This window comes from Oryza glaberrima, chromosome 6, assembly GCF_000147395.1.
Source record: "Oryza glaberrima chromosome 6, OglaRS2, whole genome shotgun sequence".
In the NCBI taxonomy this organism is placed as follows: Eukaryota; Viridiplantae; Streptophyta; class Magnoliopsida; order Poales; family Poaceae; genus Oryza; species Oryza glaberrima.
Window position 1 is genome coordinate 21,560,527 of NC_068331.1, and position 72,089 is coordinate 21,632,615.

General features: G+C 41.6%; 2 protein-coding genes, 2 long non-coding RNA genes and 2 pseudogenes across 5 annotated transcripts; 5 read left to right on the forward strand and 1 right to left on the reverse strand.

Moving 5' to 3' along the window:
- Positions 1–1,773: 1,773 nt before the first annotated feature.
- LOC127776996 (putative receptor protein kinase ZmPK1) lies at positions 1,774–4,710 on the forward strand (annotated as a pseudogene).
- A 3,949-nt stretch (positions 4,711–8,659) lies between these two features.
- Positions 8,660–13,080, forward strand: LOC127778013 (uncharacterized). Its single transcript, XR_008018398.1, has 3 exons — positions 8,660–8,804; positions 8,882–8,929; positions 12,838–13,080. It is a non-coding gene; the product is annotated as an uncharacterized LOC127778013 (long non-coding RNA).
- A 2,338-nt stretch (positions 13,081–15,418) lies between these two features.
- Positions 15,419–18,734, forward strand: LOC127777732 (uncharacterized). The gene is made up of 3 exons (XM_052304352.1): positions 15,419–15,517; positions 17,338–17,414; positions 17,873–18,734. Exons 2-3 carry the CDS (start codon positions 17,358–17,360, stop codon positions 18,242–18,244), a joined length of 429 nt encoding a protein of 142 aa, XP_052160312.1. The 5' UTR covers positions 15,419–15,517; positions 17,338–17,357; the 3' UTR covers positions 18,245–18,734.
- Positions 18,735–21,966: 3,232 nt separating this feature from the next.
- On the forward strand, positions 21,967–26,239 carry LOC127775785 (uncharacterized). The gene is made up of 3 exons (XR_008018036.1): positions 21,967–23,525; positions 23,820–25,653; positions 25,755–26,239. It is a non-coding gene; the product is annotated as an uncharacterized LOC127775785 (long non-coding RNA).
- Positions 26,240–32,173: 5,934 nt separating this feature from the next.
- On the forward strand, positions 32,174–37,543 carry LOC127777689 (uncharacterized). Of its 2 annotated transcripts, XM_052304301.1 has the most exons (4): positions 32,174–32,229; positions 32,496–32,955; positions 33,079–33,188; positions 36,224–37,543. In XM_052304301.1, exons 2-4 carry the CDS (start codon positions 32,766–32,768, stop codon positions 37,541–37,543), a joined length of 1,620 nt encoding a protein of 539 aa, XP_052160261.1. In that variant the 5' UTR covers positions 32,174–32,229; positions 32,496–32,765. The 2 variants fall into 2 exon arrangements, with proteins under 2 accessions (XP_052160261.1, XP_052160260.1); XM_052304300.1 differs by lacking the exon at positions 32,174–32,229 and having other exon boundaries at positions 32,392–32,955.
- A 20,832-nt stretch (positions 37,544–58,375) lies between these two features.
- Positions 58,376–59,696, reverse strand: LOC127776997 (uncharacterized; annotated as a pseudogene).
- Between the last annotated feature and the right edge of the window lie 12,393 nt (positions 59,697–72,089).

The following is a 72,089-nucleotide window of genomic DNA, read 5'->3' on the forward strand; positions in this document are numbered from 1 at the left end:
AATTGAGATGTTCTCAACCGGGAATTCTTGTCTCTTCCTGAACTGTCGCATGACACGGTGCGGGAGGTGGTACTCAACTGCCTAGAAACAAATCAACAGACATTAGTACTAACGGACCCACATGGTTTTGAGCTTCAACATATAAAATGTGCAATCATTTTGAGCCAAAACATAGTGTACCATAAAGTGGGGCCCACATGTCAGCATCTTGAAGAAGGATGTGGGCCAGGAGAGCCACTCACGGTTCGGCCGAACCCCCAGCTAGCCCAATCTAGCCCAACTTCGGCATGACATTTGTAATCCTAATCCTATGTTATGAGTGTTTCTATCGGTAGAAACCCTCATAGAGAGGACACTTGGCAAGAGAAGGATGAAGATGCTCTTTGGATTATATGAAGAATATTCCTTAACATCTCCACTCTCTTAAGTCACCTTCACACTATAAATACCCCTCTCCTCCATCATTCACACACACACCAAAGCATCATTATTGTATACTATATTAGGGAAAGAGTAGAGTTGAGGAAGTCAGAGGAATTCCGGAGTTGTCGACAATCCTCTTCTTATTTCTTTTACTATATTAATTACTTTGTTTTAATCGAATATCATTCTGAGTAATTAAGATTTATTCTGTGAGAGTTATCTCTTAGTTAGTTCCTAATCAACGTACGGGATCATTGTTCACTATAGTCCATTAAAATACACTAAAATAGTTATTAACTGCGTAGACATGGTGTCTGGGTAGTTAATTTCCGGTGTTTGCTTCGTATCCATCCTAGGTTTGAGGTGGGTGTAAAGGTGGTGACAGCCCTCAAAATACCCTAAAGTCCTCCATGTCCAGATACGTTGTAGAGCCATATCTGGGAGCAGCGGATTGGCCATTGCCCGAAGTACCGCATTAGGACTAAATAGAGCTTTATGTAGACACTGTCTCTCACTAGTAAATCTTCTCTACCCTTAGCCTATCTTAGCTTCGTGTCCATGGATGAACGTGGAAAAGAGTTTGACACACAAGTTCCCTGTGGAAATCGATACCTTGGAATACTTCCTGCTACATCGATATCTTCCGTGCGCTTGCGGATTCTATCTATGATGTTAAGAAATACCAACAGACTTCTTCTTTTTAGGATGGTTAGGGCACTTAGGTTTATTGTAATCCTCATGTTCCTGTTGATATAATGAACACCTATTTTGCATCGGTGTGGCATCAAGTTGAACACCTGAAGGTGATTTCCTTCTAGAACCACCAAGGCCAGAGTCCATTTCATTCTTGAAGCGCTTCGATATCCTCTTCCCCTTGTTTTAATCTTCAAATCCGAGTCAGCAATAAATTCTTCACCATCGTACGGTGGCCACTGTGTGGGTTCGAGGCATGGCTCAAAGCGACTTGCCCATGTGTTCATAACGGCTTTTGAGGAGAACTCATACGGCATACGGTTGGTAGATTCCTCGTCAATTGCATGAATCAGATAAATATTGATGAGATGTGAGCAAGGCATATGGTAAAGCGCTTTTGGCAAGAGCATGAGCATGAGTACCTCTCACCTTAAACTTTGAACGATCTTGCGCCGAATCAAACACCACCACGCGTTATACCACCCTCTCTATGACCTCATATGTATTACTCTGCTTATCGAAACACTTGAAGTGTGTTTGCTCGCCTTGGTTTTTTGCTTCTTCATCTTACTAGCGGCCTTCGCAGACCAATGTTTCTCTGACTGGACACGTTTCGCTGCTTCATCATGTCTGATCACGAAGAACTCGTTGCACTTCATGAAGGTAAGCGATACTATGGCCGTCACTGGTAGCTTGCGAACACCTACTAGCACACTGTTGAACTGTTCGGCCATGTTGGTTGTCATGTAACCACACCGGCGGCCATTTCTATCGTATGCACGAGACCACTTATCTTTGTCCAACAACTCATCTTCAAGCCATTTACGAGGACCTTCGGCTACCAACTGTCTTAGTGCCTCCACATCCCTCTCAAATATTCACTTCTCGTTAATCTGACATATCCTTAGTAGCTCTTATGTCTGATGCTTGTCCACACCGACCTTGTGGAAATTAGCACTAAAGTGCCTCATGCACCATCGGTGGTGAACCAGTGGCAATCCTGGAACAGCAGTCCTTATGGCATTCATTATACCAGCATGTCGATCTGAGATAATACAAACTTCCCTGTGCAGCCCAACCACAACCCTGTCGGACAAGATCGATAAACCAGCACCAGTCTCGTGAATTCTCTTTCTCCACCAAAAGCTAAAGGTACAAGTTGGTCCTCTGCATCAGTCGATAATACAGTCATCAAGGCACCCTGTATTTCCTAGTTAGGAAGGTTGCATCGAGCACAGCGTGGATGTGCTCTACTCACCATATCGTACTTTCACTTGTGGCTTCTACAACATCTCCCCCAATGCCTCCACCTTCTCCATCTGGTTCTCTAAGTCATCCGATAGAACCGTCGTCTGGAGTGCAAATAATTTGCACCCTCTGTACACATGGGGATCTAGAGTCAAAATTGAATATGGATGGGAACATGATCTCACATGATTACAATGGACAGATCGTGTGGGCCAATAATGTGAGCTCCTCCGACGCCGGACAAGCTCAGGTATTGGACACCGGGAACCTCATCGTGAAGGGCAAAGGAGGTACAATTCAATGGCAAAGCTTTGATTTCCCTACTGATACCTTGCTACTTAATCAAAGTATTACTGCTGCTGTGAAGCTCATGTCTACAAATAGATTGCATGTTCCTAGCCACTACAGCTTCGAATTTGATGATCAATACCTGCTTTCACTGATTGATCATCAAAAGGACCTCTCTTTTATTTATTGGCCTGATCCAACAATGACTATTTGGCAAAAGCTAATTAAGGATACCATTTACTATCCCCACAAGTGGTGTTCTTGATAGCATGGGGTTCTTCCGTGGAAGTGATAATTCAACTATCATGTCATCTGACTTAGGGTCTGGGATTAAGAGAAGACTAACACTTGATTTTGATGGTAACCTCAGGCTGTATAGTCTAATGAATGATGGAACATGGTCAGTGACATGGATGGCATTTCCTCAGCTCTGCAATGTGCATAGTTTGTGTGGCAGGAATGGAATATGTGTGTATACTCCTAAGCCGGCCTGCATGTGTGTGTCTCCCTGGATATGATTTTCTCGACCCAAGTGACCGGAGCAAAGAATGTACTGCAAAGATAAATATAACATGTGATAGGCATAAGGTAAAATTTGTTCACCTTCGGAACACTAATTTCTTAGGGCTTGCAATATAAGTGTTCACCGTTTTGTTTCTCTTGACACCTGCAAGAACATATGCTTGAGTGACTGCAAGTGTAATGGATTCGCATACTGGCAAGGAATTGGGGATTGCTATCCTAAGGCTATTCTTCTTGGTGGTGTAAGCCAACCACATGGTACTGGTAGTATCAATCTAAAGCTACCTGAGGACCTAGAAGTGGCAGAGCCAATTCCCTAGTCACAATTTTATGGACCTAAATACACTCCTGACTGTAGCAAAACAAGCGAATATTTCATAGCAGATTTCTTGGATGTGCTTAAGGGCAGTCAGAGTCAATCAAAGTATTTGTACTTCTATGGTTTCTTATCAGCAATATTTCTTGCAGAGCTAACATTCATATTGTTCGGGTGGCTTATTTTGCTAAGGGAGGGCAGACAATTAAGAGGAGTATGGCCAGCTGAATCTGGCTAAGAAATGATAACCAACCATTTCCGGAGGTATACCTAAGAGAGCTAGTGACATCTTCTAGAAAGTTTCAGGATGAAATTGGAAGGGGGGCATCAGGCATCGTGTACAAGGGGATCTTGACAGACAGGAGAGAAGTTGCTGTGAAAATGCTGGTAGACATACATCAAGGGGAAGAAGAATCAAGCATGAACTGAGTATGATTGGCAGAATCTACCACATGAACCTAGTGAGGGTTTGGGGATTCTATTCTGATGATCCACACAGGATACTGGTTTCAGAATACGTGGACAATGACTCGTTGGATAAAATATTGTTTGGTGGTCAGGGATCACAGGCATTACTTGAATGGAAGCAAAGATTTAACATTGCTCTAGAGGTCGCTAAGGGGTTGGCGTATCTTCATCATGAGTGCTTGGAGTGGGTCATCCATTGCAATGTAAAACCAGAAAATATACTGCTGGATGAGAATTTGGAGCCAAAGATTGCTGACTTTGGCCTTGCAAAGCTGCTAAATAGAGGTGGATCTAATTTAAATGTGTCGAGGATCCAAGGAACTAGAGGCTATTTAGCGTCTGAATGGGTTTCTAGTCTTCCGATAACAGCAAAGGTTGATGTGTACAGCTTTGGAGTGGTGCTTCTAGAACTACTAAAAGGAGCTCGTGTTTTTGACCTTGAAACAAACAAAGATGAGGAGGTGGAAATGGTTCTCGGAAGAATCATTAGGATGCTAGCGGAGAATTCGAAGTCTGATGGGGATGAACAATCATGGATTCCTGACTTCATTGACTTCAGATTAAATGGCCAATTCAACAACTTGCAAGCAAGAGCGATGATGGAGCTTGTTGTTTCATGTCTGGAGGAAGACAGAGGGAAAAGACCTACCATGGAAAGTGTGGTGGAGTTGCTTGTTTCAGTTGATGAAAACCGGTTGAACAATTTAGGAGTCTTCTATCTGGTAAAGAGACTGTATTTGACTACATTCTAATTTTTGTAACAAGATATCACCTACAAATATACTGCTAAATACGTCAAAAATGTTTTCTTGGTCTCACGTATTAGGAGGATTTGCTTAAGGCCAGTGAATGTATCATTTTATTAATTACTATGTACTATATACTTTACGGGATGTGTTGATTTAGAAATAATATACTGCAATTACAGTGCTATTTTGTTGTAATAATGCCAACTACGACTGAAGCCCGGATAAGTGTGCTCCAGCATCAGATCAGGAAGTTTCCATTGCTCTCCTGTATCCTATTGGGAGAAATTAAACTACTGTGCTGATATTTGCATGCAATCTTATCATACCAATATTTTCTAGCCTGCTGTGCTCCTCCATTGCTCATTCCCGTTGCAGATTTGAGATGCAGTTGGGGGCGATTCACAGCACCAACCCAGTTGCTGCTGCGATTCAACTTCATTCAGGATCGGATTAGTCGTGGCATCAGATTTTGGCGTCAATTTTCGATTGGAAGTTTAACAGGACGAATGCCCGCACTCCCCATCTCGACGATCCACTTTCTACCCCCACAAACCTAAATGACCTCGTGCAGGACACAGGGACAGAGAGAGAGAGGGAGCAAGGTATTCCTCGTACGGGAGGGCGACGGCCGAGTGCCGACGGCGACGAGGCCACGAGGCGGCGCAGGGAGAGACGTGGTGGCAGCCTGGCAGGGGCGGGGGGCGTGAGGGCGAGGAGCCCCGTAGCGCGGAAGCAGAACATCTTGGTGGGCTATGGCCTTTGGGTAGTTGGGCCTTGGGCTAACATCTGTTGGAAGAAACGGTGGGCCCAACTAAGGCCCAAGAGAGGCTTACATAGGATTCCAAACAGAGGGTGGCTGCTGAGTCCATATGTCCAAGAAAAGAGAAAAATACTAGTGCTATTTCAATCGGGAACTAATTGACATAATAAATTGTACTCCTATTAGTTTCTACAATTTGTAAGCTGATAGAAGCCGTCTGCAGGTTCCCTAGAATTGAACGAAATGCATCTTGTCTTATTTCTAGTTGAACGTGATCCTCAATAATTGGACTTCGTTGTTTTCTATTTGGGTGCCAATTAGAATCAAACTCTAAAAAGTATTTTTAGACAAGATTAAAAAAGGGAACGCACAGAAATGGCACCTTTTGAATACAATAGTTCTTTTTTCTGCATGAATTGAAAAAATTGTATTTTTAGAAAAAGAGAAGCAATAGCTCCCACCTGTACAATCAAAGTGTTTTTGATTGTTATTCTGTAATGATCAATTAGCATTTGTGATTGTTGGTTTTGATATTTGAAGATTATTGGCGAAGTGGTTTTGGAGATGATTGATTTTTCAAGTGATGAACAGGGTTACTATTTTTGTCAGGACCGGTCAGACCGGGGTAGTGGTTGCCGGTCAGACCGGCGTGTATCGCGCGGTCAGACCGGCTTAGCCTACGGTCTGACTGGCCGACTCTGTGTCGGTTTCGGTTTCGGGTTGTTTGTTTGGATATCCGTGATTGTTTCATGTTTATGACTTCTAGATGGATACTATGCGTACGTAATATTGTTGTTTGCTAATAATGAGTCAAGTTGGAGATAGCTTGGTCTCGGAATATGGTTTCTTTGTTTGATTCATGTGTAGGTGACTTGATGCCTCGGGAGAGTATTGCTGGTGATGGATCGCGAGTCGACTTTGGGATAAGGCGACGCCCGTGATGGTCAGATATCTTGCAGGATACTTACGCTAGAGTTCAATGCACGTGGTTGGTGAAGATTCCATATGGCATACGATGGAGATATTGTGTGCGTATGTGATGCGGAGTCGAATTTGGAAGGAGTCCAAATTTGGTATGTTTGGAGTTTGTAAAGTTTGTTTCTTGTACGGGAAGGTTTCCTAGATGGATTAGGACTTCTAGTATGAGTTTGGTTCGTGTCTTTAGGCTGCCTACCTCATGTATAAATAAAGAGGGAGCTTGAGGCTTCCCGGTATCGCTTTTGAGAGCATTGAGTTGACAGTTTAGTTAGGGTTTCGAGGTTAGTCGAAATTTTCGTGTGGAGTGCTGTTGTTGCACTTTGTAAACACACAGAGAAGTAATAAAGTTGTTATCTACTTTGAGAGTTCTTCGATTTGTGTTTGCTCGGATTCGGCGGTCTAACCGACGAGTTACCGGCGGCATACGTATGGTTAGACCGGCGGCGGCTACAGACGGCATCTGCTGATCTAGACGGTTCGACCGAAGTTTCTACCTCGGTCAGACCAAAGGCATATGGGCGGTCAGACCGGCGTAACATCTTCGGTCAGACCGTGATCCGTCGAATTTGAGGGTAACTTTTATTTCCGCTAAAAAGTTTTGGTTTTGGGTATACCAACCATTCACCTCCCCTCTGTTAGCTGAGTTCTTGTGTTTCGATCCTACACCACCTTCTATTACTAGAAACGTGAACATAGCAGCTAAAACACACTACTCTCTAGTGGAGTTTCCAACATGATATCATCCTATCCCCGGTTAATTAAGAAAAAAAAAATATGCTCCTTAAAAATGTATCTGCAGATATCAAAAGTTTATACCTAGATACTGGAGATATCTAATAACCTGATGTAACAAATTTTTACACTAACTAATTGATACCCCGCGCTTTGCTGCGAGATATGTGGATGAATGCAGATTATGCATTATAGAAAATGGTAGATGTATATGTTTAAATAATGTAAAAATGATGTAGAGATAATGATTTGACATTGCTTACATATTGAGTTCTAAATATAGAACAAAATTGTAAATAATATGTCATGTTTGCATGATATTTAAAATATTCTATATAATAATTTCTAGTAGATGATGATGTGACATAATTGCATATTATTTAAAATACTCTGAATAATAATTAATAGTAGGTGATAATGTGACACAGTTGCATGTTAAGGTTTAAGAGTATAATTAATAGTAGGTGACGATGTGACACACTTACATGTTAAGCTTTAAGAGTTAGTGAATATCAGCTTTATATTAAGATAGGATATGAATACCTCTTATGCCTTAATTACCCGTTAATTAAACCTTCCGACACTACAACTAAACTACCTACGGGATAACAGTCACATTAAATAAAATTGTTTGCTATTCCCTCCGTTTTATATTATAAGTTGTTTGACTTTTTCGTAATCAAACTTAGTTATGTTTAATTAAGTTTATAGAAAGTTACCAAGATACAAAATATCAAATTAGTTTTATTAAAATCTAATATTAAAGATATTTTAATTATATATTTGTTTTGGGTTAAAATACTACTTTGTATTATTTTTTTATAAACTTGGTAAAATTTGAAAAGAAAGTGATTAAAAAAGGCTAAAAGACTTATAATATAAAATGGAAGGACTATACGTAAAGATGTTGTAATGAAATATACATGTTCGGATTCTGCCTGTCTCTGCTCCCTTTACAACTTCGCGGAAGTAGCAGTGTAAACGCGTTTTGAAAAGTTGACAGTCCATGTGGCGATGCCTCAACAGCAAGCAATGCTCTCATACCACGACCAAATTTTTCTGTGTAAATCAATGGAACCCTTCGTGAATTCTTATTTCTTTCTGCTCTGAACTCTGATCTTTCCCCGCGCACAGTACTGAAAACCTCGTAAACAAGTGCCGGGTAATCAGATCGATCGGTGTCAGGTTAGTTACCACCTAGCGAAGCATCTTCCGTTCCCGAAAGTAACAGAGAAATTCATGGCTTGACAAGAGCAACAATTCAGAATCTCACCATCCATGGCTATAGCTTCAAACAATGGCGAGTGATCGACAATTATTTTCGGAAACGCGTACGCCGCGGGCGAATTCACACATTCACAATTAATCCAAATCAAATGCGTTTGGGTTGGCTACCTAACGCTTTTGTCTCGGTCAAACTGAACCTCCTCAAATAAGAGCCCCCTGCAATGGCCTCAATGAGCGCTACCGCGTACGTGCGAGCTGAGGCGCGTACGCGGTTGGTGTGACGAAAGGATCGATCAGCTAGCTGCTATGCTACCGGGCAACTCCGCAAGAAGAGCTCTCTCTCCCGGTCCCTTTCTCTCCTGTGGTGGAGCGAGAGATGGATGCCTAGTGGACTCTGAACGTAGGTGGATTGCTTTAAGCACCTTTTTTTTTAACTTTTTTATTTTATTTTTTTAAGTATAATTTGGACGTACACAGGCTCACACACATCCTGCATGCACGCTCATCATATACAGACTTACATGGGTACGTACTAATAATCTATCGGGGAGAATTTCAACTCTTAAATTTAGCTTAAGAAGTGTGATATAAAGTGAAGTTGTGTGGAGCAGCCTAGTTATCTCTAGTTTATTTTGTGATAACGTTCCACCTAACTTTGCTCCTATTTTAGATGGAGCTGAAACTGTTTGACTAAGCTTCAGCTTCAAGAGATATGAAACTGAAACTGTTTGGCTAAGCTTCAGCTTCAAGAGAACTGGAGCTAGAGCTGGAGCTGGAATTGTACCAACAAACATACCTCAATTAACACACATCTAAATAAGATTGAAGGCCGTCCTAACCTCACGGTATCATATTGTCTTTTTGGGTTATGTTTTCGTACAAGTCTCCCAAGATGACATTTGCCATGCATGTTCTACAAAAAAACTTGGTTTCTTTTCTTAACAAACATAGCTGCTCTTTTTCTGATTGTTTGTAGACTACTATTACATTATGAGTATGATGGCTTAAAATATAGGATAAAATATTTATGCTAGGCCTGAACGTTGGGCTCCGAAATTATCATGTCGTTCGTACGTTCTATCAATAAGGCTGAGTTCTAACTGAAAACTTTAAACCGCAAGTTCCTCATTTTTCATTAGCATGTTTCCCGAATGGTTAAACTATGTGTATTGTGAAAAAAAAAATCTATACATAAGTTTTCTAAAAAAATCAAATAAATCCATTTTAAGTTTATACCAATAGTTAATAGAGTACTTAATTAATTATTTATTTATGAGATGAGCTTGTTTGATCACGTGCGGCTGAAAATATAACCTCCAAATTCACAAACAAACACACCCTAAGAGACAATGTTGGCTCAGGATCTTCAATAGAAAAACAGAAAATATATCTAGAAAATTCATGGTGGTTACTCAGAGCTCCAACGAAAAAAAAAATCGACTCACTTGAACAAAGGATAAAAAAAAACCTGAAACCATACAACTTTTATTAGAATTTTTTTTAGATCCCATTAATTGCAAAGAAAAATATTGGCATGCCGAAGATATTAAACTGCCGTTGATGTATAGGAAATAGTTAGGTATCTTAAGCAATATCTACCAGGGTTTTGTAGTATAACCGTGTCATAAAATTTAGGGCTGTTCACTTTAATATCATTTTCAATCTTACTAAATTTTAATAAAGTTGTCAAAAAAGTGGCTACATTTAGTTTGCTGCCAAATTTTGGTAACTATATAAGAAATCCTACCAAAATTTTGGCAATTGCCAAATTTTGGTAAGGTTTTTTTGGCATCAAAGTGAATAGACCCTTAATTAAACGTGCTATATTATTAGTACTATCCCCCATTTGTTATCTGACATTGGTTCCATGGGAACATATCCTATCCACACAATTTTCCGTGCACACTCCGTGCACGCCAAGTAGCAAATGTTACAAAAATTTCTAGAAAAAATCTTACATATACTCTTAATAGTATTACACATATCTACAAAGTCTTATATTCAAATTCATTGTATTTTATCCGTAACAAAAAATGAAAAATATGACCGTATTAAGAGTAAAAAACTGTCAGAATTTTGTCTTTTTTGTTACAGCTAAAATATAACGAATTTGAACATGAGATTTCATATATATTATAATACTATTGAAAGTTTATGTTCATTTTTTTCTAAAATTTTCCGTGGTATTTGCTAGTTGGTGTGCACGAAAAGATTATCTGCATAAGATATGCTCTTTGGTTCCATAGTACTGCCTCTGTCCCAGAATATAAGAAGTTTTAGAGTTGGACATGGTTATTAAGAAAGTAGGTATAAGTAAATGATGAAGGGTTGTGATTGGATGAGTAGTAGAGATAGGTATGAAAAGTAAATGGAGGGTTGTGATTGATTGGGAAAAGAATATTGGTGTATAAGTTATTTTATTTTAGAATAAATTCTAAGAGCTAAAAGTAATTATATTTTGGAACATATAGAGTATAACCAAATATCAGAAAAACACGGAGAGATAGTTTAGGTTGTTTTCCTTTAGGAGCGTTGCGAACCCTTCCCTCACGAGACACAAAACTGAGTAACGGATTATCAAATAATTAATTAAATATTAGCTTAAAAACTTAAAAATAGAATAATATAACTTTTAAACCAACTTTCTTATAGAATACTTGATAAAGAATACAGTGTTTAATAGTTTAAGACACTACGTGTGAAAAAGGAGAAACTATAAGTTGTGAAAGTGTATAATACACATGCCATCTTTCAGAGCAATTTCGCGATAAATACCTCTAGTAGAATTTAAAAGAACAACTAATACGACTTCCTGCACATCCGCTGCTCAGCTCTGCCATGTAAAGATCGGCGTCGTTCGTTCACGCGCTCCAGTTACCGCGTTGCTTGCGCAGTTGCGCGTCGGCATGGAGGGAGGGATGGCCCACCCCTCCTTCGTTACGAAGCTGCGTTCTTTACCTCTGTTCCCAATTTCCCTTCCTGCGTTTTTCACGCGCACGCTTTTTTAACTATTAAACGGTGTATTTTTATAAAAAAAATTCCATACGAGAGTTGTTTAAAAATCATATTAATCCATTTTCTAAAAAAAAATTAACAAATACTTAATTAATCATCCGCTAATCGCTGCTCCGTTTTCCGTGCTGGAGGGAACCAGTTCCCAACTGTGAGTATGGAACAGAGCTCCGAGAACTTTCTCGGCTTTGGCCTCTACTCTCTCTCCGCGTGTAGACCTTCGACTTTTTTAGTATATTGTATTGGTGTGTTGGAATTCGCTACGTCTATCTCTCCGTTTGATGTTAAAAAGGTTGCCGTGTTGTTTGGATCGTGGGGGCGGTGCGAGATACTCATTTTTTTTTTTAAAACACAAACACTCTACAAACGTAGAGGCTCACAACGTGCGCACACTCACCCCTTTCGGCATATCTTCAAATTGACGAAGTCACCATGGGCGGCGCCTCGCTGTCGAGGGATACGTCGCCTACCACTGAAAGAATAATTAGCCGTAAATGCGATCACCCGCGTGTAGACCTTCAACTGTTTGTAGTATATTGCATTGGTTTGTTGGAATTCGCTACGTCTATCTCTCCGTTTGATGTTAAAAAGGTTGCCGTGTTGTTTGAGCCGTAAATGCGATCACCCGCGTATAGACCTTCGACTGTTTGTAGTATATTGCATTGGTGTGTTGGAATTCGCTACGTCTATCTCTCCGTTTGATGTTAAAAAGGTTGCCGTGTTGTTTGGATCGTGGGGGCGGTGCGCGATACTCATTTTTTATTGAGAAACACAAACACAGAAGCTCACAACGTGCGCACTCTCACCCCTTCCAGCATATCTTGAGATTGACGAAGTCACCACAGGCGGCGCCTCGCTGTCGAAGGGTACGTCGCCTGTCACTGAAAGAATAATTAGCCGTAAATGCGATCACCCGTGTCAAATCTAGAATTTAAACCCGAGTGGGCTGGTTCCACCATAAGGAATCTAACCAGTTGAGCTATGCTCACTTCGTGATACTCATTTTGTTATGTCTCTTGAGAAGGACACGTTCCAATTATACAAACAAAAAATAAGTTAGAGGTATCACTGTACAGTTGCTAGTTTTATTATTTGTCTTTGTAAAATCTCTTCTTTGATCTATGCCATCCGTTACCATCTTTTGAAATTACTGCTTAAGAACCGATTTTTCCTAATATCAAGGTTTCATTTTTAGTTACGGGCTATAATAAATTCGTCTACATTAATAACGAGAGGTCATGTAAATCTAATACCGCCTATAAAAATTGGCTTTTATCGGACCGCTTATAAAAATTTGGGAGTTACAAATTTCAAGCATTTTCCTCATCCTTTTGATGGCAATTCAATGATTTTCATTGCTTGTTCTTTTATTTTTCTTATATAAAAGATCAAACAACATATTTAATCTCTATTATTTTCAGGGCAACGCACTGGCTCCAGTTTTGGGTACAGCTACAAAGGTGTGAGGATGATGGGGAATTCCTAAAGGTTGCATGCCGCAGGTTGGAGTCGATGGAGGTTCACAAATAGACTTCAATAAATGTGTTCTCCTTATTTTGGCTTGGTTACCTTTGTTTTTGTTTGGTGTGTTCTTTTTATCTGAACTACACTCTTTTCTGGAGTGCTACTTTGTAATAATTGGCTGTAGCTCTTTTTTAGCAAAGGCTGGGATGTTATATTCCATTATCTAAAAAAAATTAATCTCTATTATTATAAAAATTGAAGATGTTTTTGTCGGTACTTTGGTACATCATCCATGTATAAGTTGATTTTTAAGTTCATTCGCTTTTGAAATTATAGATCCGTATTTGAGTCGGTTTTTAAGTTTATTTGTTTTTGGAAACACAAAAGAGTTGTATAAGAAATCTCTTTAAAAAACTCGCATGCTAACTTGACACGATCAGACTCCTAATTGCAGCTCATGATTTTCTAAAAAAGTATATATCCAAGCGAATTCCCATAGTGAATTTTACCTTAACTAAACCACATAACAATAATAATATTAAAATAGCCTTCACCTATTGCAATGCACATGCATTTTCTCTAGTAAACATAAAAAATATAAAACTACATAAAATAAAGATTAAATTTCACAAAACTACAGGTATTTTGCATAATTTATCACAAAACCACAGATTTAAGAGCTTGTTTCATAAAACTACATATTTAGTGTCTTCGTTTATCACAAAATTACAGGTACTTTGTATAATCTATCACAAAACTACAGATTTAAGAACTTGTTTCATAAAAATATAGATTTAGTGTATTCGCTTATCACAGTGCTACACATTCAGTGTCTTCATTTATCACAAAACTACAAATTTAGTGTCTCCATTCTCACAAAACTACATGTTTTAGCATTGTTAAAACGTGTAGTTTTGTGAGATGGAGACACTAAATCTGTAGTTTTGTGATAAATGAAGATATTAAACCTGTAGTTTTGTGAAACAAGTTCTTAAATATATAGTTTTGTGATATATTGTTCAAAGTACCTGTAGTTTTGTGATAAACAAAGACATTAAGTCTGTAGTTTTGTGAAACTAGTTCTAAAATTTGTAGTTTTATGATAGATTGTGCAAAGTATCTGTAGTTTTATGAAATTTTAAAAAATTACGTGAAAACAATATCCAAACATAGATAAAAAAAATAAAGTATAGTTATACATAACAAAATTATGGTTTAAAAGAAGTAAAATTGCACATTGCATACTAGCTAGTGCAATTTTAGACTTATAAATGTGCAATTTTAGGTGAGTGAAAATTTGTAAATTTTCAGGCACCTGAAATCTACAATACCTATAAAAGGTACCTAATTATCTAAGAAAAGAGTCGACTCTGAGCCGTTGTCATGCGCAGCAACGATGTTTCTCATTTCTTCCATCTCTTTCTTTCACGTCATCAAATTTACTTGTATGACAACGAAGATAGCCTATTATTAGACATTATTGTACATGCCCTTAACCCCGTTTTACCTAGTGTAATTAAGTATTAGGTTTAAGATTTGACCAATAGCTAAAGAAGTTTGACCACAGTAAGGTGTGATAATGGGTGTGTGATTTTTATTATAAGTTTTGATGTATTAAAATGTGTCATATTCAGAACTAAATTAGTTTTTTATGGGACGGAGGAGTAGACGTCAGCGCTTAAGTACGTACGTGTCCGAGGCGGGCAAGTCAAGTAGCGATCATGTGAGGGCTTAACTATAGATAGAACTCACAATCACTAATGGACCGAGTTCGTTGGCAACGACAATTTCCAGGCACTTTCCGGCGATTCCGTCGTACGTGGAGCAAAATAATTGGAAATTAATGTCGCCACGCACCAGAAACGCGTGCGCCGTAGATCCATCGGGCATGCATTTGACTCGTTGAGTGCACGATCACGTAGCCACGCCACGTAAAGAGTGTTTCACTTTTAACCTTTTTCAGTGAACTCATCGCCGAACCTTTTCAACAAACTTGTACTAGTGACTGATTTGTCGGTTCGAGGAATCTGACATGCTACTTTGATCTCATATATATATATTTTCCCATTTTACACCTAATAAATGGCTACCAAACAAAGTAAATTAATCCAAACAGCCTATAATTGTATGCTTAAAAATGAGTGAAAAGCGAACTGCTGCTATTGCCTATTCAATCTCACAAAGTGTCAAGGTAAATTAAAACCTTACGAGAGACCATATATATCCATGATCCATATCCCAACATTTGGTATAACTTTAATTTTGGGTGAGTTCAGTGATTAATTAATTAACTGCCGTTGCCGATATTAATTTCTTCCAAACGCAGAAAAACGATCACGGCACGCGCGGACCTTTGCTCACATGCATGGCATATATCTGGCGTGTACTACACTGCACTACTCCAGAATTTCCGGGAACCTTCTCCGATGCTTCTCTCGTGGGGTAAAAGCCGGCACCACTTTGCGCATGCAAAACGTGCGCCTGCCTATAAATACCAGCTCGCGGGCACAATTATCACATGCCCAAATAGACCAAGCTGCACGCGAATTTCCTTGTTGCTGCGGCTTTACCCCCTGCACACTGCCGAGCCCTTCTTCCTAGCTAGTACTACAGAGCTTCTTCTTCCACTTCTCTGAGGTAATTTCTATCTGTCAATCGGTAAATGCAATACTCCATAGGAGATCGAGCCGTTCTAGCTTTCTATGAGTTCTTTCCTCCCCTTTTCCAAGATGAAGCCTAGCTTGAGGATGAGGTGGTGGAGAACTCACACGTCATTGCCTCTGACTTTTACTTTCTCGTTAAACTTTGCCCAGGAAAATAAGGTCTATTGTGAAAAAAGAGAATGGCATACAGTGGTCAAATTAAAAAAATGAGAACAATCGAGGAGAAACTTAGCTATTATATAATTAAAAATTGTGAGTGTATTAAGAATTAAACATCACATCTTAGGGTTGAAATCGCACACCCCTTATCACCCCGCACTGTGGTTAAACTTCTCTAGCTATTTTCTAACTACCATACTAATAGTAGTTTTAGAACGTTAGATAGTTGAATTATTTGGTCATACTACTCTGTCCTTAAAAAAAAATAAATCCTAGCTATTGTCCAACTACTATACTACTAGTAGTTTCAGAACACTAGCTAGTTGAATTATTTGGTCATACTACTCTGTCAAAAAAAAGAAGCAAATCCTAGCTATGAGCACGCATATGTCCAGATTCGTAGGCATATGTCCAAATTCGTAGGTAGGATTGGATTTTTTTGGACGGAGGGGGTATATAAGAGACAATTATGACTAGACTCGCCAAGTAAAGCATTTGCATGATGTGATAGTTAATTGACTTTCTACAGTTACTACATTAAAAATTCGATAGTTTTTCCTAGATAATGAATACACTCCATAACTTTACCTGTTGATCTTATTGGTAGATAAATATCAAAGTCATCTTATTAGTAGATAAGGCAACATGACTGTTGACTCTAAATTTCGTCATGCAAGACAAACGAATTTCCATTCTCCTCACACCTTTAAAAGTAGGCTCAAAACTGAAGCTAAAATTCAGTAGTTAGAAATGAGATATATGTTCTTCAAGATTGACCGAGGGTGTTTGAAGTAGGTTTACCCCTCTCCTCCAAATTAGTCCTTGGATTAATTTTCTTCGTTTCGAACAAAGAAATTAAGAAATTGTATAGGATCTTCGCATGAAAATGTAGTTAAATTTGAGCATTCTCGGAGCCCTTAGTAAGAACAAGCACAAGATATCTACACTAATTTTTATGAATCCATTAATTCATTATCTAAAAAAATGAGTCCATTAATTAATTAATTAATTAAGGACCGCTTTGAAGCCTTGCAGGCCGGCCGGATTCGAAAACTAGTATAGGAGTAAGGAAAACACAAAGAATTAATAGAATATCATTTTGTTGAATCCAGTAGCATACACCAGTTCATAAGAGCACCCATAATGGTAAAGTAAAATGCTCTCTATAAAACATATACATTTCAGCAATAGACTAGATTAATATTAAACCACCTCAATAGCATGTCTACATGTGTATCTATAGCTCTCTCATGCATTGCCTCGTTTTTCTCTATAGACTATCTCTAAGTTAGTAGATAGCTTTGCTCTTTCTCTTCATTTAATATCTTCCATGTAGGAAAATATGCTGACATAGATCTCTTGTAGAGAGCCTATAGATAACCATTGTGGGTGCCCTAAGAACTTACAGTTCTTTTCACATTTTTTTTCAAATCATGCTAAGGGTGTGTTTAGTTCACGCTGATTGAAATTGAAAGTTTGATTGAAATTGAAACGATGCGGCGAAAAAATTAGAAGTTTGTGTGTGTAGGAAAGTTTTGATATGATGAAAAAGTTGGAAGTTTAAAGAAAAAGTTGGGAACTAAACCAGGTCTAACAAATAAAGTGGCTGCTTTTATTTTGCATTTTGTGACACAGTTTTGCTCTCATTTTTCACGATGGCAAACACAAGTATTGTTTATCAACAGGCTGCAACTTCAGTGATGGTTTCTCATGTAAGTGATAATCTCTCTGTTCTCAAATATAAACATTTATGATATCTTTTTTTCACGGAGATTAAGAAGACATGTAAAATCAAACATGGGATAATTGCATGCTTCAGGTAGGGAAGTAGGTGGGGATTAAACAGGAGATGGTTATTTGTGATTGGTTAATATAGTAGATCGTAGGTGGAGAAGTAGTTATAATAAAATTTGAATGCTATATATGTATCTATATTTTAGGATAGAAGAAGTATTATCTAAGTATATACAAATTACCCGTCTTCTCTCGTGCTTTAGAATTTGGTGTATTGCCAGGGGTCTAGACTTTAAATCCAAGGTGACGCAATTAGAATAGGAAAACAAAATCATAAAGTCATTTCTACGCAACAGCTTTTCTTGTTAGCTTAAGATTTTGGTCATCTTGTATTCCTTCCATCCTAAAGGGTTTCTGTTTTTTTTTGTCCCTGCAGGGAGAGCAGCTATGCCGGAAACCCAACGACGCCCAGCGGGATCTGGAGCGCGGCGTCCTGGTGACCATCTTCAGCTCCGCCGTTCTAATGGACTACCTCGTCGACGGGCCTCCATGGACGGAAGGGTCCAACGGCGGCCTGGTCTTCACCGCCACGCTGCTGCTCGCGTTCGCGACCTTCATCTGCGGCAGCGCCCTCATGCTGGTCGGCCTCGCCGGGCGCCTCTTCTCCGGCGGCCGCTGCGTCGCCGTCGTCTCCATGTGCCTCGTCGTAGCTCTATCCGCGCAAACCTTGCTTCGTCTGCTCATCTGCGCGTTCCCGTACGTGCAAGACCTCACCAGTCTTTGCCGGTCGTGCATGCCCGAGCGTTGACCCCTATAGCCTACTTAGGCTGCATACTTATAAGCCTAAACAAACAAACAAACAGACTTTTTTTTATAAAGCTTGCCTCATATTGCCTTAAGAAGGTATAACTCTGTCATCTAAATTTAAGGCTTAAAAGTCACCACCTTATAAACCTATAAGAATATGTGAGGTTAAAATTCTAAGTCAATAAATCTAAGCCCGATGAAAGGTCCTAAAAAGTGACGAGATGGCCCTGTATTTGGTAGTTTTTTCCCCCAAATTTTAGATTATTGAGTTTATCTTTACAAAGAGGATTTGGTTTTACTTGAGTTTCCTCTCAGCTAAGAAGGGTTGGCGAAGATCTACATAGCTTTATGGGTGATTGCTTGGTAAATGTACTGGTTGTATAACCACACATATGTTGAAATGTCTAAACGTGTGCCTCTACTTAGAACTGTGTCATGTTATATTCACTAGTCGTCAACCGTGCTTTGCGTATGTACATTATTGTTATATTAATTGTAAACTAGCTGGGTGGCCCGCACAATTGCGCGGCTAGCACCCAAACAAAATTATATATTTTTTTAAGTATGATTTTACTTAAAATTTATTAAATAGCTATCTCGTTGTCTTAAGATTTTGAAAGACCAAACATTTTCATCCCCGTGTTTCTAATTGTATAGTTTTTAAAAGTCACACCAGTTGCTACCCCCTTACTTCTGTTATTTCCTTTCTTATTTGCTTGCTCGATATACCACTATTTCTATTCATTCTCATTGGAACCTTTTAAAATTGGATCTTGTAGTTTTTAGAATTTATTATCTCGTCGGGTTTTGTTTTTATAATTTCTAGAAGCCCCATCAAACGCTGCCGTTATACTCCTATACGACCCATCCACTGCCTGGGATTTTAAAAATTGAACATAATTATTGTTTGGGTTCATTTTTTACTTTCAAGAAGTCACCAAACCGTCAACGGCTTTGGCGTTGTACTCCTCTACGGCTCGCTTATTGCCTCCCTTCTTATTGTCATTGAGATTTTAAAATCGAATATGATTATCATTGTTTTTTTTACTTTTTAGAAGTTTTGAACCTTTAAAAATTGGACTTGTATTTTTTATAGTTTATTGTCTTATTGGGTTTTATTTTTTTATAATTTTTAGAAGGCCCGTCAAACGATGCCACTATACTCCTCTACAGTCCGTCTGCCGCCTACTCTTTATTATCATTGGGATTCTAAAAATCGAACATAACAATCTGTCAACGTTTGATGTCGCGATTCCGGTATTTGCATAGTATGGGTATCATTGGTCCTAAGATATATGCGAGATTGTACTAAAAGAGATGGAGACGCGGATTTTTATATAGGTTCGGGCCCCTGAATTGTCAGGTAATAACCCTACATCCTGTTGGCCGAAGCCGGTCATTGCTCTTATTCATCATAATCACACCAGTACAATATTTGGGATAGCCTATCTAACTGTTGTTGACATGACGGTCTGAAGGTCTGACTCATAGTCGACAACATGGTAGCCTTCCTCCTCGAATCCGCATTCGGCGAGATCAGAGACATCGCTATATCTCTCCTGACGGTATCCATAGGCATCGTAGGGGACTAGCCATGCCTATCTCTGAAGTCGATATCCGGCGTCTTGTCTTGGCGTATGTTGGCTTGTATGTTGTGGCTTCTGTTGTTCCGTGTATGTTGATTGTGTCCCCTCTCCTCCTAGGAGACCTTGTATTTATACCCATAGGTGTCCCCTTATCCAAGTAGAACTATGAAAACCAATATGGATACAATCCGAGTAATCATTGTCGTTTCCATGTAGAACTCTATTCATCCTTCCTTATGCGGAACTCCTCCGATATCCGAAGGTTGTTTCTGTATAAGACATGGTATGTGGTGGGTCCTGCCGAGATTTAGTCAACTACTATTAGGTATGTGGTATCTATAACCCTGACACTATCGTTGAAATTCATATTTTATTTTCTAAAAGTCCCGCCAACCGTCGGCAGCTCTGCAACTTTACTCCTATACACCCTGCCCGCTGCTTTTCCTTTTTATTGTCATTGAGATTTTAAAAATCGAATATGATTATCAATGGGGTTTATTCTTTTACTTTCTAGAAGTCCCGGCAACCGTCTTTTGCCCGTTTGCTTCACGGCCTGTCTGTCATCCCTCCTTTTTATCGTTATTAGGATTATATTTGGTGTTTTATTAACAGTTTTAATATGTCGTATCAACCATCACCACTCTACTCTTTTATAGGCCTGTTACTTAATTTTATCTCATCACGTGTTTTCGATGGTCTTTTCTTTCAATATTCTTTATTTTTATCACCAATTTTAGTTATATATAAATTGTATTCCTAATTGAAATCTTTTTTCTTTTTCTAATTTCAGAATTTATTTTATTGTTTCAAATTTTAATTAATACCGTACTGTGTTTCTTTTAATATTTTTATTTTTTATTTTCAATTCTAGTTGTTTCAAAATTGTATTCCTACTTGAACTCTCTTTTAATTTTTCTAATTTTGGATATTATTTTATTTTTTATTCTGAATTTTAATTAATCTTATATTAGATTCTTATATGGACTCTTCTTTCAATATTGCTTATTTTTAATTCCGAATTTTAGTTAATTTTAAATTGTATTCCGACTTGAACTCTTCTCTTCTTTTCTTTTTTGCTAATTTTGGATTTTATTTTTATTTTTATTTCGGATATTAATTAATCTCGTATTGGTTTCTGGAATCTTCTTTCAATATTCCTTATTTTAATTTTTAATTTTTGTTATTTTTAAATTGTATTCCTACTTGACTCTCCTTTTCTTTTATAATTTCAGATTTTATTTTATTTTTATTTTGAATTTTGATTAATCTTGTATTAAGTCCTTATATGAACTCTTCATTCAATATTGCTTATTTTTAATTCTGAATTTCAGCTCTTTTTAAATTGTATTTCAACTTGGACTTTTTTTTTCTTTTTCTCTGATTAATGTGGGAATTTTTAGCCCCCACAGCGAACGTGGTGCCTCATTTCAAGGCTGTTTTAATAATATAATAGATAGATAGATATTTGAGTCTATTCTTATTCTAAATTAAACCAAAATTTGAGTCAACTTCACCTCGTATTTAGTCTATTCTTATTCTTAATTAAATCTTGATACCAAGTTTCTCTTTGGTAGCTCGATCGTATCTTTAACTATGTTTTCTTAGGTCATCTCTACCGCATCCCTGATGGTTAACCTGGGAAAAAAAAATAAGTTTTGTGGCATCAAAATATCTCATCTCTAGGAAATTGATTTTGAAAGTTCTGCGTTATACACTTCAATCCTATCACGATTCGAGAGAGTACATCTCTCAGTGCTTTAATTACCAATATTCCTTCCAAATTGAACATTCTTGTTTCAAACTGAACACATTTCTCTTCTGAAGAAGAGCGTTCCTATACTACTCTTCTAGCACGGACCACATTGCACACAAACATCACCACCATCGCACCCGTACAAGCGGAGAAAGCGCAACCATTTGTGTTCCTGGCAGGAAAAAGCCAGCAAACAACCTCTCGCGGTAGTTTCACGGAAGTTTCGGTGATATGGACATTTTTGACCAACCAAACCAAATGCGTTTGTCTGGCTTGGCTACCGTGTTTTTTACGTTGGATTTGGGTCAAAGTACTCCGTATGCGGCTGCGCATGCATATAATTATAAGAACCACCTTCGATGGCCTCTTGGAGCTGCACCGCGCGTAGGCGGCGCATCCACGAGGCGCGCAAGAGCTAAGCTAATAATAGCGACGGATAGCTTCAATACTCCGTAGCATGGAGCCTTGGATCTCCATATGCTCGTAGCGCCATCACGGCCTTTTCTCTCTTCCTTCTCCTGCGGTATATGTGCTGCATATGTGCAAAAGCCTATGACTACTAGCTTGTTTGGAGTTTCTGTACCGATCGAGTAACGTTTGCCCACACACTCCGTGGGTGTTTGATGTATTCAACAATATTTTGAGCATGTGTGGAGGCCGGACGCGCATGTATGTACGTGGTGGTGTGAGTGTAGCATGCGTAACGTGAATATATGAGACTGTCCAAACATACTCCCTCTGTCCCAAAAAATCCAATGTAATATTAGATGGGACGTTTTCTAATACAGTGAATCTGGACAGGAATATATCTAGATTTGTTGTACTATGAAACGTCTAATTCAATACTAGATTAGGATTTTTTTGAGACGGAGGGAGTACTTTCGTTCGAGCTATATATATGGCCTATGGCTAATAAGGGTAAAATCGAAAAGTAAATCGAACAAGCAAAACAAAATTATATGTACGTACAACTATATATCTATGTTATTAATCAATTTAAAAGACCGATGCTAAAAAAATATACTAAATAAATGAACCCTAAATTAACCCTATAACTAAGTTTTAAAAAACTAAATTTTGACCGTGGCTGACTGTGACCCTGCCAAGATACAATAGATAGTCTCTCGGTTGCATAATTCATAGTTACCATATTCCTTGCATGTGGGTCTCGTGGTCTTGCGTATGTGTGGTTAACTGCATGCATTTGATAAAAAAAAAATTTGAGTATTTTTACTGTGCATTGGGACTTTTGGTACCTCCAGGTACCTGCAATCAGAGCCATCCATCGAGTGTAATATCCAATTGTTGTCAATCTTCGGTACTGTCAGGTACAAGAATCCTCTCGGCGGTACCCCTTTGTTGAACAAGCAGAAGAGCAAAACTGGGTTTCACATAATTTTTTTTTTTGCTGATTCCGCACCTCAAGCTCTTCCCCATCGCCGGTAAGCCGCTACTCCTGATCCCCTTCCCTTGAGGCGCCTCATCTATATTTGTCTTCCATGGCGGCGGTGCAGTCAACCTTGCTGGCCGAATCGAAGCTACCGAGACACCTTCGACTCCCTCGCTGCAAACTGCAGCCACGACGACAACCTCAACACGACGACGAAAAGATGGCCACGACGATGTGCTCATCGCCGCGGCAGTAACCTCGGGGAACATGGCTGATGTTGGGTCGCCGGCTCGACTACTTCCCAGCCTCCTCCCTCCTCCCTGGTGCTAGTACATCTGAGGCAATTGTTGGGCGACGCGACGACTTTGGGGGAACCTCCTGACCGCCCTCCCCAGTACCCTCCCAACGACACTGCTGATTCCTCCCTCCTCCCTGATCAAATCTCAAACGAACTGAGATTAGCAGCAGTTGCAAGTCCAGCTTCATCTCAACCCACCATCAGGAATGAAGGTGTGGTCAAGAGCAGCTACAAGTCCAGCTTCATCTTGCTATGGTAGAAGTTTCTACTTGACGATCTCTCTTACACAGATTAATACGTAGTGTAGTGGTTTGGGTTAGCTCATCCTACTTGTTTTAAAGCCAAATTTAGTTGTGAGTTCGATTTTCGCATACCACTATTTGTTTCTTTGCCACATTTTTTTTCGCCGCCTCGCCACAATTTTTTTTCGCCTCCTATGCTCCAATCATCATCGTCGAGAGCGAGAGAAGGACAGGAGCTTGAGCTCTCTCTCTCTCTCCCTCTCTCTCTGGTGATGTGATTCCTAACTTGGATCTTCCTCTCATCCAGAATCATAAGAAGCTAATCCTGGAGGTGGTGATCAGGGTTCTGCTATGCTGCAGCTGCAGTCAGGTCGTGGCGCCATCGGTAGCCTTCAACCTTAAATACAAACCATCGCCCGTGAAGGATAGTAGGAGACTAGGAGGTCACGAGGGCCTTGTTTTCTTCTTTTTCCTATTGTGCCCTTGCTTATTCAACGGTTAGATTTTGTTTGGTACCTTGCAGCACCAGTATTTAGAGGTACCATTTAATGGACCATAAAAACACTCCAAAAAATTACATGCATCTTGTGTGTTATTAGGGAGAGGAGTTCCACTCTTTTCTCTCACCCTCTCTCCCTAACTCCTGAAGACTTGGATAGAGTGGAGTTTTGTATTGATTGTAAGGGTCGGGTTTTGGCCGATCTCGGCTGTGTTCCGTTGTTGGCCTAGCGGCTGTCGGTCACGCTTAGCGGCGGCCGGTCCGGTGCTAGTCTTCTCCTGGATTTGTGTTGGCGCTGTCGATGTGTGGGTGGTGGTATACTTTTTCCTTTTCCTGGTTACGACCTTTCAGGGTTGTAATCTTGCAATTTTTTTCCTGTTATATCAATAGCACTTCGCACCGTCTTGTGCGAGTCGTTAAAAAAAATGGCTCATTTGGTTGAACTTTAGATTTTAAAAAACAGCTAGCTGTAAATCTAGCCTGTGAGAAGTTAGAGAAGCTAAGAAAAACTAGTCTCAGTTTATTTTGTGTATTCTTTAACCACAGTTTTTCTAATTCTATGAGAAATTATAACTATCGGGAGCTCGCGGACAAGGGAAGCTTTATCTTCTCTCTCCTTTTCGGTGGCCGGCAATTTCCGTCCACCATCTCCGTCATTAATTTCACGCTAGCTGTAGATTGTTTTACGCGTTGTATTGCAAATTACTGTGTGGTGTGCTGGGCTTGTTCCTTCACCACCAAGCTAGCTAATTATTTTCCGCGCAACCACTTGACTTTAGAACAAAATCAGTTTAATTATTTTCCGCCCCTTGCATATATAGATAAGTTCTTTTCTTTCTAAAAAGGCAACAAAAGGTTTACCGGATATATTAGGAGGAGTAAAAGTTAAATACAGATCAGAAAGGGCCTAAAGAAAATAGAAAAAAACTGAGGTGTCCCTGATTTAGAGTATTATTAAAAAAGATTTTAGGACACCCCTAGGAGACCTCCAAATTAGAAGTCTTGATTGTGCCCATTGGCTTATATTTTCCTTTACAATGAAGACATGCAACTTGACTCTCGCTTTGCTAGACTTGTTAAAAAATTGTTCGATTGCGCTCGAACCACACTCAATGAGTTGGGATATACTCCGTGGGCTGTAACTGTAAGTCACTGTTCAGTCGTGTTCTAATCTCTCTGTCCGCTAGCTAGAGACATTAGCATACGATTGAAATTTCCTTGCAGCCTCCAGTCACAGCTGTGAAATTTCCGTGGGCTGACTAGTACAAACCGGTCAAGTTGGCCAGTATTATTCCAAATCAATTATTTTCCTCACAGTTTCGTAGAAGGTGCGAATTACACTTTTTTTTTAGCTAGTGAAGGGCAGGAAAAATTATACTCCTAGTTTGTACTTTGTAGAACTTGCATGTTTGCCTTGAGCCCTTGAAATAATGCAAATGAAATTAGGTGAAACACTTACACACCCCCTCCCCGACGGATGATAGCGCGCGTAGGCGCGGTAGGAGGAGGAGGGATTGCATGTGAAAATTAAACGACCATTTTATTTAATTTCTTGCAGGTTATCCCCTGAGCTAATTAGATAACCCAAAATTACCAACCAAAACCAACCATTGACAATTTGACCTCTGCAATCTGTGGATAAGTATGCGTTGCTTTCTCTATCTGGTGATTTCTTGTGTTGGTGGGGTCCCGTACGTGTGGTTTACGCGTCCCGTTTAATTCTTGTGTTGACTCGGCCAGCAGATTAAGAAGGCCCCTGCGTCTCCCGTCTGCTCCCGCGCGCGCGCGATGGAGCAGAGATGGCGGCCACCGCGCATCACGCGGAAGCTGGCTGGAAGGGACACGGCAAATGCAGGAAGAGGCAGGCAAGCAGCCAGCCATGTCGCCGTCGCCAAACACAATCAACGCGTTACGGATCGGATGCAGGCAGAGGAAATCGAGTGCTGCCAGAGGGTGGGCGCGCGGAAGAATGACTACAAAGGGTGTGTTTAATTCGCACCAAAATTGTAAGTTTGGTTGAAATTAGAATGATGTGACGGAAAAGTTGAAAGTTTGTGTGTGTAGAAAAGTTTTGATGTGATGAAAAAGTCGAAAGTTTGAAGAAAAATTTTGCAACTAAACACGGTGAAAAGCTCGAGGCTCTACCACAGCGCACCATTTGCTTTGGTAAAATTAAGTCGTCGTCTTCCTTTGCCAGGGTTATTGGTTTGGAATCAACGAGGGAATACCCCCACTCGTTGCAGCAAGAAATTTAAAAATATTTCTAAATGAAGTTCGATAGAAACATGTCGAAATTAAATCATGAACTCATAATGCCTATTCTGAGTCCTAACAGTTGACGTGGAACTACAACTTTGCGTATATAACACATGGATGGTTTTCATCGAGTAGAGTATGAGATAGGGATAATGACTATTATTTTTTTGAAGTGATATGGGCTCAATGCATGCATGTTAAGCTTTGTAGCAATAACTACACGAAGTGAGTTGTAAATGAAAGTGATATATAGGTTGTTATGATCAAATCATGAGAGGCATCAAGGCTATTATTTTCTATATGATATATCTTGATGCATCCATGATGAGCTTTCGGCAGTAAGAGCCTCTCCTGCTGTTTTACGTCAAAAAATGATGAGCTTTCGGTTCTAACAATCTAGGATACATAGACACAAAGGAAGTGCAATCCATCCATGCATTGAAGTTTCTTGGCTTGGTGCACTATGCGTAGGAACATGGAGATGTACTAATCATCTTCAATTATATAATAAAATCCATTACAAGCTCAACTTTAGCTTATAAATGACTTAATAATTTTGAAAATTAAGTACATATTGATCTCAAACATTTGATTGACTTAATCATTTTTTAAGACGATGTTCTGGAGAGTACATTGTAGATATTATGGTGTTGTTTACATCATAGATATTGTGTTGTTGTTTGTGTTTTTTTTAAATATATTATAAGTTGTCGCAACGCACCCAACATGCATGATAGTTTACAACTTTACATTGTTTTAGTTTTTTTTCTTTCGTTTTTTTTCCTTTTGATACGTTATAATCTTTGGTTAGTGGAGAGTTTGGATGTAAAACATCCCATTATCTAAAACATATTAATCTTAAAAGTATTGGTTTCTATTAGTTTAATATTGCTGATAATTACTCCCTTCATAAAAAAAGGTTAAAAGTCATTATATTTTAGAACGAAGGAGTGCTTTATTATAATTGATGTAGAAAATTACTTTTTATTCTAAAGCATTATAATTCAGCGTACATCAAAATAACTAGCATGTTGTCCTGCGTAGATTGAGCGACTAGCATCGTTATATTTTTTTTTCACATAATAACATATATATTTCAAATTATATTATTAAAATATATTAAAACAGTGACATAATTTTAAATTCTATAGATCAAACTAACAAATATATAATATTCATATCATATTGTATATAGGTGATAGTTATTAATTATTTTTTAATCTGACTTTTAGTTATTTGTAAGTTTGTATTCTTATATATAGACTCCAAACTCTTTTTTAATATTTCTTATTTTTTATTTATGAGGTTTCGTTATTTATGAATTTATCCCTATATGGAGTCTAAAACCTTCTTTCAATTTTTACTTTCAAATTTGAATTTTAGTTATTTCTAAATTGTATTCCTATATATACTCTAAACATGTCTTTCAACATTTCTTATTTTATTTCAAAATTTTGTGATTTGTAAATTGTATTTCTATGTGGACTTTAAACTCTTTCTACCAATATTCCTTATTTTTAATTTTCTATTTTAGTTATTTCAAAATTGTATTTTTATATGGACACTGTACTCTGCTACCAATCGTCCTCACTTTATTGAATTTCTAATTTTGGTTATTTAGAAATTATATGTCTGTATGGACACTAAACTTTATTTTTAATTATATTTCATGTCTTTTAAATTCGGATTTTCAATTAGTTCTAAAAAATTTACTATATAGACTCTAGACTCATCTTCCAATATCCTTTATTTTTGTAATTTCGAATTTTTGTTATTTCTAAATTATACTCTTCTACGGACTTTAGAGTATACCGTCTCCTTTGATTTGAATTTTATTTATTTTTAAACTGTATTCCTATATGAACTTAGACTAGACTTTAAGAATTGTACTCGCTCCGGGTTGATAATACTTATCGCTTTGGACAAAAGCATGGTCTCCAAAAAACAACTTTAAGTATTTTTTTCTATTATAATATGTATAAAAGTGTTAACAAATATATGTTTTATTAAAGTACTTTTAAGACTAATATATACATTTAATCACCATATTTGAAAGATAAATATTTTAAAAATGATTCAGAATTAAAGATTCTAAAGTTTGACCTCACCCTTATGTAAAACAACAAGTATTATTAGCCCGGAGGGAGTATATCTGTATGGACTCTAGTCTGTTCTTTCAATATTTTTTATTTTTAATTTTGAATTTATGTTATTTCTTAACGTATTTTTATATGAACTCTAAACCCATCTTTTAATATATATTTTTTAATTTCGAATTTTTGTTATTTCTAAATTGTACTCCTAATCCTATATGGACTCTATACTCTTCTTCCAATATTCTTTTTTCTATTTCAATTTGTAGTTATTTCTGAACTGTATTTTTATATGGACTCTAACCTCTTTTTTAGTTTTGAATTTTAATTAGTTCTAAATTGTTTTCATGTATGGACTCTATTATCCTCTTTCAATATTCCTTATTTTTAATTCCGAATTTCTGTTAATTTTAATTGTATTTCTATATGGACTCTAACTCATATTTTAATATTTCTTATTTTTGAATTTATAATTTCAATAATTTCTAAATTTTACTCCTAAAGAACTCTAAACTTTTATTCCAATATTTTTTATTTTGAATTTTAGTAATTTCTAAATTGTATTTCTATATGGACTCTAACCTCTGGTTTCAATTTTTCATTTTTTAATTCCGAATTTTTTTAAAAAGAATGAAATAATTCTGAATTTTAGTTAGTTCTAAATTATATTCTTGTATGTATTCTTGTATGAACTCTATTCTCGTCTTTCAATATCCTTTTTTAAAATTCCAAATTTTAGCAATTTTTAAACTGTATTTCTACATGGACTCTTATTTATCTTTTTCTCCGATAAATATGAGAATTTCTAGGCTGTGAGAGCAAACGTAGATGCTTCATTTTCTATTACTTTAGTATTATCTCGGTCATAGGAACTTAGACCACCTACGTGCTGGTAAACGAAAACCACCTTGACTAGAAAAAATACCCATGTGTTACAACGGATGAGTGCTATCTTAATTTTATTATTATTGTTATACGGTTTAGCTATGATGAAATTCACTATGGGCATGTTTGGTTGCCTGCATAGTGCTCGGCTCGCATGCGCGGGTGCAGGGGAGCGCCGTTTGGTTGCCTGGACGAGGGTCGGTGCCTGCTTCCACGCGTGCTAAACGGCCTTCGGAGACAGGCCCACTAGAAACGCAGGAATCGAGCTTCGCTGCTCATCCGGGCTGCGCTCGTGCAGGCGTGGGGACGCACGGGTGCAGACGCGGGATGAGCGGATGCAGGAGGCAAGAGGGGGTTGCGCTCCCGTCACCTCCCTCTCCCTCATTTGCTAGCTCGGCCGCTGCCCCCCACTCGCCGCCATATCCGTCGCCGCGACATCGCCTGAGCTCCTCGCCCTTGTCTTCACCGACTGCCGCAAGCCATGTCTCAATCTTGCTCGAATCCAGTGGCCAAGACCTCGCCACCCCCTAGATATGACAGAGAGGACGACCTCACGCTCGAGCTCGAACATATTAGGGAGGAAGAAGCCAATGGGAGAAAGGAGGGCCTGAGGAGGATACCAGGATCCGGATGTCTGAGGTGTCGCCACCGCCATCATCTTCCTCTTCTCCTCGCTCTCGACGGCGCCGTCCTCCTCGCCGACCGCCGCCGCCCTCCTCCTTCACGAGCTGCGATTCGTCGCTTGGATCCGGCAGCCACGGCTTCAAAACGCAAGATCCAGTGGCCTTCAACTCGTGGCCACCGGATCCGGAGGCCACGAACTCGGTGAGGGTCCGCGAGGCGCCGAGGCGCGCGTTGAGCGGCGATGGGGACGAGGCTTCGAGTCTTTTTTTTTTCTTTTTTTTTCTTGTTTCTTCTCTGTTTTCTCACTGGTTAATAGGCGGTAATCGTGCTACACGTAATTAGAGATTTTTCAGTCGGTGATTAATCTCTCATTTAAATTGTAGTATTGGAGTTTTTTTAAGCGCTAGGTGTACACCACTTTCTATTTTTTTACTGGTTCATGATGATGGTCTATGAAATACTGTACAGGTTGGTGTGTGAGATGTGTTGTATTACACATTAATACTATCATTTCCATGTCATAAAAGTATATCTACTTGGTTATATTAGATGCTCATAATTTTTTTCATGGGATATTGTAGAGGTAAGCTCACCATATCAAATAAAGAGGTAACTACACCTAGAGTTTATACAACTAACCAAACAAAATCTGTTGCATCCAGCATATTCAATGCAACCAACCAAACAACATCTAACCATATCCAAGACCATCTCATGCGGACAACCAAACGACAGCATATGTATCTCCTTAACCAGGCTAGACTCAGCCTGGATTAGAGAGATGGACTGGGCTGAAGAGATACGAGCAACCAAACACACCCTATGGGAATTCATTTGAATATATTTTTTAAGAAAATCATGAGCTGCAATTTGGAGTCCGACTTTCATCTCAAGTTAGCATGCGAGCATTTTTAAAAAAAACTTCTTATACAACTCCTTTTCTATTTAAAAAAAAACGAATATTAAAATCCGACTCAAATATGGATCTGTATTTCAAAAAACGAATGAACTTAAAACCGACTCAAATACGGATGACTTACTAAAATACCGGTAAAAATATCTTTAATTTTTGTAATAGTAGAGATTGACCTAAAGCTAGGTTTATTCACATGCCCTCTTATACAGGTGAAAAGTATCTAAATTTATAAATATACGATATGATTTTCCACAATATACGATACCAAGATGAGGATACACAAAATGAGATGAAAAAGCTAGGTTGCCCGGAAGTGTGAACTCCCTATATAAATCGTCATCACATTTACGCTCTTTCCTTCTATTAAAAGAGGAGCATTATTTGCACCATTGGAACAAGTTGTTGATATGGAACTTGTCAGGTTGCCATAAAAAGATAATTGGTCGAGTAACAAAAGAATTGTTGTGATTCTCACAACATTACAAATCCAAATTTGTTAAGTGGATGCAACACCATCACGTCAATGCGCATGGAACAAACAAAAAAAAATACTAAATATATTCATGCATGAAATTAAATACTTGAACAAAACATACTCCCTTAATATAAGGGAGTATATACTAGGGTCCGTTTTGTTAAACTAATCACTGCCATAATTAAACAATTTTTTAGAGGAACTAGCAATAGAATGCTACAAATATTGTGGCATCATATGAAAGATAGCCTTAATGATTTTTTTTCTAATGTCTTTAGATAAGAAAAATGCGCTCAGGGCAAGTTCTATAGTGGAGGTGAATGTCACATCTAATTTAAACCATGTCATCTTCTAATTAATTAAGATGTAACAAATATAACATATCACATGTAATACACAAAACCCCAATATTAATTTATTCTCACATCACCTTACACTTTTCTCGAAGATTGTGTAGATGTTGCTCCTTGCATAAGAGCAAGTATAATAGTGAGCTATAAGCCTACTATAAACTTATGTGGAGGAGAGAGGTACCGAAAATTCAAGGAGGTTGGCTCTCATGTAAGAGCTAACTTAACACAAGCTCCAAGACAAATACATTAAATATATAAGTGTGAGATAGAGAGAGGAGAATAAAATTGTAGCCAACCTTATATAACCTATTATATATGTTGGCTTTAAGATGAACTAATAGTAGGAAGTGAGTTATACTATTATCCTTGCTCTAATGGGTGGCTCATTCTCTCTCTCCTATCTTCTCTTCAACACCTCATCATCTAATCCTATGTGACATAGGATAAATTTAGGTTTAACATGTAGGGGCTTGCTACTTGCCCTCAGAAACCTGTTGAAAAATAAAGGTCAACGTTGAAGAAGACCGATCTAGCTAGCTTGACCCTATATATACCCTCAACGACTCTTAATTAGGGGACACATGTTCCCTTATGTTTCCTACAACTCTTAATTAGGGTAACGGATCTTTCACTAGTTCTTGTACTCCACTCATGTTTTGTGCATCACTGGCTGAATGCTGAGCGACCTTTGAGCTAGCTAATTAGAATTCAGTCTAGGGGTGGCTGATGTGTTTGTTCATGGATTGGTTGATTACATGTTGTTTTCCTTTCCAAAGTTAGAACTCGTTTATGATCTACCCATTGGATGCAGTACCTTGAAAACTAGTAACTGCTTTTCTTTTTAGCATAGAAAGGATCCTAATATCATCTTTTCATGATCAGGTGGATTTGGTTAGAATTAATCTGAATCTTCAGCATGTCTGTGTAAGCAACCGTTCGGTTTGATCTTCTCGATTCTGATGTGTTGATTCTAGAGGTGGGAAGCTTGGAGCTGCGGAGCTTTTTGGTCCCGACAGGATCCAACATATACTTTTGACAAATTCCCCATTTGTTCTTTAATTTGGATTACGAGTTCTCTTTTCTGACAACAAGATAATTTGCTGTTGGTTCTTGAGCCCCTCCACTCTCTCTCTCTCCCGGTTAATATATAAGATGATATGTTGTTTATTCAGTAATTGCAGAGAGCAAAGGCGAGAATCTGCAGCAGCACGCAGTTGTTGGATTACGGCGGCGGCCATGACCGGCGAGGCAAGCAAAGGTCGGAGTGGAGGCGGCCGAGAGAGACGCGCATCGTCCTCCCGGCAGCGCACCGATGTTGCTAGTGAACTAGAACTACAAGAAGGTGAGCCCTCTCCCGCAAGGCGCCCAATGACTCCGAATTTCCGATTCCTCTTCACCTGATTTACGACGTGTTCGACTTGGTCAAGATATGATACTAGTCGAACTCCCGATCGCTTCCTTGCAGCATCAAGCTCCGCGGTTTCGCCGCCGCACCCGAACCCCGGCGACGCGGAGGCGGCACCGGCCGCCGTCGCGATCCCGCCGGCGCCCGCATCCCTTCATGACCTGGCCCAAGTAAGCCGGATATTTTTCGTCTAGTTTTTTGTTCTTTTTCCCGCGGAATTCTTGCAGTTTTACGTGTACGACCGCGTTGTCTTCGTTTTGTTGACTTTCCAAACGGAACGAACTCATCGCAGTCGATCGAGAGGTAGGATTGTATGACAGATGATTAAGCAAAGTACGTATGAAAGATTAGTAGACATATTCCAGTGAAAGTATGATATATATATGATGATTTCGCCGTGGAACTTACCGTTGATAATTAGCTAGTACTTACATACCTCAGCCCTTTGAAAAAAATTACTTTTGGTAGTTTGATTTTTCTTTTTTTCTTTTTGGACAGAGAGTGCATTTGGATAGAGTGTCGTAGAATCTAGTGGTTGGATATAATACCTACTCCCTCCGTTTCACAACATAAGTCATTCTAGCATTTCCCACATTTATATTAATCTTAATCAATCTAGACATATATATCTATTTAGATTTATTAATATCAATATGAATGTGGAAAATGTTAGAATGATTTACATTGTGAAATGGAGGAAGTAGATTGAATGTGGATTTGGTTCATCTTACGTTGGTGCTGGTTGGTGTGGAATCTAGGGCTGAGTGGAATGGTCAGCAAGCGAATATGACGACCAGCTGTCATCAATCATCATGTGGTTAATGGACGGTTAATTTTTAGTTATGTCGGAATTCAGCTGACCAGATGACATATCTGGACAAAAAGTTGACACTGAAGTGAGGGAGACATGGCTTCATCGTGTCATTTCCAACCCAATGATTATAACGATGTTCATAGTATTAAATAAGCTGTCACCTAAAATAAAAAGTAATGTGACAAGTGAATAAATGAGAAAAGAGAAGGAAACCATATCTTGCATCTAAGACATTATATGAGATAAGTAGTATTAAATTTAAGTATGGAATAGTGGTATTTGCATTGGAAGAGTAGTGTCTAGTACTAGTTTCTCGATGATGTGGAGTTTATGAAAAATATGTCTATTGTCTTGGGTTGGAAATGGCCTCATGTGCACCTCGGCATTCGTAGTTGACTGTATAGCTTAATAAATCACCCCCACATGGTCAACATACGGAGATCACGCGTTAACGTTAGAACTGAACATTCAATTATCTGTGGACAGTGGCAATTACACTAGTAATCACCACATGAGGTAATACAAAAGCGTGCACAATTTTTTCTAAAGAAAACGACCCTACTTTTCATAGCCTCAACTCAACTATACTCTCTTCATCACATGCATTTTGATCATCATTTAAGCAAAGAGTGCATAGACGAAGGACAACTAAACATTCATCATTTTCTAATTAAGGTGTCACATTGCTATGTATTCCATAGATTACATCAAGTTTTAAATATTGCATGTAGTTGTACGAATAGTAATTAATCTTGGTTGGGTGCATGCAGCGTTCAATGATATTCATTTACTCTTTGTGCAAATAAATAAATAAACACTTGTTAGAGGATGGTTCATTTTGGGAAGATGTCAAAACCTTAGATGATGATCAATCTAGGATAGAGTGAGTAGTCCAGTAGACACAAGGTCACAAGGCCGCATACTCACACTCGGCACAACCGTCTCATTTAGGAGTAGTTAACAATTTGGCCTAGGGTTTTGTAAATTCAACGCATACATATGGGCAGTGTTTAGTTCAGTGCAAAGTTTAGATTTTGGTTGAAATTAGAGATGATGTGACTGAAAAGTTGCGTATGTATGACAAGTTGATGTGATAGAAAAAGACTGAAGTTTGGATCCATACTTTGGATCTAAACACAGCCATGCTGACCCAAAAAGTTTGAATAGAACACGACAAATTGGCCCAACTAAGTCAAGAGCTCTGTTGACCTTGTCCTTGACGAGAGATGGCCGAGAGTTTTGAGAGTAGGCCTGTCCAGTTTGTCCGATTAACTATTACCCCAGTTTAAAAATTAATCCATAATAATAATTATGAAATTTGAGATCTACTTCCGTAATATGTTAAAACCAGTAGAAAGGGCCCTTTTAATTAAAGGCAATCGTCTTGGTCCTTCGCTGTTTTTATTTTTTTGGCAAAGTTTGGCATCTGAATCATCTAGCTTTTTGCTGAGATAGCATGCTGCTTCTGGTTAGTGAGGGATGCAAAATATAGTTATCATGTACTCCCTCCGTTTCCAAAATATAAGGCACAACCATCTTTAATCCAAAGACTAAAAAATAAATATTATCACTTTATAGTTTGAATTACCCTAATAAATAGAATGCATGCACCCAATAAAATTAGAGATCTTAATGGTGAAGGATTTAAATAATATTATTTTAGTGGAAAAGAGGCGCAGGTTAATAACATGAATACCGCATGCACGTCTTATATTATGAAACAACTTTAAAAAGTAGTTGTGTCTTATATTATGGAATGGAGGGAGTAAGAAAAACATATTATTTAAACTAGTGTTATAAAGAAACACCATTAATATTGGGTTATGTTGTTTAGAGGGTATTAAACGGTTTAGACAGTTGGGGTGTGTTCAGATATGGATTTTTTTTTACTTTTTAAATTTTTAATTTTAAAAATAGACCCTTCCAAAACTTATTTCTACATCATAAACCTTTTAGCCACTACAGTCCGTCTGGCGCGGCAAAATAAAACTGACATGTCACACACAATGGACGTGACAGTTTTGTCTCCGTGGCGTGGCTACGCTATATATCACGCCAGTTAGACCGGCGGCCAGTCCGACTGGCGGGCCAAAAGTTCAGATCTTAAAAATAAGTTTTGAAAGAGCTTGTTTTTAAAATTAAAAATTAAAAAATTTCAAAAAAATAAATCTTGGTTATGAGAGTTGGAGTATTTCATACTTGAAGTTTGATTTCTACAACAAAGTGATAAAAAAACATGTTTGGCATAACTCCAACGCCTGGATTTCAACGGATATATGATTTGAAGTGGTTTCTTCTCTTTCTTGGTGTACAGTGCTCTAACGGGTGCATCATTTGCACAGGTTTAAAGGAGTGCTCTCGACTAAACGAAGTGTTTTCGATACATTGCAGGGTGCGGAGGCCGCTTCTGCAGCGGGGAGGAGTAACGAGAAGGAGGAACAAGTAGAACTCCGCAAGGTCCAGAAGGATATCGAGTTAGGGGCACTTGTTGCCGGCTTCTCCTTCTCCGTGGCGATGACCGGCTTCTTCCTCAGCCCGCAAGCGACGGGGCGGCAAGCCATATACATCGACATCTCGATGTTCCTCGCCTTCTCATCTTTCGTCTGTGGCTGTACGTTCATGTTGCTGAGCATGCAGCGGCTCAGCGCCAGGGAGGAGCACATCTCTGGCTTCCACCACGCCATCTCCAAGTGCCTCTTCTATCTTTGCTGCGTTCTACCGGTGCTGACAATACTTTGTCTGCTGCTGGTTATGCCGCGCAAGCCTTACATCTACGTAGGACTCGGCGTCCTCGCGGCGGCCGTGGTGCCGGTGGCCCTCATGCACTGGTACGTGAGCCGCAAGACCCAGCTGGAAACCAACGACACGGCACCTGAGGATGTTGAGCAGAATGCAATGAGCCGCAAGACCCAGAAAACCAACGGCACGGCGCCTGAGGACGACGATGAGCAGAAGGCGATGGAGTCCAGCTATAAGATCACCTCGGCCATCGTCCCCATGTCGTTGGCGGGCCTCGTCGGCGTGCTCTTCGGCGTCTACAAGGGGGGCAGCAGCAGTGGAGGCGCCGGCGGTGACATCTCCGGCTCTGTCCACGTCGTCATCATGTGCATGTTCATCACCTCGATGTTAAGCATGCTCCTGATGATGCTGTGGATGAAGGTCCTGGAGAGCAAGAAACCGAAGCTCCGGGAGTTCTTCGTCAGAGCTACTATCCCGCGTGCCAATGCGGCCCTTCTAGCCTTGCTCGCGATTGCCGCCTTCTCCGCGTCGTTTGGGATCCTCAGGTGGTACATGGTAGCCGCGTTCCTGACTCTCGCCTTGGCTGCCACCGTCCAATTCGTCATCCAGCACTGTACCAGAGAGCAGAATGCCGTGCGAGCTAGCCACAACGAGACGCAGCTCAAGTGGATGGCGGACATGGCGAGCAAGACGACACCGTGGTCTCTGGGGATAGTCATGGCGATCTTTGGAGGCTTTCTTGGAGACGATGATAAAAGCAAGGACAAGATGGTGGTACTTAAGGTCTGCATGTTCTTATCGACCTCGGCGTTCACGTCGGGCCTTGGGCTCATGTACCTGACCATGCGACCGGGAGAGTCAGCCAGAGGAGGTAGCTCCAAAGCGGCCATGACCATACTGGCTTGGTCTGTCATGGTGTTGCTTTCTGCAGCCGCGCTTGCTATCTATGGCGTGGAGGTTATGAAGTCATAGCATGCGTGCATGATTTTAAGTTTCTTTTTACTTAAAATCATATATTTTTTTATGATTTTACTTAAAATTTATTAAATTTCTATCTCATTGTCTTAAGACTTTCAAAGACCAAATCTTACCATTCTCGTGTTTCTAATTATATAGTTTTTAAAAGTCACACCAGTTATTACCCCTTATGTTATCTGCTTCTTTATTTGCTTGCTCGATCTACCACTATTTATATTCATTCTTCTTGGAACCATTAAAAATTGGATTTTATAGTTTTAGAGTTTATTGTCACGTTGGGTTTCATTTTTATAATTTCTAGATGTTCTATCAAACGTTGCCATTATATTCCTCTACGGCCCGTACACTGTCTCTTCTCTTTATTGTCATTGAGCTTTTAAAAATCGAACATAATTATCGTTTGGGTTCATTTTTACTTTCTAAAAGTCCCGCCAAACCGTCAACGGCTTTGCCATTGTACTCCTCTACAGCTAGCCCGCTGCCTCCCTTCTTCGTTGTCATTGAGATTTTAAAATCTAATATGATTATCATTGTTTTTTTATTTTTTAAAAGTTCCGAACCTTTAAAAATTAGACTTGTAGTTTCATTTTTTTATAATTTTTAGAAGCCCCATCAAACGATGCCACTATGTCTCTCTACAGCCCGTCCGCCACCTACTCTTTATTGTCATTGTGATTCTAAAAATCAAACATAACTATCGTTGGAATTCATTTTTTATTTTCTAGAAGTCCCGTGGCTCTGCAACTATACTATTATACACCCCGCCCGCTGCTTCTCCTTTTTATTGTCAATAAGATTTTAAAAATCGAATATGATTATCAATGGGGTTTGTTTTTTTTTACTTTCTAGAAGTCCCGGCAACTGTCTTACTCATTTGTTTCACGGCCTGCCTGACGTCCCTCCTTTTAATCATCATTAGGATTATATTTAGTGTTTTATTAACAATTTTTATATGTCGTTTCAACCGACACTACTCTACTCCTTTATAGGCCTGTTACTATAATTTTTCTCGTCATGTGTTTTAGATGGTCTTTTCTTTCAATAATCTTTATTTTTATCAAAAATTTTAGTTATTTATAAATTGTATTCCTAATTCAAATCTTATTTTTCTTTTTCTAATTTTAGAATTTTTTAACAAATTTTAGTTAATAACGTATTGTGTTCTTTTAATGTTTTTATTTTCTATTTTCAATTTCAGTTGTTTCAAAATTGTATTCCTACTTGAACTCTCTTTTAATTTTTGTAATTTTGGATATTATTTTATTTTTTATTCTAAATTTTAATTAATCTCGCATTGGGTTATTATATAGATTCTTCTTTCAATATTGCTAATTGTTAATTCTGAATATCAGCTAATTTTAAATTGTATTCCTACTTGAACTCTTCTTTTATTTTTTTTTGCTAATTTTGGATTTATTTATTTTTATTTCAAATTTTAATTAATCTCGTATTGGGTTCTTATATGGACTCTTCTTTTAATATTCCTTATTTTTAATTTCGAATTTCAGCTATTTTAAAATTATATTCCTACTTGGACTCTCATTTCCTTTTCTAATTTTGGATTTTATTTTATTTTTATTTCGAATTTTGATTAATCTCGTATTGGGTTCTTATATGGAAACTTCTTTCAATATTGTTTTTTTTAATTTCGAATTTCAGCTATTTTTAAATTGTATTTTTAGTTGGACTCTCATTTCCTTTTCTAATTTTGGATTTTATTTTACTTTTATTTTGAATTTTGATTAATCTCGTATTGGGTTCTTATATGGAAATTTCTTTTAATATTGCTTATTTTTAATTTCGAATTTCAGCTATTTTTAAATTGTACTTCTACTTGGACTCTCCTTTTTTTTCCTTTTCTCTAATTAATGTGGAAATTTCTAACCTCCACAGCGAACGTTGTGCCTCCTTTCGAAGGTGTTTTAATAATATAATAGATTTGGACCTGGTAAAAAAAATATAATAGATTTGGAAATTAATCACTATTTTGTCGAATCGTACAAGTTCTTTTAATTAGTCAGCTGATGAGTTGGTAACTATTTACAGGAAGGGAAAATGTAGCAGCTGAAAATGAAGCAAGAAGGTGCCACCAGTTGACCTCACCTGCCTCCCCCTTTTAAACTCTTGTATCAATTTCCACCCTTTGGACCACTGTAGAAAGGGGCAATAATGCTTGCATTTTTAAAGCAGGCCCTGCTAGAATTTTTAGCGATTTTACTTCTAGTACTATCGCTAAAAACATCTGTAATGGTACTAGAAGATACTATCTTACTTAATGTAAAACTAGATATATTTTTAGTGTTCATAAAAATAGTATATATAATTTCATATTGTATTGTGAAACAAAAATATTGAACATGGCAATATAAACGTTGATCTTTAATTTGTCCAACTTGATCATGTAAAACAAGATATATGACTGATATTTCAGTTAACACGGTAATTTCTACATAAAGTAAACATGATGGTTTCTTTTAATATTCTCTTAACACAATAGATCAAGGATAAAAAAATTATGGTATACATGTTTCTCTCTTTACCTCCATCTTTAGACAAATATTGACATTTTCTCACCATCACAGATAACATTCCTGCACCTATCAAAGATGGTTATTGCATATTAACCTCTCTAGTCAGCGTAGGATCACTAAGGTTGCCTTCTTTCCCTTAAGTTGGATAAAGTATTTTAGTGCACGCGAAACGAGAAAACTTATTAGCACGTGATTAATTAACTATTAATAATTATAAACTTGAAAAATAGATTTATTTGATTTTTTTTAAAACAACTTCCATCTACTAGGCCTTTTCTGTTCGGGCTGCTTATAAGTCTAAACGAACAAATAGACATTTTTTTAAGAAGGTAATTTAAGGCTTAAAAGTCACCACCTTATAAACCTATAAGAATATGTGAAGTTAGAAGTCTAAGTCAATAAATAAATCGAAGCCCGAAGAAAGGTCCTAAAAAGTGACGATATGACCCTGTATTTGGTAGTTTTTTGTCCCAAATTTTAGATTATTGAGGGTATGTTTAGTTCCCAAATAAAATTTTTCACGCTGCCACATCGAATGTTTGGACACATGCATGAAGTATTAAATATAGACAAAAAAACCAATTACACAGTTCGCTAGGAAATTGCGAGACGAATCTTTTAAGCCTAATTGCTCCATGATTTGGCAATGTGGTGCTACAGTAAACATTTGCTAATGACAATTTAATTAGGCTTAATAAATTCGTCTCGCAGTTTCCTGACGGAATCTGTAAAATATTTTTGTTATTAGACTACGTTTAATACTTTAAATGTGTGTCCGAATATCCGATGTGACATGCAGTGGCAAATTTTTTTGCCAACTAAACAAGCCCTAAGTTTATCTTTACAAAGAGGATTTGGTTTTACTTGCGTCATGACCTTAGGTCACGGACAAGTTCAGGGATACGCGGGGAAAACGAACTTTCCCGCCTATCCTTAGAAATGAGCTTAAACACAAAATGCACAACTTTGGTGATTACTTTTTCTAAATTTAATTATGTATTTTCCTACTACAAGGATTTGACTGGCTTTTATATCCCATGGTCGTACATATGATATTACATGTTTGCCCCTATAGACTCTAGTGAGTTTCCTAAGAAAAACCTCATCATATCAGCAACCCTAAGGATATTTTGGTACATTTAGAAGGTCATTGTAGTCTTTTGGTACTAGCTAGTAGAAGTGGTTGAGAGGTGGTCCCCTTGAAATCTTCTCTTGGCATCTCCCTTGCTCGAAAAGTGTTTTCCTTCGAGTCCTTGGGTCGAACGCCTTTTCCATACGAGGACTCGAACACTCCTCATCGCCAGCTTGACTCTCGAAGCTTACCTGCCATGAGTTAGAATTCTCCAAAATGGGACAAGTTAGCTACAAAATCTATTCGAGGGTACTTCTCCACTCGAACAGTATTTGCCACGTTCAACGCTTAGAATCATTCAAGACCTCCCTTACTCTGGTGTTTTGACCAAATAGGAGGAATGGCGTTGACCCCAGCTGGCTACAACAACTTGAGTTTCCTCTCAACTAAGAGGAAGGGTATGTAGATGTGTGATTGCTTGGTAAATATACTGGTTGTATAACCACACATTATGTTGAAATGTACTCCCTCCGTCTCATAATATGCGCAGTTACGAGTTTCAATGCCCAACTTTAACCATCCGTTTTATTTAAAATATTTTTATGATTAGTATTTTTATTGTTATTAGATAATAAAATATAAATAGTACTTTATGCGTTACTTAACTTTTAAAATTTTTTCATAATTTTTTTAAATAAGATGGACGGTCAAATGTTAGGCACGAAAACTTATGGCTGCACTTAATGTAGGGAGCATAAGCCTCTACTTAAAACTGTGTCCTATTACGTTCACTAGTCGTCAACTCGTGCTTTACGTATATGTACATTATTATTGTACTTTAAATATTTGAGTCTATTCATATTCTAAATTAAACCAAAACTAGGAAGGTAGCCTGCGCGATGCGCAGGCATATGTTAAAAACATGTCTGACATATTAATTTCAAATTAGAAGTAAGATGTTCCTTTCATTCACTTTTTTATTTCAGTGAGCCGAGTCCAATGATTTGGTTCTTTCTTTTTTCAATTTGAGTTAGAATCGCGCACTCTCTCTCGTGAACGGAACATATACGCGGAGTACATGCAGCCAACTCATGGATGGCATCATCAAGCAATGGAGGATGGAATCATTGTGAACTTTTGTATGTTAAGATTAAGATTAGATCTAATGATTGAAAATATTGAAAAATCAATGGTTATATTGTTTAATATAATTCCTGTGATTTTTTATAGTTTATTAGAGGGTCACATGTCGTTTAGGAGCGTTGCTATGATTGCCACATGACGATTTAGGAGCATTTATAGGATCTAAATTTAATATTTGTTTAATATGCTGCTTTAAAATTTGCTCTTAAACATTTATATTGGAAGTTTGAGCTATTTATATGGATCTCGAATTATGTATTTAATTATAAATTGCATAATAAATCAAAAAATTGAGAAAAAAATAACTTAAGATTTAAGATCATTTCAAATTCTGATTATTAATTTTTGATATATTGAGTGTTAGCTAAAAAATAGAAGTTAGCTTAAGAAATAGGAAAGGAGGGGAGAGTTAGGAGGGTTATATGCAGACGTATGGAGGTGGCGTTGAGGGTGCAGGTACCAGATTTTCGTTTTAGATGAAGATCGAATGGTTAAAATTAGTGTGTCTATCAATTTTTTTAAAAATAAAAATGGCTAAGCATTTTTTTTGGATCTTTTTATGATTTTTATTAATTTGTTAGCTAGAAAATTAATCGAAGGAAGAAAGGAAAGAGGGAGGGACATATGTACCGTGAGTAGAGGAGGCCCAGGAGGAAGGGGGCGGTGGAGATGGGTTTTGGGATTTTTTTTATAGTTTAAAATATTGGGTCCACCGTATTAAGTGAAAATTGAGGGCTAGATGTTTTGCTTTTTTTTTCTTGTAATTTTATCGATTTCTGTAATTAATTAGAGTGTCATGTGGCAGCTTAAAAGCATTTGTAGGAAGTTTAATGTACTTTAGCTAAATACTAATAGGAAGGGGAAGAGGAGAGGAGAGCCCTAAGCTTTTCGGAGAGGAAAGGGTCCATCGATTTAAAAAAAACGATGGTCATATGCTTTTTTTTTCTAAAAGATTTTAAGATTATTTTATAATTTATTAGATGTGAAATGTGTAGACATAGAGATGTTGTAATGGACATCTTATAGATGATGATATGATATAGGTTATCAATTTTTATGTAACATTTCATTGATCTTTGGTTATCACGGAAAGGATATGGATTTATGCTTAATAATATATTTATTAGATATCAAGAAAGACCTACATGGATCAAACTATTGTTTATATATAATCATTTAGACTATGTGACGATCAGCCACCAACTATACATGTAACAGAGGAACTCACATCCCATAGTTATATCTCAAACAACTTATTTTCTTCGACCCATTAGATATGAGATCATTGCAGATGACCCATCAGATGCCTATTTCTGTATTGAAAACATAGTAAATATAGTGAATATATGACTTAGCTCATTGATTAATTTAATTAAAAAATACAACCGTTCAAGCATATCATAAAATCAATGTATAGATCGTCCATAAAAAAATATTACTACTTGCACGTTGCACAGCCAGCTCGTTGCTCCATGCAAGAAAAGATATAACCATTTACAATAATACGTTATGGTGTGTATCTTATAATAACTACCTTAATTAGAAAAAAGAAAAAAGAAAGAGAAAATGAGGGGAGGATAGGCGTAAGTACAGATGTTGGGAAGTGCACGTGTGGGGCCACGAGAGAAGGGTGAGGAGGGATTTTATTTTGATATTATGGTTAAAATCACTAGGTGCACCGTTTTAAATGAAAATCTTATAACTATTAGAGCGCCACGTGATGACTTAGAAGCGTTTGTAGGATGCCACATAGCAGCTTGAGAGTGTTTGTAGGAAATTTAATGGACTTTTAGTATATGATAGATTTGAGTCAACTTCAACTCATTTATTCTATTCTTATTCTTAATTAAATCTTGATACCAAGTTTCTCCTTGGTGGCTCGTACCTTTAACTATGTTTTCTTGGATCATCATCTCTACCGTATCCATGATGAACCTGAGGGAATAATAGGTTTTGTGGCATCAAAATATCTCATCTTTAGCCTTTAGGATTTGAGTTTGGAAGTTTTGCGTACACTTCAATTCTATCACTGTTCGAGTGAACACCTCGCTGATCGCAGCTTGAACACACATTTCTCTTCTATACTCGTCTTAGCACAGACCACATTGCACACAACCATCACCATTCACCACCATCGATCGCACTCGTATAAGCGGAGAAATGGCCAACGTTTGTGTTGCTGGCAGGAAAAAGCCAGCTGTCCAGGACCTCCAGTGTCTCCAGCAGCGAACCGCAGTTTGGTAAACCAGGACCAAACTTCTCGGTAGTTTCGCGGAAACTTCGCGTGATATGGACATTTTTGACCAATCAAACGAAATGCATTTGTCTGGCTTGGCTACCGTGTTTTTCACTTTTTTGCGTGGGCTTTGGGTCAAACTCGATCTTGTCTCCTGAGGCGTCCTGCTGCACAAGTGCACATCCATGGGGCGCGCAAGAGCTACTCCCTCCGGAAAAAAAAAACGATTTTAAAATTAAATATGACACATATCAGATTCGTTGTACTGGAATATATCACATCTAAGTATTAGATTGGTTTTTATGGGACGAGGGAGTACTATCTAATAACTATTACTCCATCCATCTATTTTTAATAGTAATATTTTCAAATCTGAAAATTTCATTTTTGGTATATTTCAATCCAATAACCTATTATTTTAATGACTTTCTCAGATTTATTCACACAAGATTGATAATATAGACATCGAGAAATATAGATATTAATAAATCGTTTATTTACGAAGAATAACTAACAGCATATTTAAATATATGATAAGTAGCATTACTTATCATTGATCTGTTTGCCAAGATGAAATATGAATAAATATATGGAGGGAGAACCATCTAATAACTCGACACCCCTATGGAGGGAGAACCATCTAATAACTCGACACGGGGTAACGGGCTAGCTAGCCTGGAGCCTAGCTTGGATCTCCACACCTCATAACTCGACACGGGGTAACGGGCACACACAGCTGCTCAAAAGCTTAGGCCCGTTTAGTTCCTAAAAAGTTTTTTCAAAAATATCACATTAAATCTTTAGACATATGCATAAAGTATTAAATATAGATTAAAAGAAAAAAACTAATTGCACAGTTAGGAGAAAATCACGAGATAAATCTTTTGAGCCTAATTAGTCCATGATTAGCCATAAGTGCTATATTAATCCACATGTGCTAATGGCAGATTAATTAGACTTAAAAGATTCGTCTCGCAGTTTCCAGGTGAGTTATGAAATTAGTTTTTTCATTCGTGTTCGAAAACCCCTTCCAACATCCAGTCAAACGTCCGATGTGACATCCAAAAATTTTAATTTCGCGAACTAATTTTCAAGGCAAAATTTGCTACAGGACACCCGAAAATCGTGTAATCGGCCGTGAGACACCGCAAAATCTTGGCTTTGCCCACGGACACTACGAAAGTTGTGAAATTGGCTGTGAGACACCGGAGACAATATTTTATAATTTTCAAGGAAAAAGAGGTCAGATAATTTTCTAAAAGACCAATTTACCCTGCGCAATTGGCATGCCACGGCATGCAGGCATAGCGTGTGCCCCGCACAAACGCGAATAGGGCCGTGCCTGGCGCGTTCCTGACGGGATCAAGCGAGCAGAAGGTTCCGCATACAGAGAAAATCTCTCGCTCGTCTTCTCCGCTGCGCCATTACTGCCTTTGGCTGCTTCTTACTCCTCGATCCTGTACGGCGATGATGCACCTGCTGTTATAATCCACTTAGATGCTAATTAGTTGATTAACTGACGGCCGTGCAGAGAACGTGTCCTCTATTTGGCAACTGAGCTCCGCAGTCCGCCGCTATTGGCTTGAAACCGCCGCACCGCGCACTTGCCGCAAGGACTCGTCGGGTTTGCAACAGGGATTGATTTATTGCGTCATCATCGCAGCTCCAACGGCCACCGTCGTCGCCGTCCTCAACACCATCGCCGGCGCTGAAACTGCCTCCGCCGGCTCCGCCACCGTCGGCGCCGCCGCCGGCCCCGCCGTCGCCTAGGGTTAGGGTTTAGGACTGGAAATCGGGTTGGGGAGGGAGATGGATAGCTGGGCGCAGGGGTAGGTTGGTCTTTTAAAAAAATAATCTGATCCCTTTTGTCTCGGAAATTATAAAATATTGCCTCCAGTGTCTCGTAGCCAATTTCACAACTTTCGTAGTGTCCGTGGGCAAAGCCAAGATTTCGCGGTGTCTCACAGTTAATTCCACGATTTTCGGGTGTCATGTAGCAAATTTTGCCAATTTTCAAACGTCCGTCGGCCACTTGAGTTACCGAGCGTTTTAGTTAATGGCTGAAGGTATTTAGACGTGGGCAAAAGGTAGGTTTCTAGTAACAGGCCCTTACTATGTGCTCACTCCGTTCTACAAAGAATCGATTTTTGGAGAAGAGCGTTTGTCCCAGAAAAAATCGATTTGGGCTGCATGGAATGAGTTCACAGAGCAGTCATAACGCAGGAACTAGGACAACAGTCAGCCTATCCACTTTTTCTTGGATAACTGGCCCATCCATTTCTTCATGCAAACCTTCTCTCTCTCGTTCACACAAACTACTCACATTGCACTCTGGCTGCGTTTAGTTTCTGAAATTAGAGAGAAGTTTAGAAAAAGTTGATAGTTTAAAAAAAAGTTAGAAGTTTATATGTGTAGAAAAGTTTTAGATGTGATGTGATGTGTTAGAAAGTTGAGAGTTGGGAGAAGTTTGGTGTGAATTAAACAGTGCCTCTGTACCGTTAAAAGAAAGGAGGACGAGAATAGAGTACTTGTGCATGGAAGAATTCTTTTTTATTTAAAAGATGGAATGAATGATGTACGTGTATGAAGGTATTTTGGTCTTTAGCAATGGTTGCTGAAACTACCTTGGACAGCTAGGGACCGCCTTTTCTTTGGGATGGAGAGAGTATAATGTTTGGAGTTTCTGTACTGAGTAGTACTATTTACATTTGCCCACGCACGCTGGTGTTTGACGTATTCAACGATATTTTGAGCATGCGTAGAGCCCGAACGCGCATGTATGTGGTGGTTTGAGTGTAGCATATGAGGCGTTTCCCCTTTGATTCGAGCATCGGGCGAATTTGCTAATTAGCTTAAGATCGTTCCCCACAATTGCTTTTTTCCCTTTATTTTTTTTCTTTTCCTTTTTTATGCACCGCATATTTTTCTGTTTTATGTAAGTTTATACACATAAAATTTATATACCCAAAAATTTACATATCTAAAATTTATACATTTAAAGTATATAGTCGAAACTTTGTATGTCCAATTCAAATTCATAATTAAATATATTATAAAGTATTTGTACCTGCAAAGTTTATAATGCATATATTTCTATGTATAAAGTCTATACCTATGTATATTTTTAGCACATTTGATTTTTTTATTTTTTTGGTTGTTTTAAAACTTCTTTTTGAATTAGTCTAAAATTTTTTTTTATCGCCACCCTCGATCTGGAAGGGACTAGGACAGAGTTGTGTGCGCATTGGGTGCGGGCCGATCGTGGGCCACCGATCACCCGCCCGCGTTGGGCACGGGCCTATCGAGCGTTGTGAGGAATAAGTTCATTTTAGGTCCCTTAACTTGTCAACGAATCCGATTTTCGAACTTCAACCGGAAAACCAGATACAACGGGTCCCTCAACTATCAAAACCAGTGCAGATGAGGTCCCTCGGTGTTTTCGACGGTGGTTTTGGCTGACGTGGCGCCTGCGTGGCAAATTTGACTTGGTCTTCATCTGATGTGGCATTGACATGGCACATACGTGGCAATTTGATCTGGAAAAATAATAAACTTCGTGGGACCCACATGTCAGTCTCACACATAAATCAATAAAAGAAGGGGCATTTGCAAATTTGCCACCGGTTTTCTCAATATTGCAAGGATGTCACTCGAATGACAGTTCTAGTGGCATTTTTGTAATTTTCTAGTGGCAATCTTGCAATAACGATTCAAAGTAGTGGTAAATTTGCAATTGCCCCATAAAAGGATGGTGGGGCCCATGTGGGCCCTGCATGTCAGCCACAAGTCCCTCTCGGCTCTCCTTCCTCTTCCTCTTCGCTGTCCCATGTCCTCGCTGGGAGCGGCGGTAGGAGCATGCCGGCGGACGGAGCGGCGGCGGGGCGGAGGGGCGGGCGGAGTGGCGGCAGGCCGCGGGCGGCGGAGGTTGCCAGAGGAGGAAGAGGCAGAGGAGGAGGTCACCGGTGAGCGCGACAGCTACACTCCATTGCCCGCTCCGCCCGCGATGCCCAGCTGAATGGCGCCGCCCCTCCTCGCTCGGTCGCCGCGCGTCACCTCCCTCCTCGCCCGGCCGCCACGCACCGCCTCCCTCCTCGCCCGACCGTTGCCGCCGACGTCCTCGATTGTCACATCTAGGTCGGAGCTGCTCGTGCTCGCCCGACCGCCGCACGCCGCCTGCCTCCTCGCCGGGCCACCGAGCGTCACCTCCCTCCTCGCCCGGCTGCCACGCGCCGCCTCTCCTCGCCGCCTCCCTCCTCTCCCGGCTGTCGCGAGCTGCTGTCCCTCGCTCGACCACCGCCCGACACCCGCTGCCTCGGGGATGGGAGAAGGGAGAGAGAGGAGGAAGAAGAGGGGCTCTAGTTGAAGAGAGGGAGATGCTGAGAATGACATGTAGGGCTCACGTGGGTCCCACCATTTTATTAATTTATGTGTGAGACTGACATGTGGGTCCCACAAAGTTTATTATTTTTCCAGATCAAATTGCCACGTATGCGCCACGTCAATGCCACATCAGATGAAGACTAAGTCAAATTTACCACGTAGGCGTCACGTCAGCTAAAACCACCGTCAAAACCGCTGAGGGACCTCATTTGCATTGATTTTGATAGTTGAGGGACGAATTGTATCTGGTTTTCTGGTTGAATGACGAAAATCGGATTCAATTCGTTGACCCGCACGTTAGGCGCCCCCAGTATCAGGGTTACGGATAAGGTATACCCTCTACCCTTGGATATACGTCGTGTACAGTACTGATATGGCATACCTGCGCGTATATGGACGTTTTTCTGTACACGTTAAGGAAATTCACCATAGAGTCCACAGATGGAAGGAGTCCTACTCGGATATAACTGGGTCGTCACTGTATCGTGTAGGGTCCGATGTCTCCGAGTTCTACTTGGAGACCAACTGACCTGCGGTATAAAAGGGACCCCCCGGGAGGACCTAAAACATCGAATCTCACCGCCAACACAACCACCACATTCTGTGAAGTCGGAGCCTACAGGAACCAAGTCGCCGGGTGATCTAGTCGAACCAACTCGACTGCAGTCTCGTCGGTATCATCGAGTTCTGCTATTCCATTTGTAATCTATGGTTTCCACTATATAATCCCATATCAACTAGATTAGGGCTATTGCCTATCAAGGGGCCTGAATCAGTATAATCCTTGTTTCCTGTTTGCTTGATGTCGTACTACGTAGATCCTCGTACCAGCGTACCCTAATACCCTCTATATCCGGTCTACGGGTATCCCCCGTCGATAGTGGCGCGCCAGGTAGGGGGACTTGGTGCTCAAGGTTCTACTACAATGTCATCAAGCTTCGTCGATGACAGCGTCAACCTCGGCACCAACCAAGGAGTTTTTACTTGAACAATGCTGGTATGGACTCAAGTCGGCGAAATCGTCTTCCCGGTTTACACCACGTTGTCGATCTCAACTGGTCCATCAATGACCGGAAGCGAGAATGCCGTGGTTACAACCCTGGGCGACTCCATGTCGAAGGATCCTCCCGCAGAAGTGGAGAACGGAACATCGACGACATCGGAGCCCGAGAAGGATCCTAGTACGGCCAAATCTTGTCCCTCTGACGAGAATCACGAGCCAACGAGGACAACTTCCGAGGCAACAAGGTCCTGGTGTCCTATCTACAAAACCAGGAAACACACCTTGCAAGCTTGTTGGGTTTTTCTCGATGTACAAGCTGAGATCCGTGCCTACAAAGAGTGTGGAATTCAACGTACTTCTCCAACCCATAATGTCTATTGTCCTATTCACAAGACAAAGAATCACAACCTTTCGAGCTACAAGGTTCTTCTCAGTGCCATGAGGACGTGGCCTCCTAAAGTCCAGCAGTCATAAATCAATCTTAAAGATACGGACACGGAACGAGGAGTGATGGTTATCTCAGACCGATTCGTTGGGGTAATCGACATCGATCCCCACGAACCATCGGTTCTACACTTGCTCGAAGACCAGGCCTCATCATCGGCGAGTACACCACGTGATGTGTTCGCTATCGATGAGACTGGCACGTCTGCGCGCGCTGACGCGGAAGCGGAGAATCAAGTAGTTACACCGGCAAAGCACATCGGAGCCATCAACGCAATACTGAGGGAAACCCCTTATGATCCCGTTCTGAACGATGACCTCGCACGGTGGACAGAACGACTACGGGAATCAGTGGCTAATCTCAGTAATGCGTTCGAGGAGGCTGCTGCCGGAGGACAGCCGGAACAACCGCCAGCTGGCGGTGCCAATGGCGAACCACCTGAGCAGCGGACATCACCTCGACAAGCCACTCCTCCACCTCGCGGCACCAGCGATCTCCGTGACCATTTGAATGGCCGCCGAGAAGCACGACGCGCGCGAGATAATGAAAATCGTTCCCGACATCGCATCTCTTCACGACGTCAAGAAAACGAAGAGCGAGGAGGACATCCGAGCGAGAACAGAGACCGTGATAACCGCCACAGCCGCCATGAACGCGATGATTGCGAACAGCGGGTGCCAGGCGATACTGGTCCAGGACGCCGCCATAACGATGGCGACGACGGAGATCGGCGCCGGGACAACAACGGGGAGCGACGACAGGATTCCCGAGAACCCGGACGTCATCCTCGTAATCGTACACCGGAGCGAAGTGACTCATCGTCATCGTCATCATCCTCATCATCCTCATCGTCAGACAGACATCCACGGAGGACATACGATCGCCGACAACCCACCGCCCCTAGAGGCGGGTGTAGAGCTTTCAGCCGTGCTCTACGTGATGTCCAATAGCCTGAGAGATTCCGACCGGGAGCAATAGAGAAGTACGATGGGAGCACAGACCCAGAAGAAGTCCTTTAGGTCTATTCCACAGTACTCTACGTTGCCGGAGCAGACGACAACGTGTTGGTGAATTATTTGCCGGCGGCGTTGAAAGGATCTGCACGTTCATGGCTAGTTCACCTCCCACCATAGTCGTTTTCTTCATGGGCAGATCTGTGGCATCAGTTCGTCGCTAACTTCCAAGGAACTTACGAGCGCCACACGATCGAAGACGACCTACATGCATTGACACATAATCCGGGCGAAACATTGAGGGACTACGTTCGGTGCTTTAATGAGTGCAGAAATACGATCCCCGAAATCACCGACGCTTCTGTGATCCGCGCTTTCAAGATTGGTGTCAGAGATCGCTATACCACCCAGGAGTTGGCAACAAGGCGGATCACGACTACTCGAAAACTATTCGAGATTGTCGATCGATGCGCTCACGTGGACGACGCACTGAGACGCAAGAATGACAAGCCAAAGACGGGAGGAGAGAAGAAACCAGCCAAGGACGTACCCGAATCAAGCAAGAAGAAGAGTTGCAAGAGTGGGAACAGGAAAGCTCAAACGGAAGTCCTCGCGGCAGAGTACACGGACCCTCCCAAGCACCTAGATCCACAAGGCAATGACACGAAGAAAATATGGTTCCCTATACACAAGTCGGACAGACACTCTCTGGATGATTGCTTCGTCTTCAAAAAGTCGCTCGCAAAGCAACTGGCATTGGAGAAGGGCAAGCGAGTACGTGTAGTCGAGAAGGCCGTGGAAGCAGCTACTCAGGACTCGGACTCAGCATACCTAGATTCCGATCTCCATGTCTCGCACATATTCGGAGGTTCCACGGCGTACTCTTCGAAGCGAGAGTACAAGAAAGTGGAGCATGAAGTTTGTTCAACATGGCAGGGGGCTACGCCCGAGATGAAGTGGTCTGAGCAGAAGATCGAATTCTCAGAGGAAGACCACCCCAAGACTGCTGTCACCCCAGCACGACATCCGATCGTGGTCGAGCCCACTATTCGGAACATAAAGGTCGCACGGGTTCTCGTCGATGGTGGCAACTCCATCAACCTACTCTTCGCCAGCACTGAGGACGCGATGGGGATCCCACGAAGCGAGTTGACGCCCACTGATCAACCCTTCCATGGAATTACTCAGTCATCGTCCAAGCCATTTGGCAAGATTATGTTGCCTGTGACTTTCGGCCAAGCAAATAACTTCCGAACAGAGCAGATCACCTTTGATGTCGCTAAATTTAATACAGCATACAATGCTATCATCGGGAGAACTGCACTCGCGAAGTTCATGGCCGCATCTCACTACGCGTATCAAGTGCTGAAGATGCCCGGGCCGAAGGGAACAATCACTATTCAGGGGAACGCAAAGCTGGCGGTGCAATGCGACAAGCGGAGCCTCGACATGGTCGAGCACACGCCCAACCCACCCGCCACAGCTGAGCCACCCCAGAAAGTGAGCAAAACAAATAAGACGCCGAAACAAGATGGCGCAATCAAGATCGTTCCGCTCTCCAGTGCCAACCCCGACAAGACCGTCAAGATCGAGGCATCGCTTGGTGAGAAATAGGAACTCGCGCTCATCACCTTCCTCCGCGACAATGCAGACGTGTTCGATTGGCAGCCGTCTGACATGCCGGGGGTCCCCAGGGAGGTGATTGAGTACAAACTTATGGTGCGACCCGATGCCAAGCCAGTAAAACAAAAACTGCGGAGATTTGCACCAGATCGAAAACAGGCCATACGAGAAGAGATCGATAAGCTTCTCAAAGCTGGCTTCATCAGAGAGGTGCTCCATCCAGAGTGGCTAGCCAATCCAGTCATGGTTCGGAAGGCCAACGGGAAGTAGAGGATGTGTGTCGACTTCACTGACCTTAACAGCTTGTTGTGAGTTGTTAAGCTTTCTTGACGCCTACTCCGGCTACCACCAAATCAGCATGGCGAAAGAGGACAAGGAGAAAACAACATTCATCACGCCGTTCGGTGTATTTTGCTACGTTAAGATACCGTTTGGACTAATAACCGCAGGAAACACTTTCCAACGCCCGGTACAAGGGGCACTTAACGATCAGCTTGGGAACAATGTCGAGGCCTACGTCGATGACATTGTTGTCAAGACCAAGACAAGCGACTCATTGATTGACGATCTCTGGGAAACGTTCGACAATCTCCGACAATATTGCCTCATGCTCAATCCAGAGAAGTGAAAGTTCGGAGTACCATCGTGCAAGCTTCTCGGGTTCCTCGTCTCTAGAAGAGGGATCGAAGCAAATGCCGAGAAGATCAAGGCAATCGAGAACATGAAGTCGCCCACAAGACTCAAGGAAGTCCAGAAGCTAACTGGATGCATGGCGGCACTGAGCAGGTTCGTCGCTAGGATGGGAGAACGAGGACAACCTTTCTTCGCTCTGTTAAAGAAACAAGACAAATTTGTATGGACATAGGAAGCCGAAGAGGCGTTCATCGCACTCAAGTGCTACTTGTCAAATCCCCTAAACTTGTTGCTCCCCAACCTAATGAAGAATTATTCCTCTATATCGCCGCCACGCCATATTCTGTGAGTATCGTCATTGTTGTCGAGAGAGAGAAGGTGCAAAGACCAGTTTATTACGTCAGCGAAGCTCTCCACGATGCAAAGACAAGATACCTACAGATCCAAAAGATGCTCTATGCAGTAATCATGACATCAAGAAAGCTACGCCACTACTTTCAAGCCCACAGAGTCATAGTTGTTTCCTCCTTCCTACTTGGTGAATTCATGAGAAACATGGACGTTGTCGGCCGCATTGCGAAATGGGTAGTCGAGCTAAGCAAGTTTGATGTCCACTTTGTGCCACGAATATCCATCAAGTCCCAAGTCCTCGCCGATTTCATAGCAGACTGGACTATGCCCGAAAACAGGTCGGACAGTCAAACCGACAGCGAAACATGGACAATGGCGTTCGACGGCGCACTCAACAGCCAAGGAGCAGGGGCAGGGTTCATCTTGACATCACCTTCGGGAGATCAGTTCAAGCATGCAATTCACCTCAACTTCAGGGAGACCAACAACACAGCCGAATACGAAGGACTACTTGTTAGGATAAGAGCAGCAGCCACACTTGGAGTCAAGCGACTGATCGTGAAAGGGGATTCCGAACTAGTCACAAACCAGGTGCACAAAGACGACAAGTGCTCTAGCCCCGAGTTATCCAAGTACCTCGCAGAAGTCCGGAAGCTAGAAAAAAGGTTTGATGGAATCGAGGTCTGACACGTATACCGCTAGGACAACATTGAACCGGATGATCTAGCACACGGCGCGCGTTTAGACGAGAGCCACTAGAACCTGGCACCTTTCTGGACGTCCTAACAAAGCCATCGGTGAAAGAGGCAAATGACGAAGATAACACAGTCGCTCCTGATATCAGGTCGGGGGCTACAGAGGCAGAAGCGACGTAGTCGACATCGAGACCACAGACGACTAGCGGATCCCACTCATTAAATTCATAAGTAGCGACGAGTTGCCCGGAGACGATACAGAAGCCGAGAAAATAACCCGTCAAGCCAAAATCTACTATATGATCGGCAACGATCTATACAAGAAGGCGCTAAACGGGGTACTTCTCAAATGTGTCTCGTCCGACGATGGCAAACATCTCCTCCTCGACATACATGAAGGGATCTGTGGGACACACGCCACCGGTCGCACATTGGTCGGAAAAGCTTTTCGACAACGGTTTTTCTGGCCGACTGCCCCCAAAGATGCTTACGACATGGTACAGCGGTGCGAAGCCTGTCAATTTCACAGTAAACACACAAAGCTACCAGTGCAAGCGCTCCAGACTATCCCTCTTACTTGGCCGTTCTCATGCTGGGGGCTCGACATACTCGGACCATTCCGTCGAGGACAGGGCGGCTACAGGTTCCTATTTGTGGCGATCGACAAGTTCACCAAGTGGATCGAAGCGACACCCACGGGGGAAATCAAGGCCGACAATGCCATCAAGTTCATTAAAGGGATATTCTGCAGATATGGATTGCCTCACCGCATCATAACGGACAACGACTCCTAGTTCATCAATGCCGAGTTCCAGGATTACTGTATTGGATTGGGAGTCAAGATCTGCTTCGCCTCGATTTCTCACCCTCAGAGCAACGGACAGGTCGAGAGGGCAAACGTCATAATACTACAAGGAATGAAGACCGATGTCTATGACAGACTGATGTCACATGACAAGAAGTGGGTCGAAGAACTTCCCTCTATACTATGGGCTGTGCGTACCACACCGACAACGTCCAATAAGGAGACACCTTTCTTCCTTGTGTACGGCTTAGAAGCCATGCTCCCCACTGAGCTACGGCATTTGAGTACACGAGTACAAAGGTACTCCGACGAGGATCAGGAGGAGCAGCGAAACGACGACGTGAATCTACTCGAAGAACATCGAGAAAGAGTTGCCGTCAGAGCAGCCAGCTACCAACAGGCCCTTCGCCGATACCACGAGAAGCGCATCAGAGCACGCACACTTTCGATCGGTGACTACGTCCTCCGACGGGTTCAAAGCCATGCAGGGCATAACAAGCTCTCACCCAAATGGGAAGGACCGTACACGATCACGTAAGTTTTGCGGCCAGGTGCATTCAAGATTGCAGACGGCGATGGTCGCGATTTAGCAAATTCTTGGAACATTGATCAATTACGTAAATTCTATGTATAAATCAATAGTATCCATACTTGTAAGACATCTTACAGCTTCAATAAAGTTCATTTTCAGGTAAAGATCACAAGCAAAGTGTTTCTTCCCGATGATCCCTTACCATAATGACTCCTAGCTTTGAAACATATCCTCATGTCCCTTTACGCTGTCCTGACAAGGCCTCCGAGGAACCTAAGGGAACTTCGGCTGGGGACGCCCAGAGCCGATAAGGCCTTGTCGGATCATGAAGAGACAAAAGACCATGTAAGATTTGGTCGTGTAAGAGTTCTCGCCGTGCGTATTAACCAAGCCGTGTAATCGGAAATTGGGTTTTCCAACTTCACGGCTGGGGGCTAGGATCAGTGTTTGTTCAACCAAGGTAGGTCAAAGTTCGAAGAGCCTTATGATCCGTGAAAAAATCTCCAATGACAAGGCTAGGGGCTAGGGAGAGTGTACGACTCAAGTGACTGATCGAAGTCGCGAAGTGAGAAAACACTCATACACAGTGCATCCAGAGTAAGAAAACTTAGTTAGATAGATTTCTTTTCTATTCCACAAGTACTTACAATTCGTAGATATTCCAAAGTATATTACATGTCCCCCTGAGATATTTGTCACAGGATATAAAGACTACCAGGATGGCCAACGCCAGTCCATGGACTGGAAGACTTTCTCTGCAAGCAGCGCCATCGACTTCGCCATATCATCTATCTCTGCAGGAATCCTCCGAGAACGTGAAAACCCTTCGTGGAGGAACTTGAGGTGCAGCTGCGGGCGGTGATCTCGGATACAAACTAGCACGTGCCCTCCAGCATATCGGCTTGATCGACGACACTCCTGCTTCAGGGCCTCGTCGATACGCTTGCCGATGCCTTCAAGCTGAGAGCAGGCCCCATTCAACCACGAGATGTATCCGGCCGCCGACTCCTCGGGATCCCCTCGAGGTACTCGGAGTTCCCTGCAGACTCCGGCCATGGCCGTACAATAGCTCCAGAGGTACGAGTTGATCCACACCTCGCGACCTTGGAGCGTTTCCACGGCTCGATCCTTTTTGACTTCCACCATAGTCCTCTCGAGTTCGGCCACCTCGAACTTCGTCCTCCAATATTGGATTTGGCGATCTCGGTCGGCCAATGCACTCACGAGGTCTGCTCCATATGGAAATGACTAAGTCAAGTCGTTCCCCTCTTCCGAGGACACGGCAAATTAAGTCGATCCGAACGAAAAAGAGCAAAAGAGATGAGGAGCAAAGTACCAACCTAAGGAAGTCGTCGCCATGCCCGCCTCTACGGACAAGTTTTGATCTACATCGTCCCGCGGCACATACGGCTCGAGCGCAAGTGCCGGACCGACTACCAGCGACTCAGGCTGCCCGCGCTGCTGGACATCCTCGACATCGACATCTCTACAACGACAACAAAGTACTTGGGATCAATATGCTAAAGAAAACGAAGGTTATGACTACACACACAAAGGCAGTTTGAACCAAGAAAAGTTTTACAAGCACGATTGATTAAGGAGTACAGGGGAACTGAAATCATGCTCTTCAAAAAAGGGGAGGACAGACTCCCCCAAGTCACCGACTTCTTCCATCATGCCCTTACGCGCGTCATTAGCGGCCCCCTGATCCAAGATCCTTTGGAGATCGAGTTCAGGGTGCGCCAACCTTACGCACGCGAGGACGTGGCACGCCCCAGTGTAAATCCCGTTGGACATCTCCTCCCCGATCCTAGCCGCATGCTTGGAGGGGATCCCCTCCATCGCCGTGGCCAGTTCCGCGAGTGAGGACGTCAGCGAGAACTCATCAGGGTTCGCTGGGATGGTGGTCGTGACGCCGCACTCCTCGGCGAGCTGGTGCAGGTCAGTGTAGGTGACCCGCAGCGAGCCACGGATCTCCGACAAGTTGTTCTCGAGCTCCGACATGCGGTGCTCGAGCCCCTGCCACTGCCTCTCGTTCCCGGACCTCCGCCAGGTCACGTGCTAGCTTGTCGGCCTGTTCATTCGCCAACGCCGCCGCCGCCGCCCTGGCCTCTCGATCTCGCGTCCTATGCCTCGAGCACCGGCCTGGAGGATGCGTCCATTTCAGCTTGGAGCTCCCCCAGGTGAGGACATCAGCGGGCAGGACCCGAGCAGGCACAAGGCCACCGGCGGGGTCGCTGGGCGTCGCCTCACGGTCCCTCGGCACGACCACGACATCCGTCAAAGCCGCTGCGGGAGACACACTGGAGGTTCCTCTAAACCCGTCTTGCGCCGCCTTCGCCCGCAACGCCCTGTGAAGGATTTCCGTGACTCCGATGAAGTCAGACTACCAAAGCTTTCTGAATGAAAAAACCTCAAACTCATCTACTTCTCGCCAAGCGTCACCAGCCTTTGCCGTCACTAAGGCGGGGGAGACGCGTCCGAGGCCTAGGTAAAATAAGTATGGTGTGAGGACAAGATCTTCGGACTACGCGATAAAGGACCAAAGGGGCTTACCGATGGGGTGGGCGCCTTCCGATGATTCCCCAGCACGGAGGAGAATTTCCTCCCCCTCTTCGGAATGTTGCTGCCACTCGTCGTGGCAGTAGCAGCAGCAACGTCGGATGCCTCCTTGACAACGCCCTCCTTTAACGAGGCCGCCGCCTAGTGGTCCGGAGCGGCCCGATGACGTCAGTCAGAGGAAGAGCCTGCATACATGAAGTCACAGTGCGATCCAGAAAAGCAGAAGTAAAGGAGTTCTCAAATACACTCACGTTGATCGCAGCCTCGCGATCGGCCTTCCCCTTCTCGCAAAGAGGGACTGGGACGTTGCTCGCCGTCGTAGGGCGAATGATCATCACCTGACCGACACGGCGCTCCACGGTTTCGCTGTTTAAACCTGTAAGATCAAGGAGTAGAACTCGATAAGTCAGGAGGAACATGTGAATAAAGAATGCAATCTGAAATACGAGAAAAATACCCCGAGGAGAAACTCGGGTCGCGTCCTCTGGCCCAGAATAGTCAAAGGCTGGGTGGGCTCGGGCCTGGAGCGGCTGAATCCGCCTACCAATGAAGTCGACAACGACTTCGTACCCCGATAACCCTCGTACTCGGAGGTCATCGATGACATCGATGAAAGACTGAAGGGAGGGGGTTAGGGTGGGTTTGGTGGTCCATTCGGAAATCTTGTCTGGTTGCTCCTCAGGAACAACAAAGACTGGATCCGAATTTTCTATCTGAAGATAAAACCACCTCGTCCGCCATTTGCTACGAGAAAAGGGGCACTAGAAGGGGACGTATCGCGACTTTAGGCCATCCCGAAGCCGGAAACCGACACATCCGGACACCTTTTTAGGTTCCATCCAGCGCAACTCACAGTAGAAGCGGAAGAGATCAAGAAAGGGCTCTATCCCAATGTAGGCTCTTCCTCACAAAGATAGGAGAAAATACTGAGGAAGGCGATGGAATTGGGGTTCAGGTAGAGCAAAGAAAGACCGAAGAAATTCAAGATAAGAAGAAGAAACTCGGAAGGCGGAGGAAGAAAACCGCAAAGAATATAGTCCTCAACTGCAACCATATGGCCCAGGACAGGTTCAGGTTCAATACCTCCTGGTTCTCTCTCCATGGTCCCGCGACCAGGGAGAGCGCCGTCCTCCTGCAGCTTCTTCAGGGACGCGCTGGTGGAAAAGAACTTGTCGAGATCCATTGCCGTTGGAGATCGCCGGGGAAGGGACCAAGATGAGCAAGCTAGGGTTTTTTGCGGGAGTAGAAAAGACGAGGAGCGCTTGGAGGCTGGAAAGTTTTTCGCATCAAGCGGACTTGAAAATGGATCCCCAAAACTCCCTTAAATAAACGCACTACCGATGGTGCGAATTCCAAGGAAAGGAGAGAGATGGCCGCCGGAAATTTCTGGGTCCATTACGCGCAGCAGTTTTCAGACTTCAATTTAAATTCACTCATGACCGTTGAACTTCACATGGTGTTGTCGATTACTCCTTCTCTCTACGGTTCTGACACCGAGATCGACCAGTCGAGAACGACAACGACCCCGACATCAGAAGTCGCAATCGGTTACATGAGTTCATTTAAGCAGAAGTCGGGGGCTACTTTCAGGGTTACGGATAAGGTATACCCTCTACCTTTGGATATACGTTGTGTACTGATATGGCATACCTGCGCGTAAACGGACGTTTTCTGTACGCGTTAAGGAAATTCACCACGGAGTCCACAGATGGAAGGAGTCCTACTCGGATAGAACTGGGTCGTCACTGTATCGTGTACGGTCCGATGTCTCCGAGTTCTACTTGGAGACCAACTGACCTGCGGTATAAAAGGGACCCCCCAGGAGGACCTAAAGCATCAAATGACTCCGCCAACACAACCACCACAGCCTACGAAGTCGGAGCCTACAGGAGCCAAGTCGCCGGGTGATCTAGTCGAACCAACTCGACTTCGGTCTTGTCAGTATCATCGAGTTTTGCTATTCCCTTTGTAATATGTGGTTTCCACTATATAATCCCATATCAATTGGATTAGGGATATTACCTATCAAGGGGCCTGAACCAGTATAATCCTTGTTTCCTGTTTGCAGGGGGATGGTTGATGCAGCCGATAGAGCCAGTACAGCCGATTCCGATGGAGATGGAGCCAAAGCTGTTTCTAGAATCGATCAAACGTGCTTCACAAGAATTTCCACGATGGATATAAAGTTCTCAGGAAGGCAATTGTATCTATTAATTAGGATATTTCGTGTAATTTCCTAAGACTTATGGTATATTAGAGTTTGTTAGAGATAAGAGTCGTGTCCGACAAGGACATATTATGTATCTCGGGTATAAATATAGCCCAAACCCATGTAATCAATAACACACAGTTCAACAACACTTTCAGCGCATCGCCACCCTTTTACTTTCATTCTATTTCGATGAGTTCTTGCTTTCAACTTGAGCTGCATCGGTTTCGATCTTCAACTAGAGGTAAACTTGTCATGACTGCTATCGTTCTGGTGATTAGTGCTTCCATCATTATGATACTCTAATCTTGTTTACGTAACTCGTCGAGTTATCATATACGCTTCATAATCTCTGTTAGTTGCGCTATATAATTCGTCATCGGTTGATTCTTGCTATTAGAAAGTAGCCAATAGAGTTATGTTTCGTTATTAATCTAGGTTATATCATGTATCTACCATCTCTTAGAGGTTTTCATCATCTTGCCTAGATGTTATACTTATTTCTATGCTTAATGCTACATCGGTTGAGTTTGATCTATTAAGTACTATTTATAATCGTAATATCTAGCTTGTTTTATGTTTATCAATATAGATAATGTCGGAGTTTCAGCCAATCTTACCTGATTTAACTATTTAACACTTTATATGCTTGATTGTTATGCTAAATCTGCCCTTTGTATTATGATCTTGTTAAGTTAGAATATGTTAGGCTTTATGTTTGATATATTTTGCTTGTTTCAATATCTTAGTGTGAAGTGGTATCGGAGATTAGCCACGGCGGTGACCACCTCCCATGCCTCGTGTTGGCGGCCTCGAGCAACGACGACGACCTTCGATTGGCATCCGCCTGACAACAACGACGACGACCATCGATTACGACGGGGGCAAGGAGATCTAGAGGTGAACAGGTGGTGGGAGGGCAAACGATCGGCAAGGACGGGTGGTGTGCGGGGGCGCAGGGACAGGTGGTGGGCGGCGGCGCGGGGATGGGAGGTTGGCGGCAGCGGGCGGCGAGCGGCGGGCGGTGGGCGGCGACGCATGGACAGGCGGTGGCGAGTGGGCCGGTGATGGACAGTGGGCGGGCGTTCGGTTGGCGCGGACACACGACGGTGTTGCCGGGATCCACCATTGGATGGTGGGAGGGGAGGGAGATATGAGGGGAAGACGAGGTGGTCCCCACCTCCGGCCATTGCCTGCCTCTTCGCCATGGCTGCCGCCTCCGGCCACCATCCGCCTCTCTGACGCTTGTCGTCTCCTCTCTTCTCGATGGTGAGCATGGCTAGGGACCATGGCACCACTCCACCTCACCGGCGTTCACCTCCGCAGCGTCGACATCGCCGCCGCCGCCACGTTTTTCACAAAGGCTCGGGAGAAGAGAGAAAGGATAGGGAAAGAGGTAGAGAGAGGTGAGAGGGACAGATCTAACAAGTGGCCCCCTTGATTTTTAATTATTTTTTGCTGACTAGACTGCCTCGTGTATGCCATGTAAGATGAATACTGCTCTAGATTGTGGTAGGGGGGTTATTCATCTGGATTAAAAAGTTCGAGGTATAAAATTTCTGGTTTTATGGACAGGGGGTAATTCGTTCGACCATTATAGTTCGGGGGGGGGGGGGGGTAATTCGTACTTTTTCCTTAATAAAAAAGTTAAGAAACTTATTCTTCTTGGGGTTCCGCCCAGTGGCGGGCCAAGGATTTTGAACTTGTGTATTCGAAATGGGGAGAGGAAAAAAATTTGTTCATACACCTGAAAACCTAATAATTGGCTTATATAGTATCACACACTAATAATTATATAATATATAGCGTATATAACATAAAATTGAGCATAAGTGCACACATTGATATAATTGATCATCACGTGAAATTGTTTAACATATAGAAATACTAATTGATAAACATATCAAAGTGCCAACATATGGAATACAAAAATGATAGAAAATGATAAATTAGGAAGAAATCTTACAATTTAGAGATTAACTTTTCGACACCTGATATTTTGAAAATAATCAATGATGTCCTTGTCCTTAGCTTGCAAAAAGAATTCCCTTTCAATGAATGTAACCAAACAATCATTCAAGTATTTTTGTCCCATCTTGGTTCTCAACTTGTTTTTGATGTAGTTCATTGAAGAAAAGACCCTCTCAGCACCAGCAATTGCAACAGGGAAAACTAGAACCAATTTAAGAACTCTATAAACAAGTTCATACCGACGAACACTCTCTGTTTTGACAAAAATCATGGATAGTTCTGCTAGACCTTTCAAATTAGTGAATTTCTCATCTTTGCTCACATCACTAATATAGCGATTGAGTTGAAAAGGAAGCTGGTTCATTTCTTCGAAATCAAAATCATGAGGATAAAACTCAGCAAGCTTAACTAAGCTCTCAACATTAAAAGCTGAAAATCCTTTGGATGGATTGAATGATGTCATACATCTAAGGAGTTCTGTGTTTACCTCATCAAACCTCTTAATCAACTCTTGAAGTTGTCTATCAATGACACCCAAAAACATATCGGCATGAAACCGATGGCAATTAATGGCATCTTTGTATAGGCTTATACTTCCCATCCATGTCAACAACTTTATCTTTGTGCTTCACACAAAAAGAAGTGACCTTCCCAAGGAATTCTCGCCATCCATGTGAAGCATGCGAATCTTTTTACATGACATCCCAAGGACATTCAACAAGTATGCAAGTTGCCCAAAAAACCATGCACAATCAGTGTTCTCCTTAGCAACTGTCACGCCTGGAATTTCTATCCAAAATTCCAAACGCTTACATGTGTGTGAACCCTCGTCTAGGAATCAGCCGAGGCACACAATAACAAATTGATAATAGAGTACAATTATTACCCTAATTAATAAGCGAATAAAATGTCATTACAGAGGTAGATAGTTCCTCTCAATCAATAAAGATCTAAGCAGCGGAAAAATTAGATAAACGGCGCAGACGACTCCACTCCACAGGCAGCTTGACCAGGGCTACACCTAATCCTCCACACCATCAGCATCACTGTAGAACTCCTCCTCTGATGAATGATTGCAAGGTGAGTATATGACATACTCAGCAAGCCACGTAGCAAATATGCAAGTGCACAAGATAACAAAGGATGGCATAGTAGGGTTTCATTTGCATAAACGGCATTTAATAAACATTTCAGAATTTAATAAAACAGTTAAGTAATAATTAAACAATATTAATCCAACGCTATACAACATACCCTGTTGCATAGGCCCAACCATTCTGAACAACCATCCCGGCTGCACAGTTCTATCTCCAAACCAGGAATATACCATTCCAAACCAGGAGCTAATCAAATTATTACCAGTTATAGCATCTTTTATTATGATGAGAAGTGTGAGACTAATCACGAAAGACATTGTTACACCCGCCCACAACCGCGGGCACGGCTATTCGAATAGTTTTACTCTGATCAGAGGTGTACCACTGTACCCACAAGACACAGCCCCACAACATGTCACCATGTGCCTCAATACCACCGCGGTACCTCGGAAAGGAGCTGTGACAGTACCCCTCGCACAACACAATCCACCAGCGACCGTTCCTGGATCATAATCACCGCCTTATAAACAAGGCATGGACTCCCCAGCGACCCCCGTGGGCTTATCTCCGCCACTTCTCAGTCTGGTGCTCCGCAATGAACTATGCTATATAAAAGGTAAAGCCATTGCCCACGCTGGCTTGTGGTTGGCACGGTTAATGTTTCACAACCGAAACTCGTGAACCGGTCCTTAATTGTCATGAGCACGACCATCAAAACCATGTGCTCACAACCCACCATTATCAAGTTTTAGTTGGCAATTTAATTAATTAACCAATCACGATTGACCATCGTGAACTATCATTAAACCATCATTAAATAATAGTGAGTCATAAGTTATCCCAATAGTGTGCTAATGTTTCTAAGCATGGCTAAGCAATCATATCTAATATCTAGCTGAACCAATGTATATAGCCCAACTAGTCAAGTTATAATAACCCAAGGTATCAAGGAATAAAGTAATCAAGAACAAAAGGGCTATAACAAACAATAGGTTAATTCCACCCAATGACATTCGAAAATAAATGCAATAGTTGAATAGAAACAATAGCTTTAAACGGGATCAACATGCTCAAAGGGTTGTTTGGGATCTGTGTGACTTGCCTTGCTGGCCTTGGAACTCTTCAAATTCTTCTCCTGCAAAAACAGACTCTCCGGAAACGTCGGAATCTAAACAGAAAGGAGCAAAATCACCAAAACAACACACAAACAAGCATGAACAGTACATGTAGATATTTTTAACATGTAGATCTCAATTTTAGAAAAATTTAGAGACTTGAACCAACTAAATCCGAGCTAAGATGAATTAGTTATGAATTTTCAAAGATTAAATCGGATTAAAACACTTATATGGATTTTAATTGAATTATGACGCAATAATGAATTATTTTTGAAAAGGAAAAGGGAATTATTGTGTCAGCGGCTAGAGTTCGCTGTGAACCGGGTGCACGGCGGCGGCTCACGGAAACGAACGGCCGAGATCGATCGGTCCACGACCGGGCCACGGGGGACGACGACGATGACGTCAGCGGTGACGTCACCACCGGCGGCGGCTCGGGCGTGCATGCTCGCCGGCGAACGACGGCGCGACGACGCGAACGGAGGACACCAACACGATGCGGGCGACGCGGCGAACTCACCGGTGACCAAAGCAACGGCAGAAGATCAACGGACGGCGACGGTGTCGAGGAAGAAGCGGCGGCGACCTTCGGCTTGACGACGGCGACGGAGTTCCGGCGGTCGACAGCGATGGCGGAGGGGCAGTCGAGGTTGGCTATGGCTTGGTGATCATGACGGCGGCCTTCCCGAGCGACGACGACGACCGGAGCGACGGCGGCGCACGGCTGGAGCGACGGCGACGACGGCGGCGCTAGGCTACACGGTGCTAGAGCTCTACCGGCGACGAGAGGCGAAGGCGAGGGTGGCGGCGGGTAGCGGAGACACCGGGGGTACTTTTATAAGGGTTAAGAGGCGGCGGCGAAGGCCCATGGCGACCGGCGACGCGAAGGAAAGTCTAGGGTTCGGAGGAGAGAGATCGATCCGAATCAAACTCGAATCCACGGATTTCCAAATGATTTTAGCCAACGATTCCAAAAGAGAAAAGATAGTGGAGATCCCGAAGATCATTTCCCCTCTATTGATTTCATCGGAAACGGAAAGGGGCAGCCGGATTTGGAAGGAGACGGCGGCGCGGCTCGGCTAGGGTTCGTCCGGGCGACGGCGCGACGAAGACGACGGATCCGACAGGTGGGCCCCACCTGTCAGCGGGCGGACGCGCGCGCGAGCGGCTGCTGCGGGAGGACTGGGCCGAGGGAGAGAGAGATGGATTGGCCGACTTTCGGCCCAAAGCCAAAAGAGGATTTTAAAAACCTTTTTCAATTTAAATTATTCATTAAATGCAATTCCATTTATTAAAAATACTTTCTCAGCTCAAATAAATCCTAGAAAAATCTAGGAGTTATAGAATTAAGCAAAGTATTTAATGAAATTTTATCTGGCCCCATTTCATATTGGAATTTATTAATTAAAATTAGATCTTCTCTTCTAGGCTTTTTAAAAAAAAAATTTAATAATTCCAATTTAGACAGCAATTTATATATTTGGGATTTTTAGGGTGTGACAGCAACCACTACAAGAGTTAGTTGAAGCTGATGGGCAAAGCAGTGAACATAATAAGCAGAAGGAGAATCTTCCATAATTAGTTTCTTCAACCCATTAACATGACCCTTCATGTTACTAGCACCATCATATCCTTGTCCACGTACCTTGGACAATGGCAATTGGTACGGCATAAGTAAGGACTTGATTGCTTCTTTAAGAGTCAAGGAAGTGGTATCTTTAACATGGACAAGGCCAAGAAACCGCTCAGCAGCTTTCTCCAAAAAAGACTTCAAATCAACAGCAAGACCCTTCCTCTTCTTCATGTTTCAATTCAGAAATTGGGCAATGAATTGCAACTAAATCAATCAATTGCAGTTCCCAATCCTAAAATCTTCATTGCAATTATTCAAAATTTGTGCTTTTGACTCACTGTGGCTGTGTGATAGTAGCGTAGCCCGTCGTCGTCTTCGCACTTTCGTAGCCTCGGTCGTCGGCAGAAGGAGGGAAGGGGAAGGCCGAAGGCGGCTCGGCGCCCAGCCACCCACGCCGGCACGCCACACAGGCCATAGCACACCGCGCGGGCGAGCGGCCCGTCACTGGAGCCGGCGACGCTGACGCGCCGCTCGACCGCTGCCGGCGCTGCGCCGGTGCATCCAGCCGGCGGCTACCCCTCGGCCCCTGCCTGGCTTGGGGGCTTGCTGCGGTGCTGCCCCTGCGGTGGCGCGGTCTCTGGCTCGCCACGACGCTGCCGCCGCACGCCGTGCCCGCCGCTGCACGTCGCAACGCCGCCGGCGCCGCAACGCACGCCGCCGCCCGGACCGGTTGTCTCCAAGAAAAATTAGGGTTAGGGTATTAGGGAATTGGGGATTTTGGGATGAGGGGATTTTTGTTTAGAAATGGAATCAGTTGCGGCCGAAGTAGAATGCGGGAGTGGAAAATTTAGGCCCAATACAGCAGAAATGGTAAAGCATGTTCCAAATGAGTAGTTTAACTCATTTTCTTTATCCTTTTATATATATATATATATGAACTGTAGAGTATATATACCTTTTTTGTCCAAAAATCTTAGGTATACATCTGAATACCCTTGAATTATAGCTGGGCCCACCCCTGCTTCCGCCGTATGTTAGGCTCTTTGGGTTAGAAGAAATGATATGGTTTTTGATAAAACACCATCAAAAACTTATTTGTAGGTACTTTTCTGTGCAACATATTAGCTTCGGGGTTAGACTCAATTATAAAGGCATGATGATAAAATCAAGCTAATTAATAAATGATGCATGTCATAAATTTGAGTCGATGATTATGTATCTTTTTCCAACTTCGTATGGAGTTTTTCCAATAGAATTCAGTCATTCAGGGTTCTTTTATCTTGTGTTGGTGTCTTTTAGTTTATGTTTTCTTTATATCATGTCAGTGTGCACTGAATTTGTTTATGCGTGGACTTTGTAATAATTGGTTGTAACTCGTTAAGCAAAGACCGGAATGTTACTATATTCTCTACCAAACAACATGCCTTGCTAAAAGTTTACGATTGTTTTTTTTGGTATCGTAGGTTCTTTGTATTTGATTCTCAAAGCTCTATCCATCATCTTGGAGGTCTATTTGTATTTTACATCATTGTATTTTTTGTAGGGACATTTATAGTTGGGGCTATTCTATAGGTACATGTATGTCCTTTTGCCATATCCTTATAACTAAGATGGGCTTACATGGGCCTGCTTGGGCCTCATTCCGTACTATGGGCCTACTGGGGGCATGATGCACACTTGTGACCAAACGGATACTCCGGCACATCCGTAAGTTCCGTTGTTCTTTACTGCCTCCAACGGCCTTCGTTGCCTCTGGCTATGCCACCTTGTTAGCTTTGCTTTTAGCTCCGGCCAATGGGAATCCGTAACCTGCCTCCAACAAAATACAACCGCGTAAGGTGAGAGGCGCGAAGGTTAGAGATCTCTTAATATACGCACTACTATCTACTTCAAGTTATAAAAAGAAAAGGAGTGAGAATATTTTGTTAATGAAGTAAACTTTTTTGTTTTAGCCAGTCCCTCTTAAGATGAATCGCGAAAAAGAGCAGGCCCGCACTAAATTTCTGATGGGCTGATCGACTTACGCGGCCACTTTCGGGAAACTTCCTTTGTGTGCTGTTACTGTACCTGAAATTAATCAGACATTTCCTCGCAAATGTCCCAACCGACCAGAAGAAACCATCAGAGTCTACAGCATTCAAATTTGTGTTTACAGAAGCGTTAGCCTGTTTCGACTTAGGGAAGAAGTTCAATGGATCCATATGCCAATCATATTGGAGTTAGATAATGCAGAGGTTATCCAAGCCCTACAGAAATAAGTCTTACTGAGAACATCTTGGTTGGCAACGATTTTAGAAATAAAGGGTGGGATGTAAAGTCTTTAGCAGGTGCAAGTGCACAAAATAAAAAGAGAAGCAAATAGGGTGGCTTATGTTTTAGCTCAAATGGTAATGAGTATTAGGTCTTGCGTGGAGTGGAGACTATGTCATCCCACAAAAAATCTAGACTTATTAAATCAGGAATATAATCCCTTATTACCACTTATTTAAAAAACCTTTCTCTTTAACGTAAAAAAATGTTTTGTGGTTAGAGAAATATATAGGGTGTACTGTGTAGCAAGTAGAGCATGGTACGAGCCGCTTAATCAATGCTAGTAGAAAATTGAGGCATGTGCTGTCCAATTGCATTGATGCTCACCATCACCATAGACCTTAAAAATCAATCACGCAGACAGGATACGCGTTCCTAATAAATGTAAAACCTCAAGTTTGATGTTCGAGTCATCGTGTAAAAATCCTTTTTATGATCTGACTTGAGAGGTTGTGTAATTTCCCCCTCTAGAAAAAGAAATGAAGGGGAATGACCGGTGAGGCGGTGACTTCCAGCAAGACGAACCAAAAAAAGAAGAAATCAAGAGTAAAATTTGTCCTAAGTCTTTCTTCTTTATTTTTTGTTTGGCCCGGCCCACCGTTTCTTTCAAAGGTCGGAGCGTACATTTTAGTCCGTTGAAGTAGCTCTACTTTACCTGCCCAAAGTTTTACACTAATGTTTTCTTAATTCTTAATGCGTACCCTAAAAATTATTAAAGTCAGACTATTATAATTTTAACCAGGGATTGTACAGATTTATAGTCAGCATTTAAGTTTTCTTTCCGGGATGATTTATAGTACTAGTATTTGTTGTCAGAGCTCTTAAAGAAATATTATTTTCAGTAGTTGTGCTTTTCTGGTAAGGAGCAGTTGCCAGTAAAGAAAAGAAAGCACACCGATTCCTCTTTGGCGACCAAATCAGGACCCATTTAGTTGCCAAATAAAAATTTTTCACCCTGTCACATTGAATGTGTCGGAGGATGAACTCCTCAAACGGGGGACAGTGAGACCCCCTTGTTAGTTCGGTTGGGGGCAATGGGTGAAAATCGAGAACTCGGTGGAAAGTGCGGTGTAGAGGGGGTCGGGCCCCTTAAGAGCAATGAGGCGAAAGGGGTTTATATAGATTCGGACCGCTGAGAAGCGTAATACCCTACTCCTGTGCCTGGTTGATCGACTAAAGATTACAGGTGCTTGAGTCGTCGAGAGACAAGCGTGATTTAGCCAAAGAATCAATCCCCTCTCCTCACTAGGCCTGGACCTTCTTTTATATCTCAAGGGGCTGCCGAACGGGCCTAGAAATCTGCCTAGGGAAGATGGAGGATAATCACGTTAAAAGCATGTCTTGTTGCTTGCCTTAGAAGTCACTTGCGTGCCCGCCATGGCGGGGGGCCCGTCAAATCCTTCTGGCTGACACCGAGGATACGCACGTCATTCATCATTTAATGAGTGAATACTTTTGGGTCCTTACTTGTGCAGGGAAACGGAAACTCTGCTCCGAACAAGTTAGATGAATAACTCCGACTGATGAGACGCAGCCTCTCATCATCACGACGTGACAGGGGATGCCGCCTGAAGTGCAACCAGCGCGCAGGCGGCCAGGCACACTACCATGGTCATATCGGTCATTCGACCTGTCGCAGACCAGTCACACTCCGATCAGGCGCACCACATGCCACATTTAATACGGCATGGCGCGCCCGCTCGCATCACCTTAAATGTGGTTAGTAAGGCGTTGGGGGCGCCCACCTAACCCTATACACGCGGCGTCGTGCGGAGGAGGTCGGGAGAGTCCGACCCCCAAGAACGGAGGTGGCGGCTGCCGCCCTACCTCGGGCTCGACCCCCCTCGGGGAAGTTCCACGTGGGTTCCAGGGGCAGCCTCCTCCCTCTGGACTTGATACCCCAGGCCCGTACCACAGACAGAATGTTTGAATATATGTATGGAGTATTAAATATAGAAAAAAAACTAATTATACAGATTGCATGTAAATTGCGAGACGAATCTTTTAAGCTTAATTGCTACATAGTTTGACATTGTGGCGTTACAGTAAACATTTGCTAATGATAGATTAATTAGTCTTAATAAATTAGTTTTGCAGTTTTCAGGTAAAATATGTAATTTATTTTGTTATTCAATACTTTAAATGTGTTTCCACGTATATAAGATGTGACGCCAAAAATTTTTGTTCACGAACCCCTCGAAGACAAAATGCACCGAACGTTCTCTTCTCGTTGTTATTGTTGGAATTTTCGATACGCTCCATATTTGCGCGATAACTTCAAGCCGTAGGAACATGTCATTTACCTGATACTTCCTCTATCTCATTATTTTAAATATAGTTTGTATCCAACATTTAATCGTTCGTCTTATTTAAAATTACTTTTATGATTAGTATCTTTGTTGTGATAATAATATTTTTAAATAAGATAAACGGTCAAATATTTAATAAAAAATATATATCTGCACTAGACTGGAAGCAAGTTCTCGGTAGGTGCCATATATATATATAATAGAAAAAAAATGTTGAGAGGAAACATTCAAGAGGCTAGAGGAATAGAGGATTGACGTCTTCCATGAAAACTGCTAGAATAGACAAACGTAGAACGACTGATCGAAGAGACAAAATAGATCTACGGTATTTTTTTTAATCATATCATGAGCGGTCTTAAAAGAAAGAAAGACATACCTTAATTACAAAAATTAAATTGTGAAATTTTAAATCAGACTAGCAGACCCACTAACTGGCCGTTACTAAGTCTCATTGGTTGGCTTATGACTAGAATATGAACTAATCATGAAAAGTATTTTTCATATGAAACGTCTATCTCTATATTATTTACGTTTTAAAAGACGATTGAAAAATATATCAGGGCGAAAAACCTTTAAATAGATTAAGAACATTATAAGTTTTAAAATTTACATATAAATTGTGATGAATACGCCAACAAACTACAACCAAGCACTACTATAAAATCGGTTTTCACATGCGGTTGGGCAGCCCCCGCCTACACCCAGGTGTTTGCGAAACTCTATATTTTCACAAGCGGACGCATTAATCTGTTTGTCCGAAAACAATTTTAATGGAAAAATTAAAATTTCAAAAACCAAAAATCCATAAACCCTAGAAGCCGGATTCGACCACTATTGCCTAGAAGCCGTCGTGACTCAAAACCACCATCGCTCCTAGATCCGCTGCCAACATCGTCGTGCCAAAGCCACCACCGTCGTCGTTGCTTGAAGCCGTCACCATTGTCGTCATAGCTCATAATCACTAGATCTATCTCTCACGGCGCCGGATC

Coding starts and splice junctions, on each gene's coding strand:
- LOC127777689 (XM_052304301.1), top strand. CDS start 32,766: ATGATATGTTGTTTATTCAGTAATTGCAGAGAGCAAAGGCGAGAATCT. Junction 32,956..33,078: donor TGAACTAGAACTACAAGAAG/GTGAGCCCTCTC, acceptor GCTTCCTTGCAG/CATCAAGCTCCGCGGTTTCG. Junction 33,189..36,223: donor CCCTTCATGACCTGGCCCAA/GTAAGCCGGATA, acceptor GATACATTGCAG/GGTGCGGAGGCCGCTTCTGC.
- LOC127777732 (XM_052304352.1), top strand. CDS start 17,358: ATGGCAAACACAAGTATTGTTTATCAACAGGCTGCAACTTCAGTGATG. Junction 17,415..17,872: donor CTTCAGTGATGGTTTCTCAT/GTAAGTGATAAT, acceptor TTGTCCCTGCAG/GGAGAGCAGCTATGCCGGAA.